At 36.2% G+C, this 72089-nt stretch overlaps 1 protein-coding gene across 10 annotated transcripts; it reads right to left on the bottom strand.

Moving 5' to 3' along the window:
• Nucleotides 1–20422: 20422 nt before the first annotated feature.
• LOC133788950 (probable ubiquitin-like-specific protease 2B) lies at nucleotides 20423–67827 on the bottom strand. Of its 10 annotated transcripts, none has more exons than XM_062226627.1 (17): nucleotides 67519–67826; nucleotides 65321–65386; nucleotides 65061–65242; nucleotides 64788–64878; nucleotides 64634–64683; nucleotides 54596–54793; nucleotides 54468–54528; nucleotides 53815–53923; nucleotides 53364–53438; nucleotides 45150–45281; nucleotides 42343–42543; nucleotides 42184–42239; nucleotides 41999–42092; nucleotides 41677–41767; nucleotides 33842–33961; nucleotides 21710–22087; nucleotides 20423–21346 (listed from the first exon to the last, which is right to left on the bottom strand). In XM_062226627.1, the coding sequence occupies exons 1-17, from the start codon at nucleotides 67700–67702 to the stop codon at nucleotides 20678–20680; spliced, it is 2757 nt and encodes a 918-aa protein (XP_062082611.1). In that variant the 5' UTR covers nucleotides 67703–67826; the 3' UTR covers nucleotides 20423–20677. The 10 variants fall into 10 exon arrangements, with proteins under 10 accessions (XP_062082611.1, XP_062082612.1, XP_062082613.1 ...); XM_062226628.1 differs by having other exon boundaries at nucleotides 65061–65221; nucleotides 67519–67825; XM_062226629.1 differs by having other exon boundaries at nucleotides 65061–65182; nucleotides 67519–67825.
• Nucleotides 67828–72089: the final 4262 nt, after the last annotated feature.

Here is a 72089-nt window from a genome sequence, read left to right as displayed (position 1 = left end):
ACTTAGTGAAAATCTTTTTCCAAATGAATAAAATTGTTATTTTTGAATGACATGTATGAGTTTGATTTTTTTTATACAATCATAATAAATAATAAATTCAATAAATAATGACTGAGTTCAGTGAGGGTGGATACAAATCAATGGACCGGGTTCTTTTTTGAGAGTTTAGGGGGCCATAGTAGTGGGAACGATTTTACTGATCCCAACCCTCCCTCAATATGGTTAACTTTGGAACAACGACGAGTTTTGAGCTTAAGAATTAAGTCATATAGGATGATTAGAAATAGACATAGAAAATAATAAAGATGGCTGATTTTCTAAGTATAGAAACACACCTTAATTATAAAGAAGGCTTACATTTTCATAAGAAATCATAACTGATAGGTCCGAGTTATGTTTGCTTAGACTAAGTTTTTCCTGAGAACCTATTAGGGTAAGTTCTAACATGTTTTTCTCGACTGTTAGAACTTTTTTGAAGATGTCGCTCAGAAGGTCTGCATGCACAGCCCGCAATGCCTCCAGCACCGCCAACGAGACTAATGAAGCTCCTCCAGTCCGAAGAAGGGGAACGCGTGCTACTAATACTGATGCCAATAGAAATGCACCACCTCCAGTTGACAACACTGCTGAGATTGTCAGACTATGTCAACAAGTGGAAGAACTGCTACAACAACAACGACAATAGACTCAGCCACAACCTCGGACTAAGCCCCAGCCTCAGCCAGCAGCTCAAGCACTCCAGCAAGTAGGTCCATGTGGGGGATGGCCGATAGCGAACTATGCGCCTTATCCAGCTCAAGAGCCAGTCTATGAGTGTTTCCGTAAGCAGCACACTCCAAATAAACGATCTTCCTTTCCAAGCTGCTCCCAGGTACTCGCACCAAGATCTTCCACAACGTTCTCTACACCTCAAGAAGTGTGTGGACACTTAGAGAATAAATGATGGTATATTTATGATTCAACTTGATGTACTCAACACATGAGATCAAGAGAATAAGCCTGAGATTGCAACTGTATCTTTTTCAGGGAGAGATGGAAAGTATCATTCTTTTCTTAGAGCGAATGAATTCAGTATCTCATTATTTTCTGATAAGTCTAACTTAAATAGAAAAATATTTACAAAATAAATATGTAACAAATTACAATTTATCTTTTAATTAATTAATTATCTTATTAATGAAAATATCAAAACTAACTTTTTGAATTTTTCATTAATTAATTAAATAAAAGTAAAAAATTCATCCCTGATTTCTTGTGTGTTGTGCAGTACCCTATAAAATAGGGATATTTATTTTCTCAACTATTATTTAATTATTTTAATAATGTAAACATCAAAACTAACTATTGACTTATCCATTAATTAATTAATTAAATAAATAGAAGTGAAAAAAATCAAATCTTGATTTTTTTATGTGCTACATGCCCAAGTGAGTCCCTGAGACTGCTTGGTGCGTGTAGCTTCCTACAAAATAGGGTCCAAGATTTTTTTTTCACAATTATTTAATTATTTATTCAAACTACCCTATCATATAAAATCCAACAACCTGATAATTAATTCAAATTTGAATCTATTATCTTTTTAACTAATTATCACATATAATTAATTATTTGAATAAATATTAATCTTTTAAATTCAAATCCAGTTTGAACTTATCAGATTATTATCTCCCACTCAAATAAAGATATTTAATTATTTCTACTAATTCATTAAAACCAATTTTAATTAAATATCAATTTTGAAAATTTGATATTTATTTTATTATAATTTCAAAAATTATAATAAATTAATTATTTATATAATTTCAAAAATTATACAATAATTAATTATTAGTTAATTTTGATAATTAAAACTATTTTGTAATTAATTAATTAATTAATCACTATTATCACATAATTGTATATTTGGCCCGAAGAACAAATTTCTTCTTAAATATGTCTTTTTACCATTTTACCCTTTATATCAACTCTTGCCTTGAATAATGTTGATAGTGCCGCTGTGGGGACCTATGGACCTATAATTCCAAGCTCCAATAAATTTGTGATTATTAATTAAACTCTTTAATTAAATAATCTTAATTTATTAGTCTCATGATTGCTCCACTATAAATATGAGACTGCACTCTTGTAATTATAGACATTTCATTTAGTGAGTACTTTATAACAATAAAGCGTCAATTGATATAATCATTACATACAAATTAACCCTCTAATAATGGTTCATAATTAACCGAGAATAAAATTACCGTTTTACCCTTTTAATTATATCTTGTTTCCTTAAGTACCATTGACTTTACTAGTGAAGGTTAATTCATAACTAAATTATGAATTTGAGCTCAATAACCTTTCAGTCTCAAAAGTCAACCTTTAATAGAACCATTATCCAATCTCTTACGAGAAGGTATAGATTCCTTATCTGTATACTATGTCCCCAACCATTTACATTAATGAGTTCCCAAAACAAAAATTTATAGCCTGATCCTTCTGACAAACCCTAATGAGTGAATCAAAGAATTCATATAACATAAATAGGAGTTCATAGTAACTTAAGGATTAAGATCTATTTGTATATGATCATCAATTGATGTATTTAATTAATACTTCGAAACAATGTTTAACTAAGTATTAATAAACATATCTGGTCTAGTTCTATATATTCTCTAATATATAAAGCCCCTCCACTAAAGTGTCCTACTACACTTGTAATCCAGATCTAGATCATATGTATTCATAATACTAGTGGACCGTACTTGCAGTAATTAATCTAAAGATTCTATAACTTTATTTTACTCGAACTATTCAAGTTCATTTATCTCAAACACAATCATCCCGTACCAATACATGGTTGAGATCACATGTATGAACTTAGGAATTTTTCTGATATTTACTTAATATTATCACAGAATAATATAGTCTATAAAATATATGCATAACAGGTTCAATTTATTTATTTATTTCTTAAAACAATGTCTACTACATATGCTTTCATGTCACAATTCCCAACATCACACATATAAGGCATTCATATCATGTTTAAGCAATTAAAAGCATAATCACATAATAGTTACCGAATACTGAGTCGAGCTTGTCTTTAGTGATGAGTGTACATACCCGGCCAGTCGTCAGGAACCCTTAAACCTTGGCAGCTCTGATACCAAGTTGTAACGCCCTCCTAATCAAGGATCGTTACACTGTGTACTTTAAATTGTGTCAGACTTGCTAATCAAGTCATTTGGTTATAAACGTGTAACGAAGGTTAACATCAAGGGTTAAGGTTAAAAAGTTTGGTGAAAGGAACTGTTGACTTTTAATTAAAAAGTTTCATACACACATGGGATCCCAAAATTACAAACAAACATTTAAAATGGTGTATATACATCAAAAGTTACAATCGGCTGACCTAAGCGGCAAAATTAGGGCAATTACCCTAGTTCATCTGAGACATCCTCGATCGTGGTGGACAAGCAGCCGCATATGGACATGCCGCCACTGAAGCTCTCTAACTCATGGCTGGGCTAGCTTTCCTTTTCCCTTACCTGCACCACAAAGCACCCGTGAGCCAAGGCTCAGCAAGAAAACTAAACATGTGCATGAATAGAAAATACAGATTTCCAGATACCTATCTAGCATGCCCAGCTATAATAACCTACCCATGCATGCATATAATTACAAATAAATGTTCATTGGACCATTCTGGGGCTCGCCGCCTTGAACAGTTGACCATAGAGTCAACCCCGGGCCCTATGCCCTAGCTACGTGACCATAGAGTCACCAGGGGCCTTTTCCCTTAGCTCTGAGTAACTAGCCATAGAGCTAGTCCAGCGTACCTAGAACTTTAATGTTTCAACGACCATAGGGTCGGCCAACGTAATAGTACATTGCTGGTTTAGGCCTAAGCCTTTCGACCAGCGCGCAACGCGCTATTGTCATCCTTGACTAATAAGTCAAGCCCTAATCCAGGTATTCGAATATCAATACAGAAACAGATATGAATAGGCATACCTCAACAAGACAAGCACGCTTACATATTAATCACATAGCATCATCAAGTAACCGTAATCATAGTAATAATCATGCTAATTTAACGGGGCCAAGCCCTAGCCACACAACCCCATGCGAACAGTCATGTAACATTTAAGCATGTATAGAATATTCAAGTATGTTTAATCAATAAACAGAACGATAACGTAATCATAATCATTCTCAGGGGCCTAAGCCCTATTCATAATTATTATTAACAGTTGGGCCAAGCCCTAATCACATACGACACGTATTGGGTGCAGTTTTCTTACCTTAGGTCCAAGTATAGCGTAAAATAAGAACGACCCTCGAGCACAATCCCGGTTTTGAGCCCCTAGCGATAACCTAGTCTCAACCATAATATAGGATTCCATAAAAAACAAGCAAATAAAGGCTTCCGAACCGAGTCCTAGCCTCCGGGACCTTGAACTTTACTAAACCGGGTAGTAGATTCGATCCTGAGCCCTAAGGAAAAGATTCCCGTCACTAAAAACTCACCATGGCCAAAACAACCCAGGCGGGCCGCAACCTGCCCTTGAGGGTCGCGGCGCGCCCCTTAAGTCAGAAGCCCCTCTCCTCTGGTAATGGACACGGGCCACGACCTGCCCCTAGAGGGTCGCGGCGCGCCCCTAGACAACAGCCTCCCAAGTCCCTGGGTTCAGTTGGGTCGCGACCCCTCAAAAACAGGGTCGTGACTTGGCCCTGCGAACCCAGATTTCCTCCATTTTTCCTCAGCCAAATTCAACCAAAACCATCCCAATTCAACCCTAAACACAATAATTCAATCATCATAACATTTTTAATATCTTCCTAGCAGCAAAACCCAATAAAAACCTAGATGCAAAACTTATCAAAACTTCCAATTCAACTCTTGAGCTTTAAGGCTCAAGAACACCACAATAATTCCAATTTATGGGTCATTGGGAAAATGACCTATTTTTTAAAGTCATTTTACACTCTAGCCTAATTTTAATAATTATTTACAAAATGACATTTCATAATTTAGATAGCTAGTCGAAAATTTAGAAAGGTGGTTGAAAAATTCAAACAACCGGCCGAAAATTTTAGATTGCTGGTCGAAAAATTTAGACAACTGGTCAAATTTTAGATAGATGCTATTTTGCAAAAATTATCAAAAGTAGGTCAGAGTGCAAAATCACTTAAAAAACGATCATTTTCACTTATTTCTCATTAATAATCTATGTAACTTAATAAACAATTTGATTTATTTAAGATGCGTAACATAATATACAATTTCATTTACACGAAAACGATTATAATTTTATGTTCATGCGATGTGATATTCAATTATTTTGTGAATAATATTTTATAAGTGAAATTTGAGTTTTTATGCTTAATGAGGTGTCATAAATAAAAAAAATGTCAGACATTCTAATCATTTAAAAAAAATGCCAATTCTTTTGACAATACCCAAAATACTCCTCCCATAATTTTTCTCATCCACTTCCTCTTCCCTCTTCCCTCTCTCTCCCTCAACCCATTCCTCTCAACTCTCTATCTAGAAAAAAATCCATGGGTTAGGTGAAATATAAGAGAACTCAAATTAATGGCAACTATTCCTCACTTAGGACACTAAAATACTGCATTTCGAACAGATCTGGGCATGGTTTTTGAGTTTTTTTTGTGATTTTTTTTCAGATCTGAAACTTTAAAATCTACAGAAAATCGACGTGGTTCAATGGTGCTCGATGGTGTTCGATACGATTCTTGCAAGAAATGTAATTTTTCATTTGGGTGTCTGTTTGAGGTGATTTTTTTTTTGGGTATTTTTTTTAAGATCTACACATTTGAGACGTGTATATACACATTTGGGAAATGTTAATATTGAAAAAAATGCAAAATACAAAACATACCCATGTTCAAGATATGTTTTGGTATTTTTTTCAAGTTCTAAACTTTTAAAATGTGTATGTGAACATCTAAAACGTGTAGATCTAAAAAAATACCCAAAATAAAAAAAATCACCACAAACGGACACCCGAGTAAAAAATTATGTGTCTTACAAGAATTGCATCGAACCACCATCGAGCAACATCAATTTTTTCATGAAAATCTTGATTTTGAAGGCCCCATCGAGCAAAGTAAATTTTTCTACAGATTTTAGAGTTTCAAATCTGAAAAATAACTCAAAAATCATGCCCAACTCGATGGTGTTCGATGCCAACTCGATGGGGCCTTCAAAATCAAGATTTTCATGAAAAAATCGACGTTTCTTGATGGTGGTTCGATGCAATTCTTGTAAGAGACATAATTTTTCACTTGGGTGTCCGTTTGGGTGATTTTTTTTATTTTATTTTGAGTATTATTTTGAGATCTACACGTTTTTGATGTTCACATACACATTTTCAAAGTTTAGAACTTGAAAACATACCAAAACATATCTTGAACATGAGGTATGTTTTGCATTTTGCATTTTTTTCAAGATTTACATTTCCAAAATGTATATATACACATCTCAAACATGTAGATCTTGAAAAAAATACCCAAAATAAAAAAAAATCACCCCAAACGGTGTTGGAAAAAGCTTATACATGATCTTTATTTATTTTCATGTATATCTAATATTAAACAAATTAATACGAGATAGCCTAAAACATGTTTCTAAAATTGAATTCAAAGAGAAACAAATAATATAATACTTACAGTATACGCAGCGGAATTAAGAGTCCTTCCTTCAGTTTCTCTAACTCTTGTATCCTTTCTGTCGCAAAGTATTATCAAGAAACTGAACCGATCTTCTATTTTCTTCACGATCTTCCAATGTATCCTTAGAACCACCTAGACTAGTGTGGGAAATTCTCAACATATGAGATAGATATAGAGAGAAGAAGAGAAAATAACAAAGTGGCTTAGAAAAGGACTTGTGTTTAGAGAGAATATAAAACTATCAGAAAATCTGACTTGTGACTTATCTGTCGTCTCTCAAATCTTCTCTCTAAGCACTCCTTTTATAGACTCAATTAGGCCATTTAATTTAATTAAAAAATCAATAAAATAACAGCCATTTTGAAACCCTAGGTCGAAATTATCATGGGCTATAGGCCCGTGAAATTTCTCATTTGATTATAAGCCCATTTGACTTAAAATCAAGGCCTGTATTATTTTCTATTGATTTAATTAATTAAATAATTATTTAAATCCTTTATCAAATTAATTATTTATAATTTGAAACTTGATTTAAATTTATTTATTAATTTAGATACCAATTTATCTTAATTAATAAATCTGCCATAATTTCTCTTTTCTTCTCAAAATTACACAACTCTGTGAAACTATCCAAAATTGACCTGATCAACTTTGATAATTCTAATTGATGATTAAATCAATTAATTGAGACTATCTAGATGATTTTATCCAAGGTACAATGGGGACCATGGGCCTATGAAATCAAGCTCCAATAAGTTATCATAAATCTAACAAATAAATTTACTAACTTATTAATTCCTCGTGACTCCACTATAGACTTGGAATTGCACTCTTGAATTCATAGAACGCTCTATAAAAAGTATAGATACGCTATTAATTATCCATTGTTACAACCATAATTGTCACTCAATCCTCTATAGACGGTCTACAATGAGATAGGACTAAAATACCGTTTTACCCCTCATTGTATTTTATCCTTAAAACACTTAGTTCCTTGTAAATGATATTTCAGTAAACTAATTTAATTACTGAAATGAGATCACTATCATTTAACACCTTGAACCAAACTAAAAGGAAACCATCGTTTCACTTCTTCATCAGAAGCTATAGATGTTCATATCTATGATTAACACTCCCACTCAATTATAATACCGAGTTCCCAAGATGTAAGTATGGGCTAGTCCGTAGGGTAAGCTGGTAACGAACAAGTCAAAGAACTCAAATAATACAATCAATTAGAATACTAACCACTCAGAATTGAGATTGAATTAACCTATGGTCAACTATATGATATGACTAGAATAGATAATAACGGTATGTTTACTTATCTTATCAACTGTCAATATCGGTCCTGTCCGATGTAACAAATACATCCGATCTTATCTACTTTGCTAATGTTCTAGAAAGAACATAACACTATAATGTGTAAGTAGATCATATCGTAGATTGGCAAGTCAGTGTAAATCCAGTGCACTGACTAATCTTAGGACTAACTTATTTTGAACATATAATCATATTTATATTCCACTGTGATTACGTCACTATAAATAAGATTAGCTATATGCTCGGGATTTAATAGAAGTTTATATTAAACAAATAATCATGAAAATAAACACATGTGAGCAAAGTGATTGACCAAGTTAAAAAATGATTTCTATTCTTTTATTGATAATAAAATGAGATTACAAAGAATTTGGGTTTTAATTAGGGCATAAAACCCCAACAAACTCCCACTTGCACTAATTGAAACTAATGCCTTAATTCTACTAATCTCATCTCCTTAATATGCTTATCAAATGTAGCTTTTGGTAGTGTCTTTGTAAACGGATCCGCAAGATTGTCTTCAGTTGCAATCTTCATAACCTTCACATCTCCCCTGTCCACATATTCTCGAATAATGTGATACGTCCTTTCTATATGCTTACTCCTCTTGTGACTTCGAGGTTCTTTTGAGTTGGCTATCGCTCATGTATTTTCACAAAACAACACAAGCGGTTTATCCATTTCTGGAATAACACCAAGATCCGAATAGAACTTCTTTAGCCAGACTATTTCCTTAGCTGCTTCTGACGCAGCTATGTACTCAGCCTCCATGGTGGAATCTGAGATTGCAGACTGCTTTACGCTTCTCCAAATCACAGCTCCACCCCCAAGAGTAAACACCATTCCAGAGGTAGACTTTCTGTCATCGACATCAGTCTGAAAATCTGAATCGGTGTAGCCTACAGGGTTCAGAACACCACCCTTGTAGACTAACATATAATCCCTAATCCGTCTCAAATACTTCAGGATATGCTTAACTGTTATCCACTGTTCCGGTCCTGGGTTTGACTGATACCTGCTCACTACTCCCACTGCATAGCAGATATCTGGTCTAGTACACAACATGGCATACATTAGACTTCCAACTGCAGATGCGTAAGGAACTTTTCTCATTGCATCTTCCTCTTCAGGAGTCTGGGGAGACTGCTTCTTTGAAAGATGAATTCCATGGCGGGACGGTAGACGCCCTTTCTTGGAATTTGTCATTGAGAAACGTTCAAGCACTTTATCAATGTAAGCTGCTTGAGATAGAGCTAAAAGTTTGTTCTTTCTATCCCTGATGATCTGGATACCTAGAACATAACTTGCTTCACCCAAATCCTTCATCTGGAATTGAGTGCTCAGCCAATTCTTCACATCTGATAATTTCTTAACATTGTTTCCAATGAGTAAGATATCATCTACGTAAAGATCCAGGAATACCACTGTTTGATTTGCCTTCAGTTGGTAAACACAGGGCTCATCAATATTTTGTTCAAAGCCATAGGTTTTGATTATTTCATCAAACCTAAGATTCTAGGAACGAGAAGCTTGCTTAAGTCCATAGATGGACCTATTTAACTTACAAACTTTTCCTTCTTGTCCAGATACTTTAAATCCTTCTGGCTGATCCATATAAATGACCTCGTGAAGCTTTCCATTAAGAAAAGCTGTCTTGACGTCCATTTGCCAAATCTCATAGTCGAGAGCGGCTGCTATGGATAGGAGGATGCGAATGGATTTGAGCATGGCTACCGGACTAAAAGTTTCCTCATAGTCCACGCCTTCTCTTTGGGTATAACCCTTTGCCACTAATCGAGCTTTATAAGTCTCGATATTTCCATCAACACCTCGTTTCTTCTTGTAGATCCACTTGCACCCAATGGCCCTAAAGTCACTAGGTGCTTCCACAAGATCCCAGACGGAATTTGAGTACATAGACTCCATTTCCTGTTTCATGGCTTCGAGCCATAGTTCCTTTTCAGGGCTAGCCATTGCCTGTTTGAAAGACAATGGATCATCATCACTAGTGTCACCAACAACCATATTGGTTTCACCATCCAAACCATAGCGAACTGGGTTTCTAGAAACCCTCCCACTACGACGAGGCTCCGTGACTGTTTGCTTAGGAACAGTGGTACTTTCTTCAGTTAAATCGACTTGTGTCGGTTGTACATGAAGAGTAGGAATTTCATCATCAACACGCGTTGATGACGATGGAACATTGGTTGGAGTCAATTCTTTAACCATCTCCTCTAAAAACTACTTTGCTGCGAGGTTTAAAATTCTGGACATCGTCATTTTCCAGAAAAGTAGCATTTGTAGAAGTAAATACTTTCTTTTCTGAATGACTATAGAAAAGTCCACCCCGAGTACCTTTAGGATAGCCAACAAACATGCAAACTTCAGTTCGCGGTTCTAGCTTTCCCTCCTTTTTCCTCAGGACGTGAGCGGGACACCCCCAGATTCTATAATGGCGTAAACTAGGTTCACGACCATTCCATCGTTCTAAAGGTGTTTTGGGGATTGATTTTGACGGCACGACATTGAGAATGTCATTTGCGGTTTCAATTGCATGTCCCCAGAATGAAGTTGGTAGAGTTGAGTAACTAAGCATGCATCTAACCATTTCCAATAAAGTTCTGTTTCGGCGTTCCGCTACACCATTTTGTTGCGGAGTACTTGGGGCAGTAAGTTGTGATAAAATCCCAAGTTCAGTTAAATGATCTTGGAACTGCATATCCAAATATTCTCCACCCCTATCAGATCGCAAGATCTTTAACCTTTTACCTAATTGGTTCTGAACCATTGCTAGGAATTCCTGAAACTTTGTAAATGTTTCTGATTTCCTATGCATTAGGTAAAGACATGAGTATCTAGAGTAATCGTCAATGAAAGTGACGAAATATTCAAAACCACCTCTGGCTTGTATATTCAAAGGTCCACAAACATCTGAATGCACAAGACCAAGTGGTTCTTTGGCCCTATCACCCTTTGCAGAGAATGGACGCTTGGTCAGTTTTCCTTCTAGACAAGATTCACAGACAGGTAATTCACCTAAGGTGAGTTCTCTCAAAGGTCCATCCTTTGTAAGTCTTTGAATCCTATCATAGCCAATGTGACCTAGGCTCAAGTGCCATAAATACGTCATATTATTGTTATCGGTCTTTTGACATTTATTGGTCCTAGGTTTAGCTACTTTGAATAAATCATTGTTAAGAGCGAGGGGTTCGTTAGGTCGCAGAATATAAAGCCCGTTTTCCAAACATACAATACACAATTGTGATCCATTGAAAGAAATAGATATATTAAAACTTGTGAAAGTCATAACAAATCGTTCTAATTGCAACATGGAAACTGAAATTAAATTTCTACTAAAATCCGGAATAAAAAATACATCTTTTAAAATTAAAAATTTATTTCCGAACTTCAGACGAGCTCTTCCTCTAGCTTGGACCGCAACGAACGCTCCGTTCCCAACTCTAAGCTTTAAGCCTCCTTCATTCACTTCCTCCCACGATTCAAGAAGCTTTGTTTTTCGCTACTAGAAACTTGGGGCAACCTCATTTCCAATGCCCCTTCTCTTTGCAGTGAAAACATTTATCTTTACCTTTCTTGTTTTGTAGTTATTCCCCTTAGGCGTCTGTGCACGTGGTTGTGCACTCGTCTTTGCAGCCTTTGCAGGCTTGGGGTTGTTGTTTTGTCCACCTTTCCTCTTGTTTCCAGCTTTCGAAGACGAAGCTTGGTTAGCTTCAACCTTAGCTAGATCAGCAGCAACAGTTGTAGTTTTATTTTCACCTCCTATACTAGGTCCACCCATGACAGGTTCAATAATCTGAAGCTCGTTCATGAGCTACGTCAGACCATAGTTGAGTTGAGAACGAACGTGCAGACATGGTGTCATTCGAGAATTTACGGTGCCATCACGAACGTGCAGAGACGGTGCTATCCAAGCATTTACAGTGCTATTAAGAACATGCCGAGACGATGCTCGTTCTAGGGATTCCTTAATCATGACGAACTCGGAGTTGTCACCAATCAACACAATGTTGATGTTTTGCTTCCATTTAAGGGAGTTTTCTCCAGTGAGTTTCTCCATCGAAAGTTGAGAAAGGTTGGGAGTAGACACAGCCATAACTCAAAACTACAAAGTACCAATAAAATAGAAATCAATCACATTTGCTCAATAAAACTTCTATTCACACAAATTTCAAGAAATAGCACAACATATACCAAAAATATGTAAGATATGAGAAAAAATACCAAAAACAATCATATCTCTATTTCTTTAGGTTTTTAACTAATCTATGATATCCTTGTCCCGGTTGGCGAGAGTCAAAAATACCACTAGTTAAATAGAGTTGTAAACTCATTTAATAATGGACACCATTATTAACAACCTACTATTCGATCAAAATAAGAAAACAAAATCTCTTATTTTATGAGCTAGACCCACGGTTTCAATAATCATAGATTTAGTCCTAGTAGTCACCGTAGGGGTGAGTCTAGTAGAATTTGATCTATAATTATCTATCTTTCGAAATCTAACCTTGTCAAAATAACTAATGAACACCTTCCGTAGGGGGACGAATCAAAGCGCCTCGAGACCCCATTAAGCTATTGACTATGTTAAACCAACGGTGGTGATCGAATAAAATTCTTAAAATAAGCTCATTATAAAATTAAAATTAGTATTTTTATTATTTATTTTTAGAAAATTAATGACTATGGTTTTCCAAAAAAAAATTAAACAGATTAAATTTTTTAAAACCAAAGTCCTATAATTTCTTATTAATTCTAAAGTGTCACATTGAAACAAATTCAATTAATTTAGAATTAATTTGTTGCTAATCAATATTTAGGTTTAACTAATATAATGAACCTATACAATTAAGTCCAACTCAGGTAAATGGGCCTTAACAATTGGGCTTGTATGGAGGAGGGCTGGGTCCAGTATGTCGTTCCCACTACAAAGGCCCCCTATCTTCCATACAAGGTCCAAAAGACAGGAATTTAAACCTTCGTTTTATTAATTGTTATTAATTGATTAGGCCCACTATAGTCATGCAAAGCAAATGAGCCTTCACAAGTGGAATCACCCACAATAGAGGAATTTAAATTTTACATTTTCTAATGGGCCCAAATAAAACCTATCATTTTATGAATATTTTATTTGGCAAAATACCATATATCTAACAAACATATGGGCCACTATATGCATCTAAGCCCAATTGCAAAAATACCACATATAGTGCAAACAGACATGTTATAATTGGATGTGCCTAATCATGTTACTATATGAGCAATTCTATGAATTTATGCAAAAATACCACAATTTATTTCATTTGCAAACATACCACAATTAATTATCTAAAATTTATAAAAAAAATTCAAATTAATTAAATTTTTACAAAAAAATAAGTCAATTTAAATGAAATTTATCAACAATTAACAATAGTTAATTTAAATTTCATTTATCAACAATTAACTTGGTTTTAGGTTAATTTGAAAAAAAAAATATTAATTTAATTTAAATAGGATTTATCAACAATTAACCAAAGTTAATTTAAATCCCATTTATTAAAAAAAATTTATTAATTGGCTGAAAAAAATGATATTTTTCAAAATTTAACCAATTTAAAATTTTTAAAATCAATATCTAAACTATTTTCCAAAAATATCTTGTGTTGTTACAACTATTATCTAATATTTTAACATTTAAAAATAATAAAATACAAATAGTTATAACAACCCTAAAATATCTGAAATAGTTAAACAAATTCAAATATCCATAAAAATATCTAACTAACAATATTCAAATTTCAAATAATTTAAATATTAAAAACTATAGAATAAAAAGATATTTATATTTTCAAATAAAGATTTAATAAAAATATCAAGAATTTAAATGAAAATAACTTAAATATATGATATCATAATTCTAATATTTTAATATATTAAAAGATTTAAAATTAAGTTGTTACTCTAATTTTAAATTTGAATTTGAATCTTTGTAGAAAATATCTAATTATTTAAAATCTCAACTAACCAAAATATCTTTTTTTTTTTTAAAAAAAAAAAAATTAAATGATAAAACAAAAAAAGATATTTTTAGTTTTGATTATAAATAATTTATTTCCACAAAATTTTAATTTTTTTTTTAATTTAAAAAAAAAAAGATGGATGAATAGTACCCGCGGTACTGTTCACGCATGCATGCGCGCGGGCGTGCGCGTGGCGGCACGCGCGAGTGACACGGGTGGCGTGGGGGCGCGCGTGGGGGCGTGCGCGCGCGCATGGGCAGCCAGGCCAAAAATTTTCCAAAATTTTTTTTGAGTAATTTTTCAAACCAAAACCATTTTCTAATTAATTTTTACTATGTTTTACACAAAATAAAGCATATGTAAAAATTAATAGCATAGAAAATACAACAAAATAACTTAAAAATTGCTAAAATTCACATAAAATCAATATGCTCATAAAAACATGAAAACCATCCAATTATTCAAACATATCGAATAATCCAATTTTAAACATGTTCATGCATGAAAATAAAGATTACCAAAGGCTCTGAGGCCAGTTGTTGGAAAAAGCTTATACAGGATCTTTATTTATTTTCATGTATATCTAATATTAAACAAATTAATACGAGATAGCCTAAAACATGTTTCTAAAATTGAATTCAAAGATAAATAAATAATATAATACTTACAGTATACGCAGCGGAATAAAGAGTTCTTCCTTCAGTTTCTCTAACTCTTATATCCTCTCTGTCGCAGAGTATTATCAAGAAACTGAACCGATCTTCTATTTTCTTCACGATCTTCCAAAGTATCCTTAGAACCACCTAGACTAGTGTGGGAAATTCTCAACACATGAGATAGATATAGAGAGAAGAAGAGAAAATAACAAAGTAGCTTAGAAAAGGACTTGTGTTTAGAGAGAATATAAAACTATCAGAAAATCTGACTTGTGACTTGTCTATCGTCTCTTAAATCTTCTCTCTAAGCACTCATTTTATAGACTCAATTAGGCCATTTAATTTAATTAAAAAATCAACAAAATAACAACCATTTTGAAACCCTAGGTCGAAATTATCATGGGCTATAAGCCCGTGAAATTTCCCATTTGATTATAAGCCCATTGGACTTAAAATCAAGGCCTGTATTATTTTCTATTGATTTAATTAATTAAATAATTATTTAAATCCTTTATCAAATTAATTATTTATAATTTGAACCTTGATTTAAACTTATTTATTAATTTAGATACCAATTTATCTTAATTAATAAATCTGCCATAATTTCTCTTTTCTTCTCAAAATTACACAACTCTGTGAAACTATCCAAAATTGACCTGATCAACTTTGATAATTATAATTGATGATTAAATCAATTAATTGAGACTATCTAGATGATTTTATCCAAGGTACAATGGGGACCATGGGCCTATGAAATCAAGCTCCAATAAGTTATCATAAATCTAACAAATAAATTTACTAACTTATTAATTCCTCGTGACTCCACTATAGACTTGGAATTGCACTCTTGAATTCATAGAACGCTCTATAACAAGTATAGATACGCTATTAATTATCCATTGTTACAACCATAATTGTCACTCAATCCTCTATAGACGGTTTACAATGAGATAGGACTAAAATACCGTTTTACCCCTCATTGTATTTTATCCTTAAAACACTTAGTTCCTTGTAAATGATATTTCAGTAAACTAATTTAATTACTGAAATGAGATCTCTATCATTTAACACCTTGAACCAAACTAAAAGGCAACCATCGTTTCACTTCTTCATCAGAAGCTATAGATGTTCATATCTATGATTAACACTCCCACTTAATTATAATACCGAGTTCCCAAGATGTAAGTATGGGCTAGTCCATAGGGTAAGCTGGTAACGAACAAGTCAAATAACTCAAATAATACAATCAGTTAGAATACTAACCACTCAGAATTGAGATTGAATTGACCTATGGTCAACTATATGATATGACTAGAATAGATAATAACGGTATGTTTACTTATCTTATCAACTATCAATATCGGTCCTGTCCGATGTAACAAATACATCCGATCTTATCTACTTTGCTAATGTTCTGGAAAGAACATAACACTGTAATGTGTAAGTAGATCATATCGTAGATTGGCAAGTCAGTGTAAATCCGGTGCACTGACTAATCTTAGGACTAACTTATTTTGAACATATAATCATATTTATATTCCACTGTGATTACGTCACTATAAATAAGATTAGCTATATGCTCGGGATTTAATAGAAGTTTATATTAAACAAATAATCATGAAAATAAAACATGTGAGCAAAGTGATTGACCAAGTTAAAAATGATTTCTATTCTTTTATTGATAATAAAATGAGATTACAAAGAATTTGGGTTTTAATTAGGGCATAAAACCCCAACAAACGGATGCTCGGGTGAAAAATTACTTATCTTGCAAGAATTGCATCGAATACCATCGAACCACCATCAAGCAACATCGATTTTTCATGAAAATATTGATTTTGAAGGCCCCATTGAGCTTGCATCGAGCACCATCAAACCACATCGATTTTCTGTAGATTTCAAAGTTTCAGATTTGAAAAAAAATTGAAAAAAAAAACCCAAAAATCTTGCTCAGATCTATTTGAAATGTAGTATTTTAGTGTCCTAAGTGAGGAATACTTGCCATTACATTGAGTTATCTTATATTTTACCTTACCCATAGATTTTTTTTCTAGAGAGAGAGAGTTGAGAAGAATGGGTTGAGGGAGAGAGAGAGAGAGAAGAGAGAATAGGGATTTTTTTTCTAGAGAGAGAGAGTTGAGAAGAATGGGTTGAGGGAGAGAGAGAGAGAGAAGAGAGAATAGGAAGTGGATGAGAAAAAATATGGGAGGAGTATTTTGGGTATTGTCAAAAGAATTGGCATTTTTTTTTAAATGATTTAAATGTCTAGCATTTTCTTGACTTAGAACCATAAATACTCACATTTCCCTTTTATAAACATTGTAATGAGTAGTTGCTTGATTCAAATGATTTTATATTTGATGACAAGTCCTATATGGAAATTTGTTTTTTAAACCAAAAAACTAAATGGGAAAGTGGAGCAATCATACAACTTAATTACAATAGGAGTAATTGGTGAAAATTACTTTTTCTTTAAGTCATTTAGCACTCTGGCTTTGTTTTGATAATTTTTTGCAAAATTATATCTGTCTAAAATTTTGACCAGTTGACTGAATTTTGACTAGCTATCTGAAAGTTTTTGACTAGCTATCTGGAGTGGCGGATGTCATTTTGTAACAAATTATCAAAAATAAATCAAAGTGCAAAATGACTTCAAAAAATATGTCATATTTCCAAGGGACATGTTTCATATTCAATTTTATATTATATATTATGTAAATAGTATATCTAGTATGATTATAGGAGTTTCTTTATTATTGTTGCAGGTATATAACAAAACCACATGATTAAAACTAAATATGAACATTGTAATGAGTAGTTTCTTGATTCAAATGATTTTATATTTGATAGCAAGTCATATAAGGAAAGTTATTTTTTAAACCAAAAAACTAAATAGGAAAGTGGAGCAATTAGACAACTTAATTATGATAGATATGTTTCATATTCAGCTTTATATTGTGTATTATGTAAATAATATATCTAGTATGATTATAGGAGTTTCTTTATTATTGTTGTAGGTGTATAACAAACCTCGTGATTAAAACATATAATATTATATAAGTGGATATATTTGTATTTAAAATAAATATTATCAAGAATATTTTAGACATTTAATTTTGGCTTCAAATGAATACTGACGACTTTACTACTACAAATATAGTATATTTCTTTATTTTAAAGATATAATTGAAGCCTCATTGGATATATTTTTGGGAAATTCCACCAAATAATCTTTATTTAACTTTATAATATAACCATATACTCTCTTAAATGTTTTTCACAAAATTAACCTTATTCCGCTGTGCAAAAGTTCTCAATGCCCTTAGCAGAAATAATCTCTCTCTCTTCTTCTCTCCCATCTCACAATTTTGTACCCACACCCACCATCAATTTTTGTATTTTTTTGTTCTCTTTACTTTACTCACGAATTGCAACTAGCATCTTTATCTATTTCAAATTTTCGATATTTTTCTTCAAAAGTTATCAAAGTTGAAGGAAAAAATAGTTTTTGATGATGGGTAAGTGTTATTGTTGTGGATAGATTATGGGTATGTTATATAATGGTTTTTAGTTGTTTTTCGAACTATTCTGGGCTTAAAAATTTGTCAAAAAAATGAATTTTATGTTGAGATGACAAATTTTTAGGTGCTTTCTACAAACTGGGGTTTGAACATGGTTTAAACATGGTTCAGAAATTGTTTAGACATCGTTCAGACATGGTTCGTGCATAGTTTGAACATGATTCGGACATCATTCAAATATAATTCGAATATGGTTCAAAAACCATGTCCGAACGATGTCTGAACCATGTCTGAACTATGCTCGAACGATGTCCAAACCATGTCTAAACGATGTCTGAACCATATGCGAATGATGTCTGAACTATGTTCGAACATAAAAATCCAAAATTTCCTAACAATGTTCGAGTGCGAACATAAAACCCCATAGAAAGCACATAAAATTTTGTTATTTCAATATAAAATTCATTTTTTTGACAAATTAATAGTTCGGAAAACAACTATAAATCATTATATAACACGTTCATAATCTATACACAACAATAACACTTGCCCATTATCAAAAATTATTTTTTTCTTACAACTCTGATAACTTTTGAAGAGAAATATCAAAACTTTGAAATAGATAAAGATGTTAGTTGTAATTCGTGAGTGAGATGACAAAAAAGAAAAAAATACAAAAATTGATGGTGGATGTGGGTGAAAAATGGTGAGAGGAGAAGAGAACTATCGAGGAGAAGAGAAGAGAGATAGATTATTTTTGCTAAGGGCATTGGTGACTTTTCACAGAGATATAAGGATAGTTTTGTGAAAAACTTTTAAAGGATTATACGGTTATATTATAAGATCAAAGGAAAGTTATTTGGTGGAGTTTCCTACTTTGTTTTAAAATAAAGAAAAATAGGTGTTGAAGATAAAGATGAAACCTCATTGGGGAGATGGACTCATTTAGAGTCATTTATTATAATTTCTCCCTACTATAATGTGACCAAGGCCAGAGAAAAATTAGACTTTTCAGATTCTCTTATATGCATTCGACTCCAAATCATCTGAAATATGCTTATATATATCAACTACTAATATTTGTCAAAATGAGACCACAAAATACATATAAATGATTAAAAGCATTGTCGCTTATAATTTTGTTTTTTTGCAACAATTGTTCCTTATAATTTAAATGTTAACAATATTTATCTATATAATAAGTGTGTAGCTAACAAAAATTCTTAGTTTTAACGGTTTTTTATTTTTTTAAAGTTAACTTTAACAGAATATTCTTATATTTAACCGTAGTTTCTAAATATTTAAACTTAAATAAAATAAAATAAATAATTAAAAAAATTAAAAAAAAATATTTTTGAGATATTTTGTAATGATAATTATTTAAAAATAATTAATAATTAAACAAATTAAAAATAAGATATTTTTCAGATATTTTACAATGATAATTATTTTTAAATAATAAATAATTATACAAATTAAAATATGATATTTTTTAGATGTTTTACAATAATAATTATTTAAAAATAATAAAATCATATGTTTTATAACTTAAATAAATATTTAATTAAACTTAAACTCACTCATTATAATAATATCATATTAAATATATAATATAATCTACTGTAAATTAACACCAAATTATTATTTTTTTAAAAAAAACTTGAAAGAAACTTAAATTTAAAATATGCGCATAATATTTAATATTTCATTAAACATATAATATATAATCTCTTGTTGTCACTCCCAAATTCATAAACTACAACAAACATAAACTTAAACAAAATAAATAAATTATTTAATTAAAATATGATATTTATTTCAAAATTTATATAATATTAATATAAATTTAATAAAAATAATTAATAAATTTTATAAATAAAATTAAGCAAACGTGCAAATATGTACGTTTCTTGTATCTAGTATATATATATATAAATCTTGTATCTTCTATCCGTAGCATTACTTTTTTATTTTGATTTTAATAGTCTAAAATTCAAAAGCCCTTGATATGGATTACAATTATACCCTACCACATAAGTGCCCTCACATTCATATCATTTAATTCTTAAAATTGACTTTGCCAATTGAAAGATGAAGGAAACGATGACAAAATGGTAACCAGTGATGTAGAGACCATTAAAGTTTACATTTACACTCAGCATGAACCGTTGATATTAACGGAAGGAAAATGCTTCAAAGCATGGATAGAAACATGATAACGTGAAAATGCTTCTTTTGAACCAAGAAAATGTGATATGATTAGTTCCTACCTATACCAATAAGCCCATTGTTTTTAAACTTACTACGATGATGAGTTCCTATACTTATGTAACGTCATTGATTTCAAACATTTTAGCTATTCTTTGTTATGGCTAACTTCTATACTTTCTACCTACCTGCTTACATTAACACTAGAAAATACTGTTCAAACTAGATACACAAAATGCCAATAATGCCATTCACAAGACCATTATATATGCAATGCATTTGAGAGACTTCTAGTGACTCGTCTTTCACCCATGGTAGCCTTGATTCTTTGCTTCTTTGTAGTTCGCAGTTCATCTGATTTTGACAGTGCATTACCACTGCTTGAGGGCAGATTGGTACTTTTCCGGATAAAGTTTCTTTTTCGAATGATGTTCTCAGTTGGCCTATCCCTTTTGCCAAAATCATGTTCTACATCAATACAAGGGATATAACTGATTTCATTACTATCCTCTTCAGAATCTGGTACAACACAAGCTTTGTTTTCTATGCAGATAGGAGTAGAGCTGATCTCATTATTACCCTCTTCGGTATCATCTGCAACACGAGCAGTAAGTTCCTTACATGAGGTTGAAGAAGACTCTTCTTTATCTGGTTCGGCCAAATGGTTAGATCCTTCCAGATCCTGCATTGCGATTGGGATAACTACATGTATTGCTATCTCTGGAAAAGTTGGAAAACCACTAGATGTTCCAGATATTGGATCTCCCTCATTAACTTTCCTACAACTCACAGAGTGTTCATTGTTCTTAAGTGTCTCTAAGTCTCCGCTATGGAACCTTGAGAAAAGATCAGATGTAGATTTCGCTACTTGGTGGCATTCTTCCTTGTCTAATGGCGACCTGGAAACTTGACCTCGAGCTTCTTCAGTTTCCTGTTTGCAGGCAAACACAAAGGTCACAAATTTCAGTTGGTTTAAAAGGGTGCAAAATAATCAGAAAGTCATTTTATTTTAACGAGTTCCCTGCCCAATCCTAACCCTACAATATTCGAGGAGCAGAAAATTTAAACTATGTAAATTCCCAAGAAAGACTCGAACCTTAAATAATGTGAGAGCAAACCACATGCCTGACTGTTTAAACTACATCTTTTGATTTAACTAGAAAATCATTATGGAAGAGTCATGTGCATGTTTTTCGTTCTGGAAGAGATGTAATGTGTGTTGGATAACTGGATAATCAAATGAACATGGACCTTTGCTTGTTGTCAGACAGAAATTAAAAAAAAATAATAATACCTCAATCGGTGACAAGATACTCCTCCCATAAGGAGCAGACAACTGTAGATTTGCATCAGTAGATTGCCTGGCAATAGCTCCTGATTCTCTACCGCACTGGTCACCTCTTAAGAGTGAAGTTTCTGACAAAGAAATTCCACTTTTCTCAGCATTGGAAGTGGATGCAGTGTCATGGCATTTTTTTATTGCACTGCCTATCTTCTCAAGAGACATTACCCCAGTTTCTTGGTTGCCGGTTTCATTGGGTACTACAGGACATTCAGTAATGGTATCAGCCAGATGTGTTTTGTGAGAATAATCATGGATCTCATAAATTACCTTCTTGATTACACGTCTTTTCAGAGAAGCCTCCACAGGTAGGAACCAATTTTTGGTCAACTGGAAAAATGTTGAGATATTCTTAATTTATAATTCATATACACCGACAGTAAGTCAATATGGTTGAGAAAACATTAAACAAAAAGCAATATTTGGTTAGAGATATATCGTATAGTCACACAATAATGTACTAACTCTAATTATGGTTTTCCACTTATAACAGATGTATTACAGTCTTACTGTATAATCGGGTATGTGGGCATCGAGCCTAACAATTAAATTAAAAAACCAAAAAACTAGAAGATAAAAATGTAAAATGCGGTGAAAGTTGGAAAGATTAGGTAAGCATGTGGCTGTTTCCTACTTATATGCAATGGTGCATCATTGGAATGGAAAACAATGGAGTTGGTTTCTATTCGCATGAAACTTCATGGTAATTGTAATCATAGGTGAGAAAACATATATTTCACATATTTCATTAAAAAAAAAAACAGAATCCTAACTTAGGAAGGACTACTAATTAGGATCTTATTCAAATCAGGATCCCTATAATTAAGGTAAAATATCTACAGCCTATAACAGTAATTAAGAAGTATAGAGAGAACATGACAGGGTTGAACACAAAAAATAACACGACCAAGGCCCAGAGAATTAAGAAACTAGGACATGACAAATTTGTCCTCATTTTGTAATTATATCCCAATTGCTTGAAAATCTAGACAAAAAATGTTAAAAACAGGATCAATAGAAGTGTAAACAAGTGAGAATATTCATTTTAGTGGATCTTGATTGCCCAAAAAGCAGTAACTTTGGGATCATCAAATGCATAGTTATCTAATATGTAGTTTTCTGAGTTTGGTGATAAACTTTTTCTCTTATTTCAATAGTAAAAAATATGCAAGTAAATATAGAAAAGTGTGATATAAAATTCCCTAGAATATCTCCTAAAAATCAGGCTCTAGATAATAACCACAACTGTCAGATATATAAAATTACTAAAATAGGAAACTAATCCCTAAGAATCAAATATACAACTATAGATACGTTGTACAAAAGCCTAGGTCGATATTCTACACTCCCCTCAAGCTAGGCAATATATGTTCTCCATTCCAAGTATGGTACTTAGTTTGGTGAGATTAGGGCGAAACAATGCTTTAGTTAGAATGTCTGCTACTTGTCCAAAAGGAACATAGTTGAGTGTGATAGTCTTGCTTTCAATTTTCTCATTAATGAAGTGTTTGTCAATCTCCACATGCTTAGTCGGATTATGGTGGACTGGATTTTTGGCAATTGCAATTGCAGATTGATTGTCACACATGATCTTGATGGAGTCTGATATTTCAATCCTTAAATCGTTCATTAGCCGTTGCAACCAAATTCCTTCACAAATGCCTAAGGCTAACGCACGAAGCTTTGCCTCAGTGCTACTCCGAGCTACCACAACTTGCTTCTTGCTACGCCATGTCACTAGATTCCCCCAAACAAATGAACAATATCTTGAGGTGGATTTTCGGTCACAAGGGGATCCAGCCAATCAGCATCTGTATAAACCTCCAAGGTTTGATTTATTATTTTCTTGAACATAAGTCCTTTCCCAGGATCCTTCTTCAAGTATCTTAGTATGCGGTAAACTGCCTCCAAGTGATCCATTGATGGGTTGGTCATAAACTGACTCACAATGCTAACAACAAAACTTATATATGGGTGTGTATGAGTTAAATATATCAGCTTACCCACCAAGCGTTGGTACTGTCCCTTATCGGCCGCCAACTCATCTGTTAGATCCATAAGAGTTTCAACAAGTTTGCACCCAATCATGTCGGTTTCACGCAAGAGATCTAGAACATATTTGCGTTGAGAAACTGAGATTCCCAGTTTGCTTTGTGCAACTTCCATTCCAAGGAAATATTTTAGAAACTCCAAGTCTTTGATCTCGAATTCCTTCGACAATTGACTCTTGAGTCTCATCACTTCTTTTTCATAGTTTCCAGTGAGAATTATGCCATCAACGTTGTTGACAGTTAGAAAAATAAGGCATTAATGATTTATCTTATGGGTTCCCTGGGATATAGGAATCATTTCCCATTATGAGATTAATGTAGTTGTATAGCCTATATATATTTCTAGCACTAGGTTGTATATTGTGTATCAGAAAATAAAATCCAGAGGTGGTTATTTCTCACCATGTTAAACATGGTATCAGAGCACTAAGGCTCACTCTCCGATCCTCTCCGTCCATTCCAACATCTGCCATTTTTTCGACAAAGCTCCATCTCAATCACTAGTCTCGGCAAGAACCAGTCCGACGTCAAGTCGCTCGAGTGCATGCAGAACCCAACGACCAGCCCAACCGCAGGAGCCCTCGGCCAGCCATGACACCCCTCGACAAGTCCTTGCCCCTATCACTCCACTCCGGCATCGCCTCTAGCCGCACAACCCCCAGGCAGTTCTCAGAAGCTCTCGGCTAGTCCTCTCCGTCAGGCCATCTCCAATCGCACAAACGCCGGCAACTTCTCCAGTCACAATCTCCAACGGTTCTCTGAAGTTCTCAGCAGTTCTCCGGTCACGATCTCTAGTCAGCTCTCCTTCCCCAGCTGCATATCTCTACCAATGATGTCTACCGGTGATGAATTTACCTCTCAAACTATTGGGCCTAACCCTAACTCAGCCTAGTGGGTCTATAGGCTCTCTTTATAGTTTGGACAGTGGTTCACTTAATATTACAGCCTATAAACTTGATGGCAAATATTATTTGCAATGGGCCCAATTTGTCAAACTTGTCATTTGTAGTCGTAGTAAATTTGGATACATTACTAGTGATCTTCCTGCACCTCCTTCCAATGATCCTACATACTAGGTATGGCAAGCTGAAATTCTATTGTACTTGCGTGGTTAATTAATTCAATGAACTCAAAAATCAGCCACAGATATCTATTCTTTAAGACTGCCAAGGAGGTGTGGGATGCTGCTCGAAAAATGTATTCTGACCTTGGTAACGCTTCTCAGATTTTCGACATTCGTACCAAGCTTAAAGAAATCAAGCAAGGTATTCAAACTGTTATCCAATATTTTTCCGACTTACCACTTGTAGCAAGAGCTTGATTTGTATCTGGATACCACACCACTATGTGCTAATTGCACTACAATCCAGCAGCAGCAGTCAGAGAAAGAACGAGTTTTCGAATTTTTTATGGGGTTAAACAGTAATCTTGATGAAGTTAGAGGTCGTCTGGTAGGTCGTGTCCCATTTCCTGACACTGAAGAAGCATTCTATGAGGTTAGACGTGAAGAAGCGCGTTGTCGTGTCATGCTCACTACTCCTGCTCTGCAACCCATTGAAAGTTCGGCTCTCGTTTCAAATCCAGCCCCCCACCATATGGCAGATCCACTCTTGACCCTCGACCTAATTGTAAGGGTGATCGGCCTTGGTGTGATCATTACCAACGTCACGGTCATACTCGATCCACTTGTTGGGTAATCCATGGTAAACCACCCAACTGTACCCCTCACCGCCAAAATGAGAGAAAGGCCTACCAAACTCAGACCAAAAGTACCACTGATCAGAATAGTACTACTACCCCTTCATTCACTAAGGAACAACTTGCCCACCCATACACTATTTTGAGTCAACCATCCATGAACCCCAGTTCCGGTCCTGAGACTCATAGTGCCTCTGTTGCACACTCTGGTAATTTTTCTTCTACCTCCAACACACCATGGATCATCGATTCAGGTGCCACTGATCACATGACAGGTTTACCACATTTGTTTGATACTTATTTTCCCTGTTCCACTAAATCTAGTGTCACAATTGCAAACGACACCCATTCTCCTATTGTTGGAATTGGCACTATTAAATTATCTGTTGATCACATTCTTAAATCAGTACTTTATGTTCCTTCTTTGCAATGCAATTTAATCTCTGTCCACAAATTAACCAGTGATAATCATTGCTTCGCTAAATTCGTGTCCAATTCTTGTCAATTTCAGGATCTATCATCGGGGAGGATTGACAGTGCTAGGGTTCAGAACGGACTATATTTCTTTGAAAGACAGCATCCAGTTAAAGAGCTCTCTTCTCTGCTACATTTGGGTTCAAGTTCTGTTTCTAATTCTTGTTCAAGTTCATCTTTTGTTTCGAACTCTGTTTCAAAAACGATCATGTTATGGCACTGTCGACTTGGGCATCCAAGTAATTTATATTTAAAACATTTATTCCCATCTTTTTTTATCAATAAGAATATTACTGATTTCCATTGTGATATTTGTCAATTTGCCAAACACACGTGTTTCATTCCCTTACAAAATATATACACCTTCCAACCCATTCTCTCTCATTCATAGTGACATATGAGGACCTTCCAAGGTCAATACTTCTCATGGTAAGCGATGATTTATTTCTTTTATCAATGATCACACACGTCTCACTTGAGTCTATCTTCTTCAAAGTAAGTCTGAAACATGTCAAGTTTTTCAGAACTTTCATAAAATGATAAAAACACAGTACCAAACATCTATAAGAATACTCCGTACCGACAATGGTGCTAAATATTTCAATACCACTCTTGGTCCCTATCTTCTCCAAAATGGAATTGTCCATCAAAGCTCGTGTGTTGATACTCCTCAACAGAATGGAGTTGCTGAACGCAAAAATCGCCATCTCTTAGAGGTAGCTCGGGCTCTTATGTTCACTATGCATGTCCCTAAATATCTTTGGGGGCGATGCTATCCTTATTGCTACTTATCTCATTAATCGCCTCCCTAGTCGACCCCTTCTGTTCAAAACACTATATTCTATTCTTCGATCTCTATATCCTCACACCTCTACAAATACTCTACCAGTTAAAGTATTTGGTTGCACTGCTTTTGTGGATGTTCACTCCCACCAACGGAGTAAATTTGATCCTAGAGCCATTAAGACAATGTTTTTGGGTTACTCTCCTACCCAAAAAGGTTGTCGATGTTATTGTCCCCTCACCAAAAGAACATTCATCTCATGTGACGTCACCTCTTTCGAGGATACTCCTTACTTCACTCCCACATCGCTTCAGGGGGAGTCCAACCATCACCAGCAAGAAGCTTAGTGGTCGCCGGGGTTAGAATTACCCTTAACCACTCCTTTTCCATTTTCCTCTTCCACTCCACTTTCTTTTGAACTAGATATCTAAACTTTCCAAAACGTACAAAAAGAGATTCGGGTATATTCCAGGAAAGAAAGAAATAAACAAGTTGCGAATCCGCAGCACAGTCAAACGCCTAATTCGGTGATGGAACCACTTCCCTCAAAAGATCCAAGTATTCTCCCATCAAACAAACAGTCAGATCTAGATATTCCTATTGCATTGAGGAAAGGAACTAGATCATGCATCCAACACCCCATTTCAAAGTTCATTTCTTATTCAAAATTGTCATCTCCATTTAAAGCTTTCACCTTGAGTCTATCAAATGTTATGATTCCCAGGAATATCGAAGAAGCACTTGATTCTCCCCGGTGGAAAGCAGCAGTGCTTGGAGAGATAAGAGCACTTGAATAGAATGGAACGTGGAAATTAGTGGAGTTACCACCAGACAAGAAGGTAATAAGGTGCAAATGGGTGTTCACCGTCAAATACAATGCAAATGGATCTATTGAGAGGTACAAGGCTCGGTTAGCTGCCAAGGGGTTTACTCAAACCTATGGAATTGACTCCACAGAAACTTTCGCTCCAGTTGCCAAACTCAACACTATCAGAGTTCTACTCTCGTTAGCTGTTAACATGGATTGGGAATTGCATCAACTTGATGTAAAGAATGCATTCTTAAATGGGGAACTTGAAGAAGAAGTGTATATGAGTCAGCCTCCGGGATTTGAAGAATCTCTCAAGACAACCATAGTCTGCAAACTGAACAAATCACTCTATGGCTTGAAACAATCTCCTCGTGCATGGTTCAATCGTTTCTTGATAGTTGTCAAAGGGCTTGGATACATACAAGGTCAAACTGATCACACTCTCTTTGTTAAACACTTAGGAAGTGGAAAAATTGTGGTTTTGATCGTATATGTTGATGACATAATTATCACTGGTAATCACACTAAGGAGATGAATTCAATCAAAGAAATGGTTGCAAAGGAGTTCGAAGTCAAAGATTTCGGTGCTCTCAAATATTTTCTGGGTACGAATTTGCTAGGAGCAAAAAAAGTATTTCCGTGTCCCAGAGAAAATACATTCTAGATCATGCTCGAAAGCAGGCCCAGCAAAACTCCAATTGCGCTTGGAGATAAAAGAAAAATGTTTGAAGGCAGTCCAGTTGACAAGGGGAGGTGCCAACAGCTGGTAGGAAAACTCATCTACCTCTCACATACTAGACCTAACATTGCTTTTGCAGTGAGTCTAGTCAGTCAATACATGCATGATCTGTGTCAGGGACATCTCAATGCAGCGTATAGAATTCTGAGATATCTCAAGCAAACACCAGGAAAGGGCCTCTTTTTCAGGAAGACAACTGAGAGAAAGGTTGAAGTGTTCACAGATGCAGACTGGGTTGGTTCAGTTGATGATAGAAAGTCTACATCTGGATATTGCACAATGGTATGGGGGAATGTGGTCATATGGCGAAGTAAAAAGCAAACAGTGATCGCAAGAAGCAGTATAGAAGCAGAGTATAGAGCCATGGCACATGGAGTGTGTGAAGCTATATGGATCAAGCGTCTACTAGAAGAATTGAAGATTGAATATGAAGCTCCTATTCAGCTATACTGTGACAACCAATCTACCATCAGCATTGCACATAACCCTATACATCATGACAGAACTAAACACGTGGAAGTTGACTGTCACTTCATTAAAGAAAAAATTGGAGGAATTATTAGCATTAGATATGTGCATACTGATCAACAGCTAGTTGATATTCTCACAAAGGGACTATCCGAACAAGCATTTGATTTTCTTGTAAACAAGCTTGGACCCATTAATATCTATTGTCCAGCTTGAGGGGAGTGTTGATAGTTAGAAAAATAGGGCATTAATGATTAATCTTTCGGGTTCCCTGGGATATAGGAATCGTTTCCTATTTTGAGATTAATGTAGTTGTATAGCCTATATATATTTCTAGCACTAGGTTGTATATTGTGTATCAGAAAAATAAAATACAGAGGTGGTTATTTCTCACCATTCCAAACAAACGTAGACTATTAATACTGTGATTCTCCCCTTGGAAAATGTTTCACAAATAGGGTATTATCTGCCTGTGCCTGGGAGTATCCATCCTGTTTAAGAACCTTGGTGAATTTATCAAACCACGCTCTAGGAGACTGTTTAAGTCCATATAATGCCTTTCGTAGCTTGCAGACTTTTCCATGTGTCTCTGTTGTCTCAAAGCCACAGGGTACATCCATATAGACTTCCTCAATTAGATCTCCATTCAAGAAAGCATTCTCGACATCAAATTGGAACAGTCGCCAATCGCTATTAGCTGCAATGGTCAACAAGACACGAACTGGATTAAGCTTTGCCACTGGAGCAAAAGTTTCCTGATAATTAATCCTATATGAGTGAGTGAACCCTTTTCCCACTAGCCGAGCTTTGTATCTTTCTATACCCCGATCTGCTTTCTGTTTGACTGAGAATATCCATTTATAGCGTACTGTTTTCTTCTTAAGAGGAAGCTCTGTTAATACCCAAGTACCATTCTTTTCAAGTGCTATATACTCTTCAAGTGTAGCCTTGCGCCATTCTGGAACCTGTAGAGCCTCATACACCGATTTGGGAATTGTGATTCTGTCTAGGGATGTCACAAAAGCCCGAAATGTTGGTGCGATAAATTTGCACAAGGGGTGTGATTATGGATGCTGAGTGCATGATCGAACACCTTTTCTTTGTGCAATAGGGAGGTCCAACTTTGGATCATAATCTGAATTTAACTGAGAACCAAAATTTGATTCTTTTTGTAGTTCTTCAGGCTCGACTTGACTTAGGAGAGGCTCTTGGCTTTGCTGATTTGGTACAAGCTGATTAGAATTGTTCCTTCTACCATAAACTTTTATGGCATCATCAGGAAGATGAAGATGCCTAGGATAGACTATGGGAGATTGGGCAAGGATGGATTTTTCTAGTGAGGAAGGGGATGCATGTTGGAGGAAATCTGAACCTGGACTTGAAACTGGAATCAGGATTTGAGTGTTAGATGGAGAAGATAGAGTAGAGGAAAGTGATGGTTGTTCAAGAAGTGAAGACCAATCCCAATTCTGTGATTCACTTGTGTTCTTCCCTTGAATTGCAGAATGGGAGTAGAAGGGGCTTTGCTCAAAGAAAGGAACATCCATTGTGTTATAAAATTTTCCAGTAATGGGAGAGAAACATTGGTAGCCTTTCTGATTGGCGGAATACCCAAGAAATATGCATTTTAGTGCACGAGCATCAAATTTACCACGGAATTGAGAATGACTATGAACGAAGGCAGTGCAATCAAAAAGTTTAAAGAGGATCAGGGACACGAGACGTGAGGTAGGGTATAGATTTTGAAATATTTGTAATGGTGAGCGAAATCTGAGGACACGAGAAGGCATACGCTTGATGAGGTATGTTGCGGTTAGAATAGCCTCGTCCCAAAATCTTTTAGGAAGATTGGTTTGAAATAGTAGGGATTGGACAACCTCAAGCACATGACGATTTTTCCTTTCTACCACACCATTTTGTTGTGGTGTGTCAACACATGAACTTTGTTGAACAACATCGTGAGATCCAAGATATGGACAAAGACTTGAATTAAAGAAGTCTTTGGCATTATCAGTTTTAAGGATTTGATTTTCTGCTCTAAATTGGGTTTTTTGAAAAAGAGACTGAGGTCATAGGATGCCTCCTCTCAATAATATTGAGAGCCCTCACTTATAAAGAGGAAAACCGTGGTTACAAAAAAAACAAATAAAAATTAAACCAACCAGGCTTAAGAAAACTCCCATCGACTCACTCCAAAAACTATTACAGCCACAAACTACTCCACTCCCTACAAAGATCCAAGAAAGAAACTCCCTCAAAACCATTTGATCTAAACACCCACGTGGCCACCCAGAACATGATCTTATCCCTGATCTAAATTGGGTTTTGACCATGACATGGAATTGTTGGAAGATGTGTTTGGTTTCTAATTTTTCTTTCATAAGAAATGTCCAACATAGTCGTGTATGATCATCTACCAACAGTAAAAACCATCTAGCACAAGTCATACTAGGAATACGAAATGGTCCCCAAATATCCCCGTGAATTAAAGAGACTGGGTGACTAGGTTTGTAAGATCGTGGTGAATAAGTGTTCTAAGTATGCTTAGCTAATTGACAAACTTCACAATGAAATAAATTAGGATGTTTATTGATAAATAAGGATGGAAACAAACGTTGCAAATACATAAAGTTTGGATGACCTAGATGAAAGTGCTACATCATGACCTCACTTTCCTTATTAAATTGACTAGCAGACATGAGACTATGACTCAATTGAGATAGATAACTGACATTATAGTTTGAAGGGTGGTTGACATCTAGAACATAGAGGCCTGCACGAAAATCAACATTACCAATCATCCTCCCCGAGCTCAAGTCCTAAAATACACAGGATTTGGAAAGAAATTTAGTTGCACGGTTTAAATCTCGGTTCAATTTACTAACAGAGATAAGATTGCAGTCAAATTCAGGCACAAATAATACAGATTGGAGAGTGAGATTATTAGAGAGACAGATGGTTCCAGTGCCAACCACTTTGGCGCGTGTACTATTCGCAATACACACTGTTTGAGGGCTGCTACAAGAAAAGTTGTCAAAAGTGATTTGTCACATGTCATATGATCGATTGCGCCTGAGTCAACAATCCAAGAGGATGAGGAGGATTTGGCTGCATGAAGTGTCGCACTGTGGGAGTTTTGTGTGGGAACATTGGCCTTCTGTAGGAGTTGTTGGAGAAGTTCTAATTGTTCATTGTTGAAAGGGGCAGGTGGAAGTATGTCAGATACGACAACATTCCCTTTTGCTTCGCGATCTCGACTTGGCTTCTAATCGGCGGGTTTCCCATGTCACTTCCAACAAGTTTCCTTTAAGTGGCCAGGTCGTCGACAATGGTCGGCCTTTTCTGCCTCGATTGTCATTTTGGAAACTGCTGCGAGCCGCGAACGCTCCTGAGTCTTGCAGATTGTCTTTGGTAGCTGCAAAGGCTGGAATTTCAAGGGTGAAGGCAGGTTGAGGTTGTCCCAACATAACCCGTTTTCGACTCTCCTCTCTTCGAACTTTTGAGAAGGCCTCTCGCAAACTAGGGAGAGGCTTGGTCCCAAGAATTCTGCCTCTTACTTGATCAATTGATTCATCAAGAGATTTGTCCAGCCCTTTCAAAAATTTAAAGACTCGTTTTTTCTCCACAATCTTTCTGAAATATGCCCTATCTTCTATGCACTTCCATTCATGTGTCTCAAATAGGTCCAGCTGCTGCCAATAACGAGTAAGAGTTGTGTAATAAATCGTAACAGAGTTCTCACCTTGACAAAGGTCCTGGAGTGTGCTTTCCACATGAAAAAGCTCAGTTGTGTTCTCACTGCTAGAGAAAGTTTCACGTGCTGCATCCCATATATCTTTTGTCGTGGTGTACAGCAAAAAATTCTCCTATTTCAATTGTCATAGAACTAATTAACCATGGCATTACCATATTATTTTCAGCTCTCCATGTCTTGTATTCAACACTAGTGAAATCTGGCTTTGGGATATCTTCGGTAAGGTATTCATCTTTGCTCCTTCTGCTTATGAACATCATCATGGACTGGGACCATTGCAGGTAGTTCTGCCCATTCAGTTTGTGAGGGATGATGGAGACAAAATTGCTTTCAGCAGTAGGAGGAGGTAGTTGAGAGATTATTGGGGTAGCAGCAGAGGGATTAGTCATGGATGACTCCTTGGAGGTTTGCTCAGATTCTGCCATGAGGGGATTGCAGGGACTGATCAGAATGAAGAGGCAAAGAAGTCGTCGGAGAAGGACTGGAGTGGACAGTGTCGGAAAAGGCAATCGAAGTGATAAAAAGAAAAAAAAAATCAGAAAGAGGATCAAATTGTCACTGCTCTGATACCATGTAGTTTTCTGAGTTTGGTGATAAACTTTTTCTCTTATTTCAATCGTAAAAAATATACAAGTATATATAAAAAAGTGAGATATAAAATTCCCTAGAATATCTCCTAAAAATCAGGCTCTAGATAATACCCACAATTGTCAAATATACAAAATCACTAAAATAGGAAACTAATCCCTAAGAATCAAATAAACAGCTATATACACATACACAAGCCTAGGTTGATATTCTACATAATAATTGTTTCTCTCTCATTCTAGATTAGTTAGATAACCCCATCTTAAGATTTCAGATCGCAAGGGAATTTAGACTTTCAAATATTCATCATGCTTGTAAAAGGGTACAAATGAGTTTCAGAAGAACACCCTAAATTCCAATACAAAGCAATAAATATAACTAGGTGCTTATACTTCTAAGATTCTTAACAACTGGACAACACTCCCAAGGCCTTCGCATTGAAAGTCTTGTAACAACAAGCAACACATCAAGTAAATATCCCATCTAAATCCTTTAATACTACTAAGCCAGTGATGTAAAGTAAGGTCAAAATTACATCTTGCTGATAGAATATATTTCTATTAAAATAAAGTTAGCTGATAAATTTTCAAAACCAACAAGTTCCCAAAACATAAACAACAGAAGCATTAAACCAATTATGACATCTTATAGATCCAAAAAGATCATGGTGATGATAATAATGACACATATTTCTTGGAATGAAATGATAATACTCACAAATTTGGAAAACTTAGAGATATTAAAGAGGCTGAATTCAAGAGGAGCTTCCTCCAAAAAAAGCTCCACATAATGTAGCAAGAAAATGCCACAGTCAAATAGATTTTCCTGCTGTGGAAGCTGAATCAAAATAAAAATAAATAAATGAAGTCAATAAATGAAGCTTTCTTAAATATGACTGTAGAAGCCCACTTATAACTAGCTATTGATGTAGAAATGTAAAAACAACTCCTCTAACATATTGCTTTAGATAAGGCTTTGCATAAATCAAGAGAAAATATACAGAAAAGTTTATTGGGGCGTGATTTCAAATACAGACAAACAAGAGAATCACAATATAGGATTTTAATATTCCTTGTCCAATTATAATGAAAACTACAACGCAGCCCGAGAATGAACAAACCGATTCAACAGAAAAACTAAGATAAAATGATACCGATAAGCTTGTGAATGAAAACAACATAGGACTTCCAAGATGTCCTCCAAAAAGATAACTTGCTAACTCAAAAAGATAACTTGCTAACTATCTCAAAATACCATCCAGTACGACAAACAAGTAAATCACTCTTGAATATGTGCTAAAAGTATTAACCCTGACACAGCCGGCTGTAAAATTCCTAGGGTTCAATTGTGACCTCATTAAGAGGTCAAGATTTCAACTCGCAAATTATGGGAGGGTGTTGGTGCATATTTCAGAGTTAATTAGACTGCTGGATACAGTGAGTAAGGGACATGATAGAATGGTCTGGTTGTTAGATAAATCAGAGATTTTATTCGAAGTCTTCTTTATAGGAGCTTACAGTTTTTTTTTTTTTAAAAAGAGACAGAGGTCAAAGGAGACCTCCTCACAATAACATTGAGAGCCCTCACTTATGGAAGAGGAATACCGTGGTAACAAAAAAGAAACAAGGTCTGGGAAAATCCCTACCAAAAAAATTTACGACCACAAATACACCCACTCCCTACACAGGTCCATAAAAAAAACTCCCTCAAAACCTTTCGATCTATACACCCATGTTGCAACCCAGAACCTAATTTTATCCCAAAGAGAGTCCACAGAACAAGAGGACTCTTCGAAAATCCTACTATTTCTCTCCAACCAAATTGCCCAAAAAGTGTCCAACACGAAACTCTGCCATAAACGAGCCATCCTCTTTCCCCCCACTTACTGACACAGAAACAATTGAGAACAAGAGGAAGGCATACACCAAGAGACCCCGAACTCGTTAAACACTTTACCCCACAAAGCCCTGGAGAAAGAACACTCCAGAAATAAATGACTCACTGACTCACCCTCATTTTTACAGCAAACACACCAATTTGGCGACAACAAATGAAAAGGTCTTCTCCTTTGCAAATTGTCATAGACATTTAACTTATCCAAGAATAACAACCAACCAAACACTTAACTTTTGAAGGAATGACACTCTTCCATAACCTCTGGGCCTAAATGAGCATAGCTCAAGCTATGAAAGGCAGTTTTGCAGTTGAAAACACCATTATTGTCTGGAATCCAAATCCTCTTGTTCTCCAAAATTGACGGAAGATCCACATTCTGAAGCAATTGCAACAACTCCACCAAACTAGAAACCTCCCTATCAAATAAATTCTTTCTGAATCTCAAGTCCCAACTGAGGCCGCCCGAACTCCTACCACCCTCCGCAACTACAAGGTCTTTGATCAATAAATTCTCGACCTTGGACACCCTGAATAAATCAGGGAATTGAGACTTCAAGGAACAATCACCAATCCAAACATCCTCCCAAAAACGAATCCTGTCTCCCCCTCCCACTTTAAAATAGACCAAACACCTATAATCCTCATACAAGGTCATGATGTCTCTCCATGGACCCCGAGCAGACTATCTCCCCCCAAAATTTGTATCCCAGTGGCCACCATCTACACCATACCTACTTTTAACCACCCTATGCCACAAAGACTTACTTTCCAAAGAAAACCGCCACAACCACTTCATAAGAAAAGTCTTGTTCTTCAACACCAAATTTCCAATTCCCAATCCATCATGACTTCGAGATTTACCGACTTCATGCCAGAATACCAAGTGATCGACCCCTGACTAATCCGCACCTTCCCACAGAAAGTCACGCATCATTTTCTCAATAACCCCTGCCACACTCTTTGGGGTACGAAAAAGCAACAGGTAATGCACTAGGATAGAAGACAAAACAGATTGAATAAAAGTCAACCTACCACCTCTTGACAGAAAAGCACTATTCCAGCTATCCAATCGTTTATCACATTTAGAGACAACAGGTTCCCAAAACACTTTGGAGTGAGGAGAAGCCCCCAAAGGAAGGCCCAAGTACTGAATTGGCCAATGTCCCACTTTACAACCAATCTCACTAGCCTGCCGATCTACTAACTCCTTATGCAGATTAATCCCCAACAACTGACATTTCTGCAAATTTATAGATAAACCAGACACCACGCTAAAGACCTTTAAGATATCCAAAAGCACAGCCAAGGACTCCTCATTGTTAGCAAAGAAAATTGTATCATCTGCAAACTGAAGATGACTGACGTCGACTCTATCATTCCCCACTGTAAAACCTCTAAAAGCCGAAACACTTTTAGCCTTATCAATCATTTTGCCCAAAACATCCACCACCAGGGTAAACAAGGGGACAAGGAATCCCATTGGCGGAGACCCCTCGATCCTTTGAAACTTCCCCTTAGGCGCCCATTTAAAGAGACATGGAGGACAAGCATCCTTGCATCCACTTCCTCCAGACTTCACCAAAACCTTTCTTATTCAAAACTAAATCTAAGAAACCCCAATCCACACAATCACAAGCTTTTGTAAAATCAATTTTAAACACCCAACCTTATCTACCTTTGCTCCTGTCTTCCTCTACTGCCTCGTTTGCGATCAAAACTGTCCAAAATCTGCCTACCCTCCACAAAAGCTCCTTGTGTTTCCGCAATTGTGTCTGAAAGAACTCCTTGAAGCCTATAAGCCAACACTTTTGAAATAATTTTGTAGAGACTAGTGACAAGACTAATAGGCCTAAAATCCCTCACCCGACAGCTGTGTAATTTCTTAGGAATAAGGCATATATAGGTTTCGTTGGTCCTCCCATGAATGACTCCGTCGGTGAAAAAACCTTGAAAAACTTCCAAAATGTCACTTTTCACAGCATTCGATGCATATACTTTTTCATTTGGAAGGCCTATTCTCCACAAGTTAAAGTCTTTTATTGGTTGGTTCTTTTGGCCGGATTGAAAACTCAGGATAATCTCCAAAGAAGAAAGCTTTCTAAGTTGCTTTATCTGAGGTGGTGTGTTAGGTGTATAAATGAGGCTTTGGGTTATTTATTCTTACATTGTACTTTCACAGCTTCCTTTAGAGCCAGAGGACGTGGAAGCTATGAAATGAAATTAGCATTTGATAATCTTTATTGATAAAGAATAATGCCTTTAAATAGACACTGTACAAATATAAACAAATCTAGTATTTAATACCAAATATTCTAGATTAATTACAAATATTCTAGGGTAAATCAATTAGTCTAAAACTAAATAATTTAATTATAGTAATTTTCTAATAAATCAGCTTGGTTTCCTTATTGGAAAGATACTGAGTAAATGTTTAATATACAATATTTTCTACCCTCTCCTGAAAGCTGGTGCATAGAGATTCCACATGCCCAGCTTGCAAACTAACTTGTTGAAACTTTCTGTTGACAACCCTTTAGTTAGCAAGTCAGCATGTTGTTGCTAGCTAGGAATATATACAACACATAGTTTATTTCCATCAATTTTTTCTATAATAAAGTGTCTATCCACTTCAACATGAACATGCTTGGTTCTGTCGTGATGGACAAGGTTGTGTGCTATATTGATCGCTGACTTGCTGTCGCTATACAACTTTAAAGGCTCGGTTGTTTGAAGTTTTAATTCTTCAAGTATGTGTTTGATCGCAATTAATTCGCATGCTCCCTGAGCAAGAGCTCTGAGTTCTGCTTCGGCACTACTTCGGGCTACCACAGGTTGCTTCTTACTCCTCCAATCTGCATCTATCTTCTATCTTCAACTTACCCTGCCCAATTTGCATCTATGAAGGCCTCAACACCTCTTTCTTCATTCTTTTTTAATAGGAATCCATTTCCTAGTGTTTTCTTCAAATAGCATAAAATTTTGTACACAGCTTCCAAGTGTTCTTCGAATGGATTGTGCATGTATTGGCTAACTAAGCTCACAACAAATGCAATATTGGGCCTTGTGTCAGATAGGTAGATCATTTTTTCCACTAACCGTTGGTACATTACTTTGTCAATTGGCTTCTCTTTTGTTGGTTTATACTTGCCTTTTGGTTCAACGGGTGTTGTCACACGTTTACAACCACTCATTTATGTTTCCTTGAGTAGATCTAGGACATATTTCCTTTGAGACACAACAATTCCTTGTTTTGTTCTTGCAACTTCCATTCTTAGAAAATACTTCATTGGTCCAAGATCTTTTACCTCAAACTCTTGGGCTAGCAAGCTTTAAGTCTTTCTTGCTCTCCATAATCAATCCCGGTTAGTATCATGTCATCAACATAGAAAATGAGAATAGTTACCTTACCTTTTTGCGAGTTTTTGAAGAACAAGGTGTGATCCGATTGAGCCAGCTTATACCCATACTGTTTTACCACAAGATTAAATCTTTTAAACCATGCCCATGGAGATTGTTTTAAGTCGTAGAGAGATTTTTTCAAATGACAGACATTTTCTTTTCCATATCTTTCCTCGAAGCCTGGAGGGATTTTCATGAAAACTTCCTCTTCCAAATGCCCATTGAGGAAGGCATTTTTGATGTCTAGTTGTTGTAGGGGCTAATTGAGATTTGCAGCAACTGATAGCAGAACGCTGACTACATTTAACTTTGCAACGGGTGCAAACGTCTCGTTGTAGTCTACTCCATATGTTTGGGTGAATCCTTTTGCAACTAGTCTCGCTTTGTATCGATCTATTGTTCCATCAGCCTTGTGTTTAACTGTAAATACCCACTTACATCCAACCACATGTTTATCTCTTGGTCGATTGACTATTGTCCACGTTGTGTTGGTTTCTAGTGCCCCAACTTCCTCGTAGACTGCTTTCTTCCATTCTTTCTGTGAGAGGGCTTCAGTTATATCCTTAGGAACTACCACTTGCTCGAATTTTGCTAGGAAAGCTTTATATTTTGAAGTTAGTCTACTATAGCAAACATATCTATACATTGGATGTAGAGTACAACTTCGGACTCCCTTCCTCTTGGCAATAGGCAACTCAGATTCGGGCTCCTCCATATTAGAAGGCTTAACATTAGGAACATCATTAGGCAAGATGAGATTGAGAGAAGGATCCTTTACACTAGGAACAGTTTGTGGGTCAGACTCATGAATGTTGGAGCAGTAGTTGGTTGTATAACCTGATGGTCCTTTGGTCATCGAGAGTAAACTAAAAGTTCTTTAGTTTGGGGCTAAGAATGTTGCTCAAATGTTCCTATGTCAGATAGAGAAGGAGATGAGAGATTGATTTGAATAGTTTGATCAATTTCTGGGATAGCTTTAGGTAGGCAAGTATCCCAACTAGAAAATGCACTCATTGTCCCTCCTTGAAGTGGAATGTTGGAATAAAAAGGTTGTTCTTCATTGAATATGACGTCTAAGGAGACATACATACGTCGAGTAGAAGGATTATAGCATTTATACCCTTTTTTGGTAGACGAGTAGCCCAAAAAAACACACCTAAGAGCACGTGGATCAAATTTGGATCGATTTGGACCGAGAACATGGACATAAGAAGTACAACAAATGTTTTTAAGGGGAGATTGGAAACAAGATGAGTATGTGGATATGTTTTAAGAAGAATAGAGAGTAGAGTGAAAGTTCAACACTTGAGAGGGCATACGATTGATAAGGTAGACAACGGTAAGGACAGCCTCACCCCAAAAATACTTAGGGAAGGATGTGGTAAACATTAAGGCCCTAGCAACCTCCAACACGAGTCTATTTTTGCGTTTGACAATCCCATTAAGTTGGGGTGTGCCTACACATGAACTTTTATGAACTTTTATGAATGATGCCATGTGATAGAAGATAATTACCCAAGATGGAATTAAAATATTCAGTGCCATTATATGTGTACAATAAGATTAGCATTGAACTGATTTTTGATCATAGAATGGAAGTTTCTAAATGTAATGGCAGCATACGAGGGTCCAGTCTCAATCATCTCAAAAGTTGGCCTAACTTCCTACAAAGTCGACCTACCAGCATGGATGAAGATACACCTGGTCCTTCACATCAGCAACTTGAAGTCGTATCATGAAGATCCAGCAAATCCAGAGCGCAACCAGTCAACCAGAGGAGGAGTCATCGTTCAGCCAAGGAGCAAGCGTCAACCTGAAGAAATCCTGGCGGAAAGGACAGCCACCACTGACCGTAAAAAGCATAAAGAGTATTTGGTAAAATGGAAGGGGCTCGCAGATGACGAGATCAGCTGGGAGAGGGCGGAAGACTTGAAGAAGCTTACGCAGAAGATTGAAGATCTACAAGCTACTTCGTCGAGGACGTCGAAGGATTGAGTGGGGGAGAGTGGCGTGCTGCCCCTTTGGCACACCCATATGGGGCCATTTTGTAAGTGAGCATGCCTTGGTGCTTGACCATTAGTCAAATCTTGCACCAAGCAACCTCATGGGATAGGGTAGTGGCAGTTTTGTAATTATGCATCTCCCAGACAAAAATCATATATGTTCCTGGGAAGACCTTATTTCCCTAGAAGGCTCCTTAGAGGGAGGTGACCTGGTGGCTTAGGGAAGCACCATGGCCATTAGCAGATAAGGGCCAAAGTTGTGTACTCTCTTACCCTATCAAGGCTATATATTAATAAAACAATATTTATCCATACTTGCCCCTGTATGCTTCCTTGTTGCCTGTGTGTTACTTGTTTGTTATCTTCGTTGGACCATTGCGTGCCACTTGCCTTGTTGTGTGCTTTGTGTTGTGTGGACGTTCCTAGGAATGACTTGCTTTGTGCTTGCTCATACTTCGTTATTGCCCGTTGCATGTCCGAGATATGTATGTGGCTAACCACTGAGTTTGTTTGCCTGTAGGTGTGTGTTGTAGGCTGACTTGCTAGTCTGCAAGTGCCGCACGTTCCGTCTAGTTGGAGTAACCAAATAGCCGGCCCGTGACACCTGGCTAGGACCAATCACCCTTCAGTCATCATTTCCAAGATTAGCAATATTATCCTCTATAAGAAGAATGGTTGTATTTCAGAGTTTGCAGAACCAGAAGGGGCAGATCAGGATTTCAATTGGAATTTTCACACTTTGTAAGGAACTTAAATGATAGATAGGTCCCCATTGATAGAGTTACTTCACAGGCTAGGGAACAAATCATTATGTCACTATATAGAAGATAGAAGATAGAAGAACAAGGCTAGGTGACATTTCAGAGATTTTTTCTTGTAAATCAGCTTTTGACAATTTAGTGGTGGATGAGTCTGCCCATTGCCCTTCTTGGACAACTTTGGTGTGAATGAAAATGACAATATTTGAAGAAATTGTTCTCTTTCTTTCAATATTTCTACTTTCAGTGGGTATTTTAATCCACTATTGCTTGTATTATTTCACTATATATACATATATACAAGTTGAGGTTTTGTTTCAAAAACTATATAATAGTGCTATTAAAAAATTTCTCAGAAAAAAGAAATTATTTTCTGCAACGTTATAGATACATCAAAGAAAAACTTTCATAGAACAATAAAAATTTTAAGGTTCAAAGTTTAATTGGCTCTTTCCTTTGAAACTACAATTCTTGAACAGAAAAAGCAAGGGGCTACCTCCAGTGGAACAAATCTCAAGTTCAAGAATTTTGACAATATATCTTCTGTTGTACCACTATGCCTCTCTTTCCATTCTTCACATAGGTAACTACAATCTCATGAGATAGGCATGATAAAATAAAATTTGATCAAAAATCAGTGTCAGTTGTGCGAGAGTCATCAGTTAAATCTAAGAACATAAGAGTAAATAAATCCACTTTTTTATTCCCAAACTAATATAGAAAATCTATATTGTCACGCGGTGAAATGTTATTTTCAATACCACTTGAGAATATTGTAATTTTCAAAGACCACTGAAATAGAGATATCAGAAATCTACCTTTGGATAAGATTCTTGAGGCCTCTGTGACTTCCTTTAATAGAATCCATGTGCAAGATGCATGGTACCTTGGATGTGCTTCCAGATTCTTCACCTAAAAATCACAAAAGACATAACATGACCCAAAGAAAACCTTCGTAAAGAGTAAAGACAAACTAGAAAAATGCAACCATATATATTCTTACCTTTGAAATTAGGCACTTCACCAGGATGACAGATGACAAGCAAACTCCAATGAAGACTGCGATCAGAATGCATTAATAACTCGCATAAGAGAACAATATCATAAAATCTACCCTTTAGAGTAGAGATGCAAGCAACAAAACCCCAGGATACTTTCTGACCTATAATTTACTGGAATGAATATGTAGTCTTTAACAAAAAGATTAACTTTCCTCGTCCATTTACGAACACGTTGAAATGCTGCCTTGCCTTCATAAGCACTTGATGGATCTTTGTCTAAATCAGCAAGCTTCCGAAAGAAAAAACTATTGAAAAAGTGGAACCTGTGCCTTTTTTCGGATTGAATCTTGTTCGCCAAATATCTGGGAGAATTTATAATCAACTTTCTTATCTAAAAACTAATCAATTTATCAGCATAAAAAACAATGTTAATTACTCTTAATAGCCTTATTCAAATTGTCCTTATAACAGAGACACTTTTTAGTTCAAGTCTTGCAAGTTGCACACATAATTGTTTTTCTTAATCCAGGTTAGGCTTTTCAATTGCCGAACCTCACCAGATCTCTAATAAAACTATTCAAGTGTTGAGCATGTTCAATCCATGTATTAGGTTAACATGTGTGCATGTAAAGACAAGTGAATTCTTAATGTAAAAAAAATGGTTGGTCTAAACTCAAATCTCTGCAGCTGCAATTACATTTTCCAATTTCTCCAAATTTGCAAGTTCATGTTTAAATGTTTTTATTTAGATTGTTATCAAAATACTCAAGTATCGGCCTTGTTCAGTGTGTTATATCTTAGGCTATGCCTGTTAAATGAATTTTTAATTTATAAACAAAAAATGCATAGCCCATTGCATTCTCCAAATTGTTGAAAAAATATTTCAGTAGAACAATTACTTGGCTTATGAATTCTTTCATTAAATACATCTAAAAATAACAAATAAACATATTAATTGCTACACTTTATTTCATATGTGTGTCGTGTTTAAGCTAAAATAGGATTTCCATGGCATATATAATGAGAAACGTTTACTAGAGTTTTACAATCAACATGAAACCATGTCTTTATATAATTATCTTTACATCATTTTTACTATTTTCAAATTTGTGTGCAGTAAGTAAACTTCAATAGTATTAAATAAGTTATTCTCACTTTGAAAATATGAGTTATTTGCTTCAAGTTTGCACTTGAATTGAACTAGCATAGCACTTAGGAAATCCAACCAAACATATACATATCATCTTATTTATATATATATTTTTTTTTTTGGGGAACCTGTGGTCTCTAAATGTGCTAAACGGTTGGATAGCTGGAAGAGCGCTTTTCTGTCAAGAGGTGGTAGGTTAACTCTTATTCAATCGGTTTTGTCTTCTATCCCAGTGTATTACCTGTCGCTTTTTCGCATCACTAAGAGTGTGGCGGGGTTATTGAGAAAATGATGTGTGATTTTTTGTGGGAGAGTGCGGATCAGTCAGGTGCCGATCACTTGGTATCCTGGTTGGATGTCTGTAAGTCTCGAAATCAAGGTGGTTTGGGAATTGGAAATTTGGTGTTGAGGAACAAGGCTTTTCTTATGAAATGGTTGTGGCAGTTTCCTTTGGAAAGTAGGTCTTTGTGGCATAGGGTGGTTAAAAGTAGGTATGGTGCAGATGGTGGCCATTGGGATACAAATTTTGGGGGGAGATTGTCAGCTCAGGGTCCATGGAGAGATATCTCGAATATGTATGAGGATTATAGGCGTCTGGTCAGATTTAAAGTGGGAAGGGGAGATAGGATTCGTTTTTGGGAGGATGTTTGGATTGGTGGTTCATCCTTGAAGTCAAAATTCCCTGATTTATTCAGGGTGTCCAAGGCGGAGAATTTATCGATCAAAGACCTTGTAGCTGTGGAGGGTGGTTGGAGTTTGACCAACATAAGTTGGGATTTGAGATTCAGAAGAAATTTATTTGATAGGGAGATTCCTAGTCTGGTTGAGTTGTTGCAATTGCTTCAGAATGTGGATCTACCGTCAATTTTGGAGGATAAGAGGAACTGGATTCCTGACAATAGCGGTGTTTTCAATTGCAAGACAGCCTTTTATAGTTTGAGCTATGCTCATTTAGGCCCAGAGGTGTCTTGGGCTAAGAGGTTATGGAAGAGTGTCGTTCTTTCGAAAGTTAAAGTGTTTGGTTGGCTGCTATTCTTGGATAAGTTAAATGTCAATGATAATTTGCAAAGGAGAAGACCTTTTCAGTTGTTGTCGCCCAATTGGTGTGTTTGCTGTAAGAATGAGGGTGAGTCAGTGAGCCATTTATTCATGGAGTGCTCTTTCTCCAGGGCTTTGTGGGGTAAAGTGCATAATGAGTTCGGGTTCTCTTGGAGTATGTCTTCATCGTGTTCTCAATTGTTTTTAAGTCAGAGGGAGGAAAAAGGAAGGCCCGTTTATGGCAAAGTACCGTGTTGGGCACTTTTTGGGCAATTTTGTTGGAGAGAAATAGTAGGATTTTTGAAGAGTCTTACTGTTCTGTGGACTCTCTTTGGGAAAAAATTAGGTTCTAGGTTGCAACGTGAGTGTATAGATCGAAAGGTTTTGAGGGAGTTTATTTTTTGGATTTGTGTAGGGAGTGGGCGTTTTTGTGGTAGTAAATTATTTCTGTTCTTACCACGGTATTCCTCCGCCATAAGTGAGGGTTCTTAATGTTATTGAGTAGAGGTCTCCTTTGACCTCTGTCTCTTTTTTCAAAAATAAATTTTTTTTTTTTTTTAAGAAACTCGAATTGTATTAATTAGAATATGTCCAAGGAAAGTGGGAAAAAATTAGAGACAACTAAAATCTTGTGGAGTAATTAAACAAAACAAAAACATTTATCAATCCATGAAAACTTTTCCTAAAAATTATATTATTTTGGTCCAGGGGCTAGAGAAGGAAAAGTGAGCATCTGATATTTGACAAAACTAAAGAGCATTGAATTTTTTTAAAACTTACTTAACATAAAAATCGATTATATTATCATTGATAAATGTCTCTGGCTGTAGAAGCTCGACGTCTCTCTTACTAATAATAACTGCATCAGGATCTCCTTCAGGATAGATAACTTCTTCAAAATGCTCATCATAACTGAAAACAAAAAGAATGACTGACTAAATTAACATAATATATGGTAGTTAGTTAACAGAAGAATAGGTACAGTCCGATGTGTTAAAAATGAAACAATCAGAAGCTTTATTTATGTATGTTCATCAGGCTAACTTTGAAGTCCCCAGTCATTTTTCTTGAGAGGGACATCAAACTAAGAAATATTATCAAGGGTTCAAAATACTTTCAGAATCTATGTCAAAGATATTTAGGACTGACACCGACTGGGAATAAGACAAAATTATTAGATCGCAAGTAAAAATAAACAGGAGCAAGGACTTGCAAACTATTTGTTTGTTTTGGTTAGTTATGACATACTAGAAATGATTGAATTTGAGAGCAGTTGCTATAAAAAAATTGTTCAGTAAATCGAAGAAGGCTGTTGACTCTAGTTAGTACGCCAATGAGTTGGAATCATTGATTTTGCTGAGTTGATAAAAAATGAGGTGTAAAGGAAAGGCTGTAACCTAGATCATTGCAGAATTTTCAATTCTTGTTCTTTTTAAGCATGCCAAACAATTGGGGTGTTCTTTCTTCACTTGCTTTAAGAATACACGTGTATGTTAAGAATATATATATGGCACAAAATATCCACTGATCTTGTTATAAAAGGCGAGACAAGACAAGCACACAAAAACTCCGTATAATATGAAACAGGCTGTGAATGTGAGATTATTTGCAAAGAGTAAAGTGTTAGGATCCCACATTTTTTTTTTCACTTTTTTTTTTTTAAAAAGAGACAAGGTCAATCAATGATTGACCCCCAATTTCATTAGAAACCCTCACTTAAGGCGGAGGAAAACCGTGGATCATTACATAGAAAAACCAATACCTAGAACATAAGTACAAGTTATAAATCAAATCAGATTCTAATCATGGTCAATATCATAGGATAAAATACAGCCCCAGTCTCTATGGAGATCTTGAAATGAAAGATCTTTAAAGTATTTTGTCCTATAGACCCATGTTGCAACCCAAAATTTAACTTTATCCCACACCTCTACACTCTTCTTTTCTATATTGTCAAAAATTCTGCCATTCCTTTCTAGCCATATTGCTCAAAGGATAGCCAATACTGTAGCTGTCCATAATCTAGCAGACCTCTTCCCCCCAGCTATCTTGCAAGACAAGAGCTCAGCACATTTCTTTGGCATGCACCAGCTTAATCCAAATTCTCTCAGTAATCTATTCCATAGACCTTGGCTAAAAGGACACTCAAGAAATAGGTGTGACAGAGATTCATCAGCATTCTTGCAGCAGACACACCAGCCCGGAGACAACACCTGGAAAGGTCTTCTCTTTTGCATTACCTCCTGAACGTTTACTTTTTGCAAAGCTAACAGCCAACCAAACACTTTGATTCTAGATGGAGCGCAACCTTTCCACAACAACTTAGCCCAATTTCCTTGTGAATTATACTGGTATGAGACTAAACTTTGAAAGGCACTTTTACAAGAGAAAATACCATTAGTCCCAGGAGACCAAATTCTAGAGTCATCCACCACATCAAGAATTGGATTCTGTTCAAGAAGCTGAAGCAGACCTACTAAATGGGGGGCCTCCCACTCTCTCAATTGTCTTCTGAACTGAAAGTCCCATCCAGAGTTAGATCTTGAGAAGCCTTCTCCCCCACCTGCATTTCTTTTACACTCTTTTGTCTCCCATTAGAAATCTGCATAAGATCAGGAAATAGTCTCATAAAGGCTTCATCACCCACCCAAGCATCCTCCCAAAATCTGATTCTATTCCCCTTACCAACCTTGAAGCGGACCCTAGTCAGGAATGCATCATACATTGCCGCAATACTCTTCCATGGTCCTCTAAATGACAGAGAATCCCCTCTTTTCGTATCCCAGAAGTTATCAGCTCTCCCATATCTACTTTTTATCACCTTATACCAAAGGGTCTTGTCTTCCAATGGGAATCGCCACAGCCACTTCATCAAAAAAGCCTTATTTCTTGCTTCCAACTGCCCAATACCTAGCCCTCCCAGAAAAAGAGGTTTACACACCTTTTCCCAAGCCACCAGATGCTCACCCCCACCCAGATCACCCCCTTCCCAAAGGAAATCCCTCATCATCTTTTCAAGGGCAATGATCACAGTTTTGGGTGCTCTAAACAATGAAAGGAAGTAAGTTGGTAGGGATGATAACACAGATTGAATAATAGTTAGTCTACCCCCTCGAGACAAGTACGCGCCCCTCCAACCATCTAATCTTTTCGCAAATTTTGCTACAACCGGTTCCCAGAACGCTTGTTTATTAGGATTGCCCCCCAAAGGCAGCCCTAAGTACTTCAAGGGCCACTGACCCACTTCACACCCTACCGACCTCGCCAAAGAATCAACCACCTCCTCCACCATGTTCAGACCCAAGATTTGACTTTTGCTCATGTTGATTTTCATCCCGGATGCAGAACAAAAAGTCTTTAGAATATCAAGTAACTTTTGGATTGAACCTTCGTCTTTAATGAAGAATATCGTATCATCTGCAAATTGTAAATGACTTACCGATACCTTTTCCCTCCCCACAAGAAAACCATTATACAAAGAGGAGTCAATAGCTTTGTCTACCATCCTACCAAGTACATCCACTAGCAAAATGAATAGAAGAGGTGATAACGGGTCCCCTTGCCTTAGCCCCCTTTCCCCATAGATCTTTCCTCTCGGTCTTCCATTTATAAATATAGAGAAGGATGTTGAGGATACACAGCCTTTTATCCACTTTCTCCAATTATGGCCAAATCCTTTCTTTGCTAGCACCATGTCTAAAAATTCCCAATCAACATAGTCATAAGCTTTCTCAAAGTCTATTTTGAAAACTATACGACTTAGTCCTTTGCTTCTATATTCCTCCACCGCCTCGTTTGCCACCAAGACCGAGTCTAAAATCTGTCTATTTTCCACAAAAGCAGACTGAGTTTCAGAAATAGTGTCATCCAATACCCCTCGAAGCCTGATAGCCAATACTTTGGAAATTATCTTGTACAAGCTTGTAGTTAGGCTTATCGGCCTATAATCCTTTATCTTACAGCTATTTAGTTTTTTGGGAATAAGGCAAATGTATGTCTCGTTCAAATTCCTTTGGATAATACCATCTTCTAAAAACCTTGTAAACGCCCTCATCACATCCCCTTTTAAAATATCCCAATTCCTCTGGTATACTGCCATTGAGAAGCCATCTGGACCTGGTGCTTTGTCCCCATCACATTCAAACACTGCCTTTTTCACTTCCTCTTCTTCAAACGATCTTTCCAGATGTGCAACTAGGAAGTCCGGGACTGCCTTCCACTCAATACCCTCCATTCCGATCACTTCTCAGTGTCATGATCTATACAACTTTTTATAAAAAGAAGTGATTTCATCTACTATCTCGTTCTTTTTTTCCAATATTACCCCATCCTCCCTTTCAATTATGGATATGAAATTTTTGGCCTTTCTGGCATTTAGCAAATGATGGAAAAACTTGGAGTTTGCATCCCCTTCTTTTGCCCACTTGCATTTAGCTTTCAGCCAATTTCCTCTCTCTTCTTCAAAAAGCAATTGTTGTCATTCTTTCTCAAGTGATCTCCTTTCTTCCATATAATGTAAGCTCCAGCAGTCACTTCCTTCCAACCTATCCAACTCAGAGATTCTCCTTTCTATTGTTTGTTTTAGAATCTTTTTGCTTCCAAATTCCTTAATGCTCCACTCCTTCACCTTCTCTTTGATTATTTTTAGTCTTTCCATAAAGTTGTATTTTGTCCCAAACTTTTCTCCAGCATCCTTCCACCAAGTTGCAAATTCCTTCTTAAAAGACCTGTGTTCCAGCCACATATTGTCAAACCGGAAGGGACTTGGCCCCCACTTGGGTGGGTTGGAGTCCAAAACAACCGAATTATGATCTGAAACAATTCTAACATGTACCTCTTGCCTAACAAAAGGGAATATCTCATTCCATCTGCTAGAAAACAGGAATCTGTCCAATCTACAACAAATTGGGTGCTGTCTAAAATTTGACCATGTAAATTGACCATTATTCAGCTTGGGATCAACGAGTCTCAGCTGTCTTATTAGATCATCAAACAACTTCATACTTTTGGTTACTGTCTTACTGTTTAACTTCTCTTCCAGCCTTCTAACTACATTAAAATCACCCCCTAAACACCATTTATCACCACATATAGCACTTAAGCCTGCTATCTCATCCCAAAACGCAGCTCTCTCGCCATATCTACTAGGTCCATATACTCCTGAAAACCACCAAGGCTCCTTTCCTTCAGCTTCAATAAGTACCGATATAGAAAACTCTCCTACTAAAGAGTCCAACACTTTAATTTTCCTCAAATCCCAAACAATTAGAGTACCTCCTGATCTCCCCATGGCTGGTAGTAGAGACCATGCTTTAAATCTAGACCTCCAAATGCTTCCAACAAATTTTCTGTCCACCACCTCCCTTTTGACTTCTTGTAACACAATAAAATCTGGATTAATCTTGCAAATCGTAGCCTTAATATTCTTTCGTTTCTCAGCTGCCCCACTTCCCCTCACATTCCATGTCAAGATCTTCATTTATCTGTAGTCCCCTTCCCCCCTTTCTTCTTAGAGTTGTTATCATAATTTATGTTACATGCCAATTTTCTCAGTTCCCTACTCCTCCTTGAATTCTGAAATATCACCTTCATCCCCAACTCATTCAAAGATTCAGCTACCTTACTCCAATCATTCTCGGGACTCTGACTTGGCTCCATTCTCCCTTTCTCCGTACTTTCTTTCCTTGATTCCCCCCTCATAAAACCGTTAGAGGATCTGTGCTCCAAGGATATATTATCCCCCATCTCTTCCATTTCTCCATTACTCCATAGCTTTCTCATATCTGGTAAAATCTCTTCTACTCTCTCTGTAGGAATTACAGAGTAATCATCTTCCTCCTCTGAACTACCCCCCCTCCGAGCTGTCATCATTCATACCATCCTCTTGAAAGTCTTCAATCCTTTCCATTTCTTCTATATTGCATTCCATATTATTTTTCATTATGTCTGGGTACATCCTACCCCCTTAGGACTACTTTTCTTTTTCCTTCTATAAACAATCAGCTGTCCTTCTACCTTTTCCTCCTCTTTTTCTAGCATTGTTCCATCTTTTAACAGGACTGAATTCTTTTTTTTCTTTGCTGTGTTGACAAACTCAGACCAATAACTTATTGCTGCCTTTGAAAAAGCTAGCCTAACCTTCAGGCTCATTTTCCTGAAACTGTTTATAAAAAAACCCCTCACTAAATCCATCTGCTCCCTTTCTTTTTGAGCCATTCTTAATTGGGGAATATTGGACCACTCTACATTTGACACCTCAGCAGCATGGAGCTGCCTTTCCTTGCTGCCACGTTGGCACCCCCTTATCTCCCACCTTGGTTCTTTATTTATTTTAAGTAAGTTCATTCCCCTAATGGCCCGATCCTCTATTCTCCAACTCTCCTTTCTAGATTCCAGAAAAATGAATAAGGGCCCACCAAGCCCAGAGTCCTTTCGGCCCCAATCTCTCTGGTTTATATTTAAATTTAAATAAAACCAAGGCTCCGGTTCCTTTAAACAGAGTGAGCAATAAATGCGATTGAAAACCCTGTGGAGACTAATCGTCTTCTCCCCCCCGAGTTTCTCTGAAGTCGTGCAAACCTACAGCTCTTTATTTGAAACCTCCTCGATTCCCCCACTCGATTCTGCAGGGAATGGGCGCCGCCCCTTTATGCTTGATGATTACATCTCAAAATCCTGGGTCTCTCCTAGCCCGACCTTGACATCTACGCCTACACCTACGATTTCTGCCTTCTGAAGCCCTTCGGTCTTCTCCTCACTAGACTCCTTGCCGCCGACAATAGCCGCTCCACCTACAAGCGGTACTGGAGCCTGTTTTCCGTCGGCCTTTTCCCCACCAAAGTCGCTAGTCAACCCAGCTCCTAATATATCACCCTCTTCCTGCCATCTTGTGTTGAGAAGTCCATGGAATCTATAACCCCAATCATTTAGTCTGAATAATTTTAAAGAAAATTCAGAACCCTCATACTGGAGTCGAATGTTTTTAGGTACAAAACCCTCTTTATCCCCTTCCATCTTGAGTCTCAAGTGATTCAAGTACGTTTTTTCTACTGTATCCTTCTCCACGTCTAGCAATCCTCCACACATGTCACCAATTTTCCTCGTGATCTTAATATTCCATAAATTCAGAGACAGTCCTTCAACACCAATCCAAGACCTCTTGCATTCTATTTTAATATCTCTGTTTTGTTCTTCAAATGACCATCTCCTAAAAGAGACCTCCGTGCCCCCCGTACCCGGTATTACAGTCTTGTGCAATTTCATCAAACTCTCCATCTCTTCTTCGTTCTTGCACCAGATTATGATTCGATCATCATACATTTGGCCCTCCCAAATCCTCTTAGTTTCCCGAGAGAGATTATAGAAAATAACACTCCATCCCACCTTACTGTTATCTCTAAACATTATTAGCGCCTTGTTCCAATCCTTGTCGCAATTTTCCGCTTGTAAGAATTCGTGAAAGTTTTTCTGTTTCATTCTCTCTCTCGGGAACTTGTTCCTTGGTCTGAAACTCCCATTCCCCATTGGTAAGAAGTCCCAATATCTTAGCTTATTAGTGTCCCGATTCTGTATTGTTTTGTGAAAGCTCTTATTTGTTAGATGGTGGTTCTGTTGTATATACTTGCTCCTCCCGCCAAATACCTTCATACCCCCGTCGAGTGCCTTCCTTCCCCTTCCTAGCTCTGACTCGTTATATTTGCCATCAGGTTGGTTTCTTGTTTTTTCTTTTGTCTGTTTCACTATGTTCGCATAAGAAGGCTTCAAAGCTCCTTTCCTAACAGACTCGCTATCCTCCATAATCAGTTCCTGTTACTCGTACTTCTGCAAGTTTTGTCGTTTTAGAACCCCCCTAAGGCACCTTGCAAGCTCGTTCCACCCCCTAGCTTGTCTTTCCTCCGGAATTATCACCATGGACATCCTTTTATTCTTCAGGACTGATATCTTGATAAACCCCCCTCTACTATTTTGAAAACTCTCCAAAAAACAGCTATTCGAAGTGTTTCGAAATGATCTCTTGAAATTCACCCTCTGCGTCTCCTCCTTGTTCTGCATTTCTTCCAGTAGTTCGATAAGCCATGAAGCTGCATCCAGTGTTATAGTTATTTCATAACCCGATAATCGGGTCCTCTCCAATATTCTAACCAAACCCCCGTCGTTTGATAAGGTGAGCATAAACACCTTATACAAGGTACGAAAGCTCCAGTATCTTTGCTGCCCCTGGTCACCAAAGGATCCAAGTTGTTTTTTTAGGCCAAAGCCAGTGGGTAGTAGCCCTCTTTCTTCCCAAAACCAGTGGGATTTTGGTGCCAACCATGGCCGGAAAGACCATGGTCGTACCTAACGTGCATGGGAAAACTCTTAGAATTCTCTCTCCTCTTTTTCTCTCTCTAACTTTAATAAGGCACAAATTACTCATTTGGGTACCCTCCCCTCATAAATTAGTCTTTTAGGGGTGAGTTCTCCCTAATTGGTTGAAATAAATGATATCGGAGTCAACACCTCTAATAGGACCCACGTCGCAAAAATGGCAACCTACAGAAGGGGTAACTTGGGAAAAGCCCAGAGTAGGTCATTGCAGAAAGGGTTACCATATAGTGGACTGCCGTGGACATTGACCCAAGGTCACCTTCCATGATGTAGGTCCCACTAGAGTGTTGGCTTTGATACCATTTGTTACAATCACTTGAAAAGAATTCACTGTCAAAAGACTATAGTCTATGAGGGCACTTGGTTATAAATCACTAACCAATCCCATACTAAGTAGATGTAGGATCTTAACAAAAAGTTGCTAGTCTGAGAAACTGATGTAACAACTTAGATACCCATGTAAGACTGTAGAACCACAAATGCTTAAGGAAAAGTATCTCTTGAATCTTAAAAACTAGAGTAAGCAGATATAAGATTGAATCAACAAAACATAAACATAATGTATAATGCATGATACGTCAGTCTCTGCTAACATTAAATGATATGAGCATTTGTCTCTAGACTTACCCAGGTATGCAACTCGTAGGAGAGAACATGCTACTCTGCCCAAACAAATGTTTTCTACCACTTACTACATTAGCACTGCAAGAGAGTAAATGGAATTAGTATACAACATGCTTCAAATTCACAAATGAAATCTTTTTATAAACAAAGGAAAAGAGTTTTCTGAAAGTAAATGAGAAATGGAAAAGAAATTTTCCCCAGCAAGGATGTAGTAAAAGCATAAAATTTAAGCCCCTTTTGATCACCAAAATAAAAAATACAAAGTTAATTCCTAAGAACTTGTAAAAAAATAAAAAATCAGATATCACTCATAAGATCAGCTCCAAATGAATTCCTACAAGATCACTTGTACCATGACCATGCTAAACCAAATAATTATTTCTCTTTACACAAAAACAAATAGAAAAGAAGAAAAAGCAGTGATAAGTATATTCTGAGTCAATAGAAAACGCACTCAAAATCAATATTCCATTTATCCTTGTATCTCACATCTAATGATTTGATTGCTTCCAGTCTCTTTGCCCAATAAGGATCATAAACCGAAAAACACACTGGCTCAAAACCTGCATGTGTTCGCACAAAATCACTTCTACAACACTTTGACCAAAACAAAATTACTACAAGAGAAATCAATTTGCTAAAAAACATTTCCTAACAGCAAGATAAATATAATTCTTGGAGCATTAATAAAGACAACAAATATAATTTACTTTGGATGAAAAATTGATCCATCATCATTTCCACTAAGAAATGGTCCACAAATACCCTTGGAATTTGGAGACAACAACATTAAATAAATAAAAAAACCTTGACTAAAAATTAAAGTTCCAACCACACGATACATGGGAACAGTTTCCATCCAAGATACATTTTTAAATTTTGCTCTAAAACATAATCAGTGTATACAGTCTCCACAGTTGGTCAAATTTCATTGTAAATATATATTCCTCTTTTATATGTTATACTCATCAACAAAGGAAACCAAAGACGAAAATGAGTTTAATGAAAAAATATTAAAAATACTATAATCTGAAAACAGCAGACACAATTTGACCCATTTGTGCTAAGCAAATATTTACACTACTGAACCTCTGCATTTTCACAAACCTGAAGTTTTATTTGCATTTCCTGTAACTTTAAGATGAAGGGTAACAATGGCCGTTTTGACCTGCATCCAGAGAACATTTAGATTTCCAAAGTAAAAGTAAAGAATGTGAAGGGAAAATGTAACCCACCAATTCAGACCATTCTGATTCAATACTAATAATATCCCCAATAGCCCATTGAAAGGAGACTGATTTGCAAGTTCCGGTAAAAGATGAACCCTCTATTTTGATGCAGTGGCATGAAAATGTTAAGCAAGATTTCGTAAGATGTGTGTCTCTATATATAATATAATCAGGAAAGATATTAACAGTTTTGTTTTTGTCATCCTGCAAGATATAATAAAGCAAATGTCAGTTAAAAAATTACCATTAGTCTAAAGTAAAAAACCACTTAATTTTCTAACCCACTCCTAAACACAATTTATGAACTTATAAGTGGAAAAATCTCGCCAAATCTCAGTCCTAGTAATCTTAACATTTAGTAATCTTTCATGCCCAACTCTAGCCACATTGAAATCTCCTCCTACACTGGTTTTACGCCTTTCAACCAATATCATTTCATTTGGAAATTTCTGGCTCCTCCAAAGATTAAGGTCTTTGGTTGGCTGGTAGCTCTTGACAAGACACGTACTTGTGAGAATTGCAGCAGAAGAGTCCTTTCCTACAGGTTTCTCTGTTGACAGCTAGCGAATCAATTCCCAAATATATGATTTTAGTGTGACAGCTGTAGAGTTTTATTGTATTTATATGCTTCCTTATTTATAGGTTTTTTTATTCTTTTTATTTATTGTAATTACTCTGTACAGTCCCTATAAAAGAGCTCTCATAGTCTTGGTCGTATATACAAGAAAATACAATTCAAAACATTCTCTCTGCTTTATTCTTTATGGTATCAGAGCAGTAAAACTCCTCTTCCTCTTCTCCGGTGTTCGAGTCTTCTTCTCTGGCAACAATGGCAGATACAACTCTCTCTGCAGGTGTCGCAACCCTTCTCGCTGGAGACTCCTCTTCCATTGCCAACTCTAGTTCTGTTCAAACTCTCCAAAACTCAGACACTACCCTCAACACCAGTCCAGCGGCTCGATTGGGTCACTCTACAGCCATGACAGTGGCTCTCTGCACATTACAACACACAAGCTTGAAGGCAAAAACTATTTACAATGGGCACAGTCCGTCAAAATTATGATTTGTGGCCACGGCAAACTCGGACATATAACTGGAGATCTTCCTGCTCCACCTACTACCGATCCTACTCATAAGGTATGGCAGGCTGAAAACTCAATTGTTTTGGCTTGGCTAATTAATTCTATGGATCCGAAAATAATTCGTAGGTACTTGTTCTTCAAGACGGCAAAGTAAGTGTGGGATGTGACTCGTTGTATGTACTCCGACCTTGGTAATGCATCACAAATCTTTTGAAATCTGCACGAAACTCAAAGAAATTAAGCAAGGTAATCAGTCTATTACCCAGTATTTTTCAGATTTACAAGATTTGTGGCAGGAACTCGATCTCTATCTCGAAACCACTCCTTTGTGTACCGACTGTAGTGTGAAACAAAGACAACAACTCGAGAAGGAACGTGTTCGAGTTCCTTACCGGGTTAAATAGTAATCTTGATGAAGTACGCGAACGTTTGGTTGGTCACTTACCGTTTCCTGATACCGAGGAAGCCTTCTCTGAGGTTCGTCGTGAAGAAGCTCGCCGTCGTGTTATGCTGACTGATTCTGAGGTTCAGAATACTCAACTTCCTAAAAGTTCTGCCCTGGCTTCTAACAGTTACAAATATTCATCCAAAAATACGTCTAATCCTGATCCTCAGCCAAATCAAAAGGGTGAAAGGCCATGGTGTGATCACTATCAGCATCACTTGTTGGGAAATTCATGGTAGCCAACTGGACTCCTAGGCGCCAAATTGATCAAAAGGCTTATCAAATTCAAGGTACTGGAAATCCTGATATACCACCAACCACTACTCCACCATCATTTAGTAAGGAACAAGTTGAACAATTGTATAAACTTCTGAATCAATCTTCTCTGGCTCCTACTTCAGCATCTAATATGGCCTTATGTTCAATAGCACACTGGTAATTTTTATTCTTCTTTGACTTCTCTAAAAATTTCTTCAACACCTTGGATTATCGATTCAGGTGCCTCTGATCACATGACAAGTTTATATCATTTATTTGATTCATATCTTCCCTGTTCTAATAATTCTAGTGTGAAAATTGCTAATGGTACTTTGTCTTCAATTGTTGGTATTGGTAATATCCACTTGTTTCATGATCTTACATTTAAATTAGTCCTCTATGTCCCGTCCTTAATCTGTAATCTTATATCTATTAGCAAATTAATTGTTGATAATCGTTGTGTTGCTAAATTTCTCTCAAACTCATGTCAATTTCAGGAACTATCATCGGGGAGGATTATTGGCAGTGCTAGGCTTCATGGACTTTACTTTTTTCAAAATCAACCTCAAATAACACACTGGCCGAGTGCATTTGGCCTTGTTTCTAATTCTGATTTTCCTAGCAAAATTATGTTATGGCACTATAGACTTGAGCATCCAAGTTTTTCATATTTAAGATATTTATTTCCTTCTTTATTTTTCAATAAAAATTCTAATTTTCTTCATTGTGATGTATGTCAACTCGCTAAACACACATGGGCTTCATTTCCCCAAAAATCTTATACACCATCCACTCCTTTCTCACTAGTTCACAGTGATGTTTGGGGCCCTTCAAAAATCACTACTTCTCTCAAGGTAAACGATGGTTTATAACTTTTATTGATGATCATACTAGCATCACTTGGGTTTATCTACTTCGACATAAATCTGACACATCAAGTTTTTCAAGACTTTCACCAAATGGTCCAAACTCAATATCATACATCCATTCGTGTTCTAAGAACAGATAATGGCACGGAATACTTTAATACCACTCTAAGTCCTTACCTAGTCAAGCATGGTCATCCATCAAAGCTCTTGTGTTGATACACTTCAACAGAACGGTGCGGTCGAACGAAAAAATCGCCATCTCTTAGAAGTAGCTCGAGCACTTATGTTTACTATGCATGTCCCTAAATATCTTTAGGGAGATGTCATTCTTACTGCTACCTATCTCATCAATCGTCTCCCTATCGGCCACTACAGTTCAAAACACCTTATTCCATTTTTCAAACTTCCTATCCTCACATTTCCACAAACACTCTTCCTGTTAAGACATTTGGCTGCACAGCCTTTGTACATGTTCATTCACAAGGTCGTAGCAAGCTTGATCCGAGAGCCATTAAGACTATTTTCCTTGGATATTCAACTCAAAAAGGCTATAAATGCTATTGTCCATTCACCAAAAAAACATTTGTTTCTAGTGATGTTACTTTTTTTAAAACACTCCATATTTCTCTCCCACCTCGCTCAGGGGAAGAACAATATTCATCAAAAGCAAGAAGCGCAGTGGTCATGGGGCTAGAGCTGCCTATAAGTCAACCTATGCCTACAAGTCAAACTACCATTGTTTCATCTCTTCCAAATAATTTGTCCGCTCCTACTTCTACTCACACTCATGATCATTATCCTAGTATTGAAGCAGAAACAGATCCTCCACAGCAACTACAGCAACAACCAGAGTTGCGTCCAATCTGGTGATAGACTCCACCTTCAAATGAGTCAGGCAATCCCCAATCAAACACTAATTCTGATTTAGATGTTCCAATAGCATTGAGGAAAGGAACTAGGTCTTGCACTCAACATCCATCTCCAAATTTATATCTTATTCAAAACTATCATCTTCATTTAAAGCTTTTACTTCTAGTTTGTCAAATATATTTGTTCCTAGAAATATTGAAGCTCTGAAAATTCCTGAGTGGAAAGCAGCGGTACTAGAAGAAATAAAAGCACTCAAATAGAACGATACCTGGAGTTTAGTGGAATTACCTCTTGATAAGAGTGCTGTGGAGTGCAAATGGGTGTTCACAGTCAAGTATAATGCTAATGGCTCTATTGAATGGTACAAAGCACGGCTGGTAGCAAATGGATTCACCCAAACCTATGGGATTGACTACACTGAGACTTTTGCTCCAGTTGCCAAACTCACTAACATCAGGGTCCTACTCTCACTTGCAGCAAATCTAGATTGGGAATTACATCAGCTTGATGTAAAAAGTGCTTTTCTGAATGGAGAACTTGCAGAAGAAGTTTACATAAGCCAACCACCAGGCTTTGAAGAAATTTCTAATGCCAAAATTGTTTGCAAGTTTAATAGGTCACTATATGGCCTAAAACAATCTCCTCGAGCTTGGTTCGATCGATTCTCGAAAGTTGTCAAAAATCTTGGGCACACACAAGGTCAAACCGACCATACTTTGTTCATTAAACATTCAGAAAAAGGTAAAATTACTATCCTGATAGTATATGTCGATGATATTATTGTCACTGGAAGTAATACTGAGGAGATAACTCGAATCAAAGAAATTATGGCAAAGGAGTTTGAAGTCAAAGATCTGGGGGCATTGAAATATTTTCTAGGTATGGATATTGCTAGGAGCAAAAGCATTTTTGTATCTCAACGAAAATATACTCTTGATCTCCTAAAAGAAACTGGGATGCTCGATAACAAGCCTAGTGGAACTCCAATTGAACTTGGAGACAAGACTAAAATGCTTGAAGGTGATCCAGTGGACAAAGGAAGATACCAACAACTAGTAGGGAAGCTCATCTATTTATCTCACACTAGACCAGACATTGTTTTTGCTGTAAGTCGGTACATGCACAATCCTTGTCAAGGTCATCTCAATGCTGTATATAGAATCTTGAGATATCTGAAACAAACTCCAGGAAAAGGGCTATAGTTCAAGAAGACAAATGAAAGAAAGGTGGAAGTCTTTACAGATGCTGACTGTGCTGGATCAATTAATGATAAGAGATCGACATCAAGATATTGTACCCTACTATAGGGTAATCTTGTCACTTTGAGAAGTAAAAAGCAAACCGTTGTTGCAAGGAGTAGTGCAGAAGCAGAATTTAGAGCTATGGCCCACGGGGTTTGTGAAGTGATTTGGCTAAAACGGCTGCTCGAAGAATTAAAGATAGAATACGAAGCACCTATCCAACTATTCTGCGACAACAAGTCCACTATCAGTATAGCACATAATCCTGTTCATCACGACCGAACCAAGAATGTAGAAGTGGATCGTCACTTTATCAAAGAAAGATTGGAGGGATCATAAGTATCAAACATGTGCACTCTAATCAGCAATTGGCAGATATACTGACTTAGGGACTTTCTGAACGAGTTTTTGATTTCCTCACAAACAAGATTGGACTTGTTAACATTTACAGTCAAGCTTGAGGGGGAGTGTTGACAGCTAACAAATCAATTCACAAATATATGATTTTAGTGTGACAGCTATAGACTTTTATTGTATTTATATGCTTCCTTATTTATAGGTTTTTTTATTCTTTTTATTTATTGTAATTGCTTTGTACCGTCCCTATAAAATGGCTTTCATAGTCTTGGTCGTATATACAAGAAAATTCAATTCAAAACATTCATTCTGCTTTATTCTTTATTCTCCAAATTACTGCAACGTGTGCAAACAGAAATCTAAGAACAGTGACCATTACTAGGACCATCTGATCATGGCCTTACTTGAGTCACAATATTCTGCAACATGTGGCTGATCAAGGGGGACCTGGGTAAGTAAAAGGAAAGGAGATGCTGTGTTATTTTAGATTGGAAAAGTCTCTCTCTTCATTGATAAAATGAAACTTATATATGCTAGACTAGTTAGCTATTTACATAATCTATAACACTTCCTCCTCAAGTTGGAGCATAGATATTAATCATGTCCAGCTTGTTACATAAATAATCAACCTGAACTCCATTTAGAGTTTTGGTGAAGATATCCCCTAATTGTTCTCCAGTCTTCACATACCTTATAGAAATCAATTCTCGCTGAATTTTCTCGCGAACAAAATGACGATCAATTTCAATGTGCTTAGCTCGCTCATGAAACACAGGATTAGATGCAATATCAATGGCAGCTTGGTTGTCACACCACAATTTTGTAAGTACTGAAATGTTAAAACCTATTTCAATCAAAAGTTGATTGATAGGCCACCCTTGACATTTGTGTACTCGCGCAGGAACAGTAGAGGTAACGGTAAGGGAGCTGTAGGGGATAAATAGTTGGATTGGTTGGCTAAGTTGTTATGTGAGTGATCTTAGAGTGGGGGAGGGTACATGGGAATTCCCTATGGTTGTAAATATAACAGTGAGTGTGAGACTTAGAGAGCTAGGAAGGATTTGAGTAAGGTGTAACCCTTGTGAGAGAGAACTAGGCTCTCGAATTCCTAGCTAAGCAATACAAAAACTCACCATTTATGCATCTATATTCTCTATTTACTTACATTTGTGCAGGTTAATCGTATCATTGATATATCCACACTATCTCACTCGCAGACTGTGTCATAGCCCTATATTCTACCTCTGCACTCGATCTTGCCACAATGTTCTGCTTCTTACTCTCCCATGAGTCCAAGTTTCCTCCAACGAAAACACAATAACCTAATGTAGATCTTCTATCCACTTTTGAACATGCCCAATCTGCATCTGAAAAACATTGAATATGAGCGTGCTCATGATTTGCATACAAGATACCACGTCCACATGCTCTTCTCAAGTAACACAAAATTTTGCTCTAACGCTGCCCAATGATGAATTGTTGGGGACGACATAAATAACTAACAACACTAACAAAATATGCAATATCTGGACGAGTCATCATAAGATCAGCTTTCCAACCAACCTTCTATACCTCTCTGGATTTTCAATTAATTCTCCATCTCCTGATAGGTGCATGTTTGAAGTCATTGGAACACTACAAGGTTTTACCCCCAATTTTCTTGTCTCGGTTAACAAGTCAAGGACATATTTCTTTTGAGATAAAAAGATACATTTTTTACTGCTTGTAACTTCAACACACAAGAAACACTTCAGCATTCCTAAGTCCTTTGTGTGAAATTGAGTATGAAGAAACGACTTAAGAGATGAATTTCCCGTAGCATCACTTCCAGTGATGACAATGTCACTTACGTACACAACTAAAAGAATGATACCAGCTTTCGATTGTTTGTAAAACACAAAATGATCAGACTTGCTTTATATCATACCAAAATCCTTAACAACCTAAGTAAATTTTCCAAACCAAGTGCGAGGACTTTGTTTCAAACCATGCAGAGATTTTCAAAAACGACAAACTCTCCCAAATTCCCCCTGAGCAACAAAACCAAGAGGTTGCTCCATTTACACCTCCTCTTGAAGGTCACCATGAAGAAAGCATTCTTGATATTTAGTTGATGCAGAGGCCAATTATGAGTAATTGCCATAGAAATAAACAATTGAGTACATTAACATTTACCTTTGCGTAATGTAATAGGAAGATCATCACTCGAAACTAGATTTGATGATGAAGGAGCAAGTGCAGGACATGAATCAAAAGGTTTCCGTCCGGAGTAGACTTGAATAATAGGAGGCTTGATAGGAGCTGGTTTCGAAATAGGGTCGAAAAATGTGATAGAATATATTAACAAATCATCATCCTCCTGATGTGTGGGAGGAGGAGAAAACAGAGATAAGGTGTCTTCCATAAAAGTATAATCAATTGAGACAAGAAATTTGTTAAGACTAGGATAATAACATATATAGCCTTTCTAAAAACGAGAATAACCAAGGAAGACACATTTCAAAGACTTGAAATCTAATTTGGTAATATTTTGACAAATATTCCGAGTAAAACAAACTCTACCAAATATCTTAGGATAACGAAAAACAATGACTTGGTAGGAAAAAATATTTTGAAGAGAATATCACCATGAAGAACAAATGATGGCATGCGATAGTTTATAGGCCAAGTGAGCTTTCTGATTCTTGTATGAAGTTGTCTAAAATCACGTTTCATATGCCCTTGCTTGTGACAATAATAGCACATAATTCCTCTTAAATCTTGTGGTTGAGTGTCAAACCTTTGTGAGCCATTGAGTTTATGGTCTGTGATTTTAGACATTACGGTCACCATATCCATCCCACCAATACAACAAGGCAGGAAGGCAATGAACAAGTAAACAAACAAACCCAACAAGGCATCAAACAAACCGACAAACACAAGGCAGCGAGCAACCCAACAAGGCAACGAGGCAAACAAAACCCAACAAGGCAACGAACAAACCGTCAAAATCAACGCAACGAGGCAGCAAGCAAACCAATAAACAAAATCCAACGGAACGAAAATAGAGAGGCTCAATCAACCCAACAAGGCAGTCAACACTCAACACAACAAGGCAAGAAGAACAAATCTTGATAGACAAGAAGGTACCAAGAACAAACCTTAACAAACACTCGATAGTAAAGTAAGAACAAGGGCTATATCGACACAGAACAACTGGAGTAGCGAAGAAGGACAACTAGAGCAAAAAAAGGTCGAACGGTGCCGGCACGTGGATATTGTAGCTGCGGCTTGCAGAGGCGCGTGGGTCTGCAGAATCAAGGGATCGGCAGATTGTCACCTAGGTTTCCTATCTAGATCAACAGTGAGAACAAAATACCACTTTAAAAGGATTATAAAAAATGAAACCCTAAAAGCCACAAAACCCTAAATTGCATTTCTACAAAAAGATTGGAGAAAATCCTAAATTCGAAATTCTATAAGCTCTCTGATACCATGTTATTTTAGATTGGAAAGTATCTCTCTTCATTGATAAAATGAAACCTATACATACATAAAGCTAGAAACTATACAAATAGGAACCTAATAATTAAACTAATCAACTAGCTTTTTACATAATCTATGACAATGTGGAACGCCGCCGTTCTCATTGTTCTTTGGGCTTTAGCTGGAACAAAATTGTAGAATTTTCAAATACAAGAAGATATGGGAGCTATTTGAGATAAGGTTAAATATGGGGTGGCTATTTGGATTTTCAAGAGTGAGGAATTCAAAGTTTTTTTCTTTTCAATGCTTTTGTGTGATTGGCAGCTATGGCTTATATAGGCCTTGGCTGAGTAGTGCACATGTTAAATTTGTACTATATGTTGCTAAAGTTTGCAGCAATTTATACTGGCTTTGTAGGATGTAACACAGATGATTTCAATATTCTGTTATCAATACCCACTGTTTCTTATCGAGGAAAAAAAATGCCCTCACACACATCAATTAGGGATCCATTTTTTTATTTTTTGAAAAAGAGACAAGAGGCCTTTGTCTCATCAATTAGGGATCCATAGCACAAACAACCCAACATTTTCCTCTCAAAACTCTCTTCACTCCCTAACCTTATTTGGACTACACCCCAGATAGCCACAAAACTCCAACACTTGACTTAATTCTGATTGCGCCAAAAAGATACCAATTAAAGCATCAGTAATTCTCACTCAATTTTGTCTCAATATAAAACTGAGTCATGAGACTTGAGTTGCATTAATGCATGTATCCAAGATGTAGTTCAAAGCTCTCACAAGCCCAGATTAAAATGTAAGGATTCTTGCTGAATAAAGCAAGACTTTTTCTAATTCAAAGATCAATGATAAGTTGACCATAAGAAAAAAAAAGTAAAACAATTTTAAAGGTAACTAGAACATCCACTTTGCCACCTATGGCTACTTCAAGTAGTTGCCTAGGTCAGTGGGTGAATACATGTGAGTGGTTTAAGTCCATGTAAATAAAAACTAGAACAGCCACTTTTTTATCCAAAAAAAAAACCTAAGGGATCTTTTGTCATACCTATCAATGAACTAGATTAATAAAAAAGAAGTTACAAAACTAATAGAAAATGAGGTACCCACATCCAAAGCTACAAAAGGAAAAATAAATAAAAATAAACAAGTATTTCATCTATGAACAATGTAAAAAAAAATACTCCAACTCCTAGGTCCATAATGAAACTATAAAATTTTGCTCTCTCCCATAAGGATAGCACATGATGAACTGACTTCTTGAATGCATTACTCAATTATTTTTCATTTGTATTGACTAGATTATGCATGCTTATCACAATATGACTTTAATTTTTCCTCTTTCTTTTTATTTTTTTAATTATTTAATTTTTTTACTTTATTTTTTCCTCTTTCAGAATAAGTAATACAAAACATAAACAACTAAAGAGAGCTTACAAGTTTATATCCACCACAATCTGGTTCGATTTGTTGTTCCTCCGAGGACACTGAAATTATGCAGAATTTTTTAGTAAATAAATTGTATTCCATATCTAATCTTGCACAATGTCAGAAACTGTATTTATATTTAGCATGAGAAGAGGAGACAAACTTTTATTCTCTTCAGAACAAAAGGTTGAAGTTGACAAAGAGCTCATTTCAGTGCTGAGGGTTTCAAATGATACTCTACTAAATTTCTTGGTCTGCAATAAATACTAAGTTTACTACTTCATCACAAAAAAGATTAAATGAAGAAATCTTGAACATCAATTGAAACTCATTTACTATTTAAACGTCTAAATCAACTTAAAATTCCTCCAAAATTTAAATGATTATACTGGAACTAGATAAAAATCAAAATAAGAAACAAGCTTATGCGATTTACGTTTTGAGACGAAGAACTAGAAATCAAATAGGCATCCACTCCAGAGTTCTCCACTTTGACAGGACTATCTCCGTGCAGAGTACTGTTTGGAGATATAGCAGAATATGTGTACTGCAAACCTCCTACATCATTAGGATGAATGTCTAACAATCTGTTGCTACCTGCCTTAGGGGTCTTCGTCCCTTTAGTTATAATTATAGAAACAGGAAAACTCAAAAGCTTAAACAGAAAAGTGAGGTTTGGGCAATGAGAAACTCTACCTTTAGCATCAACATCAATAGATTCAGTTCTAAAACCCTGGTCTACAGTCTCAGTACCACGTGCAACTGCAGACAAAACTTGCAGAAAATTAGAAATATTTTCAATAAGAAGTAACTCAATAAACCAATCTGCCAGAGAATATTGTACAAAATCCTTTTGTAGATAATTTTTACTAGTTCACACAGCTCATGATAAGAACCACTGACTTAACCACAAAATTTTGGTCCCATAATATATCTCTTACACAAAATAAATAAAGATAAAAGACTCAGGAAAAGTTTTTCCAAGATAATAACTCTAGCTCAAGCAGAATATTCAATAAAGAAAATTCCTAACCACAAATCCAATGCATGACATTTCATGAAACAAAAAAAAAAAGGAATGCTAGCAATATCACCATTTAAAACAATTCATAATTTGAAAAAATAAATAATTTAAGTAAGAAAACATATATTCCTCTTATAATAAATACTTCAAAGGAAAACTAATTATATATGAAAATTTAACAGTTGGAAAAGAATCTAGAAGCAGACTTCTAAACATGTAAATTTAAAACTTCAAAGAAGCTATGATAATTTATCAGCAAAATTCCTACAGATGCATTTCGAGCTTGACCTAATCGTCCCATTTCTAAACTATCATGGCAGGAAATGAAGCTTAAGGTTTATCCAGTCAACTCAATAGAGATCATCCCAAATCGTTATAGAAGCACATATGAAATCTTTTTACCAAAAAGTAAATAAAACCCAATTAAACTAAGTATGCAAGCAAAGATGGAATTGGGAACTTTCAACATCTAAATAAAATTGACTCTCACTTGTTTAATACCCTTAAAACAAAATTACGAGTGGTTTAGTTGATGTGATACTGTAGTTTACAAGTTAAAGGAAATCTCATTCTTCATACAACATATCTGTTTTGTCTCATCAATCTTGTTAACAACGCAAAATACATATACATATGAATAAACAGAAATAAAAGTTTCTTCCAATGTCAATTTCAAAGATTAAGAAATAAATTGATGAGCAACTAACAAAATACAGGACTGCCACATGGGTTGTAAGAGAACAAATGAATTTCGTTAAACCCTTTGAGATAAAAGAAGAGTAAAAAAAACATCATCGACTCATAGCAAACTGAAGAAACTGGCAAAAGAGACCTTCCAGTTCGATTGTCCTTTCTTTTTCGAAATGTGTTGAATGATAATCCACAGAAACTAAGATAGACTTATTTATATAAGTCAATTAAGTTAGTTAGAGTACACCTAAGCTTTGAGTATTCAGTTAGACCTGTGTGTTTGTCTATAAATACTTATGTAACTCTTTATTTTAAAAGTTTTTCGGAGAGAGAAGTTTGTAAGGAGGGGGTGTTGGGAAAGTTAGAGAGAGTGAGAGTTTTGTGACCAAGATTATTGTTCATGTGGGCTAGCGTGTAGTGTGAGAGAAACTCTTTTTTCTCTACTGTTTCTAGGTGTACTCTACTGAAGATTGGTGCTTGTAATCACATGATATGAGAGAAGAACTCCTTGTTGGGGAGAGCTGGAAGTAGGTCCATTGTTTGGCCGAACCAGGATAAGTTTTTGTGCATTTGTTCTACTTTTAATTTCTGCATTTAATATTCTTTTATTTGCATATAAACTATTTGATACTTGATCCTAAGAAACTTTTGAGTCTTGTGTTGTTAGTTTTACAACAAAATAAAAATAAAAAGTTGTTTCCAATCTTCATTTCACTTTTAAATAGCAGATTAAGCCCTTTGTCTGCCACAATTCCAGTTCTTTGATACATAAAAGTAAGCATTGAACTTCAAATATATATATTTTAAACTAGTATTGCTTTGAAGTTTGAATTTCCGTCTTATACACAGAAATATCAAATAGCTTCACAGTCTATTACAATCCGCAAAAGCCTCTGCCCAGAAAACTTACCCAAACAAGAAAAGAAAACCCACATCACGAATTCGAACAGAGTAAAACCACGCCGATACATTACCACCACACTTTCTAATGAACATCCTCTACATCCATTTCTCATTCCTTACACCAATGAAACTTCTCGGAAATCCAAACAAAGGGAAGGAAGGAGGGAGGGGGAGGGAGAGAATTTCTCTCGTACCAAAAATCAAACAACAGTAGTATTCAAACACAAAAAGCCTTTAAAAAGAACTAAAGAATGGAAGGAATGAAGAAGAGGCTTACAGCTCTGGAGAAAATGGTATTTGGTTATAGGGGACTGGTCGCCACTATTACTCTTCTTGTTCCCATGGCTTTCGAGTTTTCGAGGAAACCTCTTGGGATACTGCTCGATGCTCATATCGTCGTCAAACTCGAACACGCCGAACTTCTCCTTCATCTTCGTCGTCGTCTTCTTCTTCTTGTTCATGTTGCCGATGGAGTGAGTAGTCAGAGTCGGAGTGAGTAGAGGTTGGAGTCCGAGTAAGAGTCGGTCCTACCCAGAAAAAGCCATAAATGGGACCTAAATTCAAATTTATAAATGTTATTTATTTATATGTTTTTTTCCTTTCCGGGTACTAATATTATATTGAAGAGAAAGGAGATACTGGCAAGGAACGGGTCCACTCCTCGGGTCAATTTTGGACTGGGTTCAACCCTATCCATTGCACTTCCTTTGTATTATAGTTGCGGAAATTACATTATTTAGGCACTTCTAATGTACTAATGTATAATCTACTTCATTTTCTAAAATAGATCATCAAAATACACATTTTTTTTTATTTTACTTATAGATTTTATATTTTACCATACATCAATTTTTTTATATATTTTTTTATATCATTTAAATATTATATTTTTAAACATATTTTATTAATTAAAATAAAATAAAATAATAATAAATAATAAATATATATACTAAATGGAAGAGAAAAAGCTTATAAAGAAAAATAATAATATTAAAATATTATATAAATGATATATAAATGTTATGTAAATATAGATATGAATTAATTGAAGTTTATGTATAGCTATTATAAATATATATATATAAAAGAGTTGATGGAAGATGTTTTTGTGGGTTTAAGTTAAATATTATAGAGAAAGTGTATTACAAAATACATCACCAAAACATATTTTTTTATAATTTACCTCAACTTTTACATTATACCATATATTAATTTTTTCATTTTTTTCTCTACATCATTTAAATATTATATTTTTTTTAAATATTTTATTCATTTTAAGAAATAAAATGATTAAATATAATAGTATCACATTCATATATATACAAAATTTTATAAAAAAAATAATAAATTATTTATAGCATGATAAATAGTATTTCACTATATATAGAGAAATACTATTCATTTAGGTAAAAAAAAATATAAGTTTACATCACCCATTGAAAGATTATTTAACAATTTTTTCTTTATATCATAAAGAATTAGACATTTTACTTCCTTCATTAGGAGTGCTCTTATTAGGGGTAAAATGCTCATGACATTTAGCAAATTACATGTGAAGTAAATGTTAATGCTTTTAATTTTGTATGACAATAGCCTAATCACATTCTTAATATTACATATTAACAATTATATCATTTAGCAAATTACATTAATACTATTTTATTTTAAATATTTTAATATTATAGTATATGTATATTAAAGAATTGAGAGAATGAAAGAAAGGGCTTCCAGTTGTGGAGAAAATGATACATATTCAAATAAATCATTAGAATCAAATAAATCATAACAACATAACATAAGAAAATCCTAAGATCGTGCTCATAATTTTAAGATAAAAACAACACCAATATCAAGAGATCAACATATATTCCTTGTCAACATCAATCCATATTCAAAAACCATAAACCATAATCAACACAAAAAATAAAAGTGGATCCATTAACTCTCTTGATTGTAGAATAAATAACATAATAGTGACAAGAACACTAGAGTATAATCACCTTGAATACCTTACCACTATTTTTGAACCACAAGCAAGGAGAAAGAAAAAAAAAACTTAGCAATGAGGAGTAGAAACATGCTTAGAGGAATAAACCAAAATCAAAAACAAAATAATACCTATCACCAATTCAAACCTCTCTTCTTCTTCTCCTTCTTGTCGATCTCTCTCTCTCTCTTTCTTCCTCACTCGCACTCTCTTTCCCTCTTTCTTTCTTTCTTTCTCTCTCTAGTTCTCGAGTTCTCTATCTCTTTCTTTCCCTCTTGCATGCCGGCCACAATGAGTTTCCAATACTCATTATTCACTATTTTATTTCACTTAAGGTCTAGCAATCAAGGCTAATGGAAATGGAAACTAATCAAATCTCTTTCCCAAATCAAGGCAATAAAGGCCTTTATCCAATCAAGAGAATAATTAGAAAAAAAAAATCAATTTCCTTTCCCTTTTCTTGTGGCTGCTGTAGACCACGATTTTGGCCAACGACGAGTAGACGTCAAAACTACAATAAACCTTCAAGAGAAAAATACGACACAGATAATTTTATAGTGGTTCAGCCCCAATTTATTGGTAATAGCCTAATCCACTTGGAGTTGTGATATATCTATTATACACTTAAGATCAGATGAACTTGAGTCAACTGAGTTTCTTAAGTGTAAGTAGAAAATTACAGAGTTTCTCTCTCTAGATAATACAATCTTTCTCTCTCTAAGCTCTCTCAGAAAATGCCCCAAGAATGCCCCAAGTAACAGTCTCAAGTTCTCAAAACTAGAGAGCTCTTTTTTTTCATTCAAAAGGCCAGCCCCCAAAATGATGCCATGAGCCATTTATTTATAGGCTCATAGATCGTACATTAGATATTCCCTTTGATCGGGTTTTTCGTTCTTCCAACAAACACTAATTAGTCAAATATAAATGATTTTAAATTACAATAATATAGCTATTATTCCAGGATATATGAGAGATTCCCGCGACAGTTGAGAATGATTCGGGTTGAAGCTATTACTGAGGACATAGGCAAAGCACACCTCTAGCACACCTATGGTCAGTATAGGCAAAGCACTCCTCCAGCACACTTTTGGTCTAGCATGACACATCTCTGGTCTAGCAAAACACTTTACTGGTCTAGCAAAACACTTTACTGGTCGGTCAAAACACATGGCTGGTCGCCCAAAACACATGACTGGTCGGATAACACATGATTGGTCGGCCAAAACACATGACTGGTCGGCCAAAACGACTGACCGATCGGGCAAAACAGGTGACTGGTTGGTCAAAACGACTGACTGGTCAGCCAAACTCCTAATTGGTCAGTCAAAAATCTTTACCGATCGGACAGAAATTCTATCAGGTCGGTCCGATCACTTTATCACAACTCTGAAGAACCAACACATTTATTGACTATTAATATGCCATTTACTGACCATGCATTGCCACTTGTCACTTCTGATTGCCACGTCATCGAACTGAAATTTTGGGGATAACATTTGCCCCCCAAGTTTATTATATGATTTACTCATATGATAAACTTTTTCTCTAGCAAAATGTTTTTGAGGTCATCCAAAAACTTCCATCTGGTCAGTAACTTTCACTTTTGAATTAAACCCACGATCAAACGTTTCCTTTAGCCCATCAAACTTGTTTCTTTTACCATTCCTAACCGATCAAATTTCTTTTGTCCCTTGGAAGCCTTGTGCCTCGGAACCCAAACAGCTTCTTGGCGATGCTACTCCTCGGACATGCTGCTCCTTGGATGCACCCCAGCCACTCGGACACCACCATGCCTATTCGGACATGCTGCTCCTCGGATGCCCAGCCAGCCGCTCGGCATGCTGCCAGCATCTACTCGAATGCGCACTCCAGGATGTTCGAACGCAGCCCCAGCTGCTCGGACACGCAGCCACCATCCACTCGGATGTGCACCCCAGGCAGTTCGGACGCAGCCCTAGTTGCTCAGACACCAGCCTTCGGATGCGCTCGCGGGCCTGCTTGGGCACACTCGGCATCCGCTCGGCCATCACCCTCCAAACACCATCAAAATACCTTGTTCGAATCTCTCAAAAGTATTTTGAGAGATTGATTTCTCTTAATCAATCTTGGGGAAAAATTGACTTCTCTTCTCAAAGACATTTTTTCACTATGTAGTATTTACTTTGCATTCATTTGTTCGTGTTTGTTTAATTCACTCCAGGGACTCATCGCTATTAGTCATGCTCAACAACGGAGTTTCCTACTCGACCAGTGATATATGCTCAGCTGACCAGGGAAGTTGTATTTGCTCTCCCGACCAGGAAAACTTTGCACCTGGTCAGCTAAACTTTGTACATGGCCAGTAGTTTACTCTTCTTTCTTGTGAAGACAATTGTTGCTTAGCAGCTTTGATATTTTTCTCGTACAGCCGAGTTGTTGGCATTTATACTTTACTTTTCTTTGCTAACTTGAAACATTCTAAGTCTTTTTAGACTTAAAAAGTTATAAGTTTTTTGTGAATAGTAAAGTCATCTCTAATGTATGCCTTATATTTTCGCATGAGTACTTAGTTTTCTAACTTAGAAATTCTAGACATTTCATAAGTCCCTGCTAAGTATACTTTCTCACACTCTTATTGCTCTAACATTTTATGAGCATAATGTTTATTGTCACACGAATATCTGCTTCTAACTTGAAATTTTAAAAAATTCCAAGTTACTTAAGCTTTGTCAAACAAGTTAGCTTAATGGCCTTTTTGGACTTCGAAAATTTACAAGTCAGCCTAAAAACACATATCTTAACTCGTGCTCTTATTGCCTGTGTTAAATTATATACCAGCATACCCCATGTGCCCCCCAAGTGATCGAGGGTTGAAAGATCCT

This window comes from Humulus lupulus, chromosome 7, assembly GCF_963169125.1.
Source record: "Humulus lupulus chromosome 7, drHumLupu1.1, whole genome shotgun sequence".
Taxonomy (NCBI): Eukaryota; Viridiplantae; Streptophyta; class Magnoliopsida; order Rosales; family Cannabaceae; genus Humulus; species Humulus lupulus.
The sequence above is the reverse complement of the archived record's forward strand: the minus strand, read 5'-3'. Positions and strand labels throughout refer to the sequence as shown.

Coding starts and splice junctions, on each gene's coding strand:
- LOC133788950 (XM_062226627.1), bottom strand. CDS start 67,702: ATGAACAAGAAGAAGAAGACGACGACGAAGATGAAGGAGAAGTTCGGC. Junction 45,282..53,363: donor CCTACGAGTTGCATACCTGG/GTAAGTCTAGAG, acceptor TTTTGTTTTCAG/TTATGATGAGCATTTTGAAG. Junction 41,768..41,998: donor CTCAAGAATCTTATCCAAAG/GTAGATTTCTGA, acceptor ATGAGATTGTAG/TTACCTATGTGAAGAATGGA.